Source organism: Pleurodeles waltl, chromosome 4_2 (genome assembly GCF_031143425.1).
Source record: "Pleurodeles waltl isolate 20211129_DDA chromosome 4_2, aPleWal1.hap1.20221129, whole genome shotgun sequence".
In the NCBI taxonomy this organism is placed as follows: Eukaryota; Metazoa; Chordata; class Amphibia; order Caudata; family Salamandridae; genus Pleurodeles; species Pleurodeles waltl.
In genome coordinates, this window is record NC_090443.1 from 1,024,374,603 (window position 1) to 1,024,446,691 (window position 72,089).

The 72,089-nt window shown below is 46.0% G+C and overlaps 1 protein-coding gene across 1 annotated transcript; it reads left to right on the plus strand.

Moving 5' to 3' along the window:
- The first annotated feature begins 13,937 nt into the window (after positions 1 to 13,937).
- LOC138293614 (endonuclease domain-containing 1 protein-like) lies at positions 13,938 to 55,720 on the plus strand. The gene is made up of 2 exons (XM_069232891.1): positions 13,938 to 14,306; positions 52,578 to 55,720. Exons 1-2 carry the CDS (start codon positions 13,992 to 13,994, stop codon positions 53,931 to 53,933), a joined length of 1,671 nt encoding a protein of 556 aa, XP_069088992.1. The 5' UTR covers positions 13,938 to 13,991; the 3' UTR covers positions 53,934 to 55,720.
- The last annotated feature ends 16,369 nt before the right edge of the window (positions 55,721 to 72,089 follow it).

The window sequence follows — 72,089 nt, forward strand, 5'->3', positions numbered from 1 at the left end:
CAACAATATTTGCCAGTCCCGTCACCTGTTGCCTGAAATGTTTCAGGGTGATCCATCCAGGGGGGGCCAAGAAAAAAGGGGGGTCCCAAAACACGTTTCCCCATTCCTTTTTTCCATACGGATTTGGAACATCGATAGCGCAAAAACGACTGGACAGAATTACACCCAATTTTGCAAGAAGGTAGGTCCTGGGCCAGAAAGAGGGCTTTTTTGTTGTGGTGTAATTAGGGACCAGATGTAGCAAAACTAGGTTTTGCGACTCGGAAATTGCGACTCAGAGCGACTCGCAATTTCCGAGTCGCAAAACCGTATGCAGAATGGTGTCTCAGACAACTTCTGCGAGTCGCTATGGGGTCCCAAAGACCCACCTCATTAACATTAATGAGGTCGGTCGCATTTTGCGACCCCATAGCGAGTCCCTGCACTCACAGGGATGGTGGCCTGCTGAAGACAGCAGATCTCCATGTCTGTGACTGCTTTTTAAATAAAGCAGTTTTTTACATTTATTTTGCAGCCCGTTTTCCTTAAAGGAAAACGAGTTGAAAAATAAAAAATAGAACGAACCCTTTTGGTTTCGGTTTTTCAGAGTAGGCAGTGGTCTATTGGACCACTGCCTGCTCTGAAAAACCCCTTTTTGGCAACATTCACAAAGGGGAAGGGGTCCCATGGGGACCCCTTCCCTTTTGCGAATGGGTTACCACCAGTGTGACTCTGGTGGTAACTGCGAATTTCTTTGCAACCGCATTCGCGGTCACAAAGCAATTTAGCATAGCAATGCGAGTCGCAAATAGGAAGGGGACACCCCTTCCTATTTGCGAGTTGCATTCACAATTTGCGAGTCCGTACCGACTCGCAAATTGTGAATGAGCATCGCTAACGGCATTTTGCATGGCGCAAACTGCGATTTTCGCAGTTTGCACCATGCAAAATGATTGCTACATCTGGCCCTAGGTTCAGTAGTTTTTGAGATATTAAGGGGAAAATAATTTCTATATCTAGGGACACAAAGGATTTGCGACCCCTAACGATCACATGCTTAGATATGATTGGCTGATAACACTTCAACAACAGAAGCTGTTGAAGTGTTGGGGGCCATCTTGGGACTCGGCAGTCCCAATGGGACCCCCACAGGGATAAAAAACTTTCTTTTTAACTTTACAATTGGAGACGCATTGGATCCGCGAATCTGCTTGTAAAGGGATACTCCATTTAAGTTTATCGGGATGTCCACTGGTAGCGTGCAGTAAGCTATTACCTGCAGTAGTTTTACGGAAAAGTTCAGTATGGATCATCTTATTCTCAATCTTGATCCTTGTGTCCAAGAAATCAATCGACAGACGACTGATATTATATGTCAATCTGATGTTACACTCATTCTCATTAAATTTCTCAATAAAACGTGTGGCCTCATTCTCAGATCCTTTCCAAATTATGAAAAGATCATCAATATATCTAAGCCATAGTATGGCCTGATTAGTTTCAGGATATTTTTCTTCATCTTTGAAAATCCCTTCTTCCCATAAGCCCATAAATAAGCTACCAGTGGACATCCCGATAAACTTAAATGGAGTATCCCTTATGGGGAATTATTAAGGGCCAAAAGAATTAGCAATACAAATGAGGCCTTTGAAAGAGAACAGAAAGATATGATTGTAAGGTTCAAACAAAGGGGTTACCCGGATTGGGTAATCAAAAAGGCTACAGATAAAATCAAGAAAGTGGAAAGAATTCAGACACTTTTTGACAATACCTTGAAAATGGAAAATGACAAGAATGAGGACATCAGATTGGTCCTAACCTATAATGAAGATACTACACAGATTAAAAAGATCTTTTCTAAGCATTGGAGTATTTTGAAAAGTGATCCTATTATTGGTAAAGAGATTCAGAGGTGGCCTCTTATTACCTATAGAAGAGGGCGTAATCTTCATGATAGGCTGAGATCAAATGATATTTCACCTATTTCTCAATTAAAAGAGCATAATCTGCAGGGATTCTTTCCATGTGGCCATTGTAAGGCATGCCGCAATAGTGTATCTAGGAAAGAGTACTCTACAAGTAAACCAGGATCAAATAGACAAATCAAGCAGTTTGTGACATGCAGTACTCCATTTACTATCTATGTATTGGAATGTCCTTGCCATCTTAGGTATGTGGGAAGTACGAAACATGCAGTAAAAAAACATATTTTAGAACATATGCGTGCTATTACAACAAGGGATCCACATTATCCTGTAGCAAGACATTTTCAAGATAATCACAACTCTGATACCACTTTGTTATCTTATTTTGGTATTGAACACGTGCCACTACACTATAGAGGTGGCAATAGAGAGTTGATTTTACGGAAAAAGGAATCTCGATATATCTTGGATTTAGAAACTAAGATGCCGAAAGGATTGAATACTGGGGAAGAGCTGAATACCCACCTATTTGATAATTAATACGAAAGATTGTTAAATATGAGGAACTGGTGATTCTGCATCGTGAATTTTAGACTTTATGGCAGTTATACCATGATTAGTAAGGATGTTTTTAATGAGTCTGTATTTCAAATTATTATTTTGGGTTACAATGTATTCATTTCATTTATAGTTTTTAGAATGGTGGGATCCGGATGGATTCCTGATTCGTGGATTGATTAGCGTTTGTTTTCTCACATGGTGATGGATTTTGACCATATAAAAATAGTGACGAGTACTTTTCTTAAAAGAAAAATAACTTTTTGCTAAAGATCATATAAGGGAGAATGTATTTTAATTTTCCTATAATAAGAACAATACTGATGTTATTTAATATTTGGGTTTCTGGTTGAGTGAAGAAGTTTTAATTAGTATATATACATGGTATGTGAATTTCAATATCTTGGGTGGAAGGGAATGCGATTTAGAATTGTGATACTAGTTTCATCTATATTATGAAAAATTAATTATTTTAAAAGAATCATTTTATTGGATGTATCTATGAACTGTATCGATATTCATAGTTATATTTATATTTATATTTATATATTGATACTATTTATTGACATACGTGCGTTCCTTTATATTCCAGCTTTTGATATATGGCAATGTATATATATATATTAATTTGATATTTTCTATTTACTCAACCCCACACCTTTGAATTTATATTTATATTTATATTGGTATTTACACTTATTTATATTTGGATCTTTGTAAGAAAGAAAAAAGAAAAAAGAAAATGGCATCTATGTAGAAAGATTCAGTCCTATTTCTGTGGCCATGAGTGTTGGGTATTTAAGTTGGTATGTATTGGTGAAATTATACACGTGACCAAGGCTGCTAGTCAGCCGAAACGCGTTGTGTTGAATAAAACATATTCTATTTTGATTTCCTGAGTGTGCGACCATTGTAAAATAATTTGGATGTTAATTTAAGGTTAACCGGAGTGCTCTGCCGGTTGTCGCACCACCCCTCTAGGGCTGTCTGGAGCTTGTCGTTCGAGCACATCGTTTTGAAGAAAAAAATAAATATATATATATATATATATATATATATATATGTATATCTATATATATATATGTTACATATATATATATATAAACGTAGTGTGGCGGTCCCCACTTGGTAGTTATAGTTAGGTACTTTGGGTATCTTAGGGTGCGAGTTATCGTTACTTGAGATAACTATAACTATAACTGGTGAATTTCTATGGTTTGGTAATTTTAAAATGTGAGCCTAACTATAATGTTCCTGTAACCCTTGTTTTTTTGAGTGTGCATATATATATATATATATAAATACACACACACACAAACACACATGCCATTATGTTATAACTTATAACCCATTATTTTTTTAACGTTAATGAAATCTTTTATATTTTGTCAATAAAAGGACACATTGATTTTGTAAGTTGGAGTGAAACTCACAAACTTGCTGAATCAACAAGTTCCAACATATTGGAATAAGAAACAGGAACAAAGCCCATTAGGAGGCACTGGCAGCAAGTGCCTGAGCACTTTCAACTGGGTACTGTGAAATTGCTAAAGATATATGTATATGTTGTCTGTATAAATATATATACACAAAAAATTAAAACGTACCTTTGAAGTTGTGATGTAATAGTAATCATGATGTAATGTTGTGATCCAGTGACATTCAACCAACAGCTCTCCAGGAAGTGTGCAATGATGTTTCTCATTTCACCTCTTTCACTTCTCATCTTCTGCTGAGTTTAGGCAACAGACTCCTGTTGCTCTACTCACCTGCTGTCTCTCATGTTTCTCATCCTCCAGTTGAGTTTTTAAGCCCTTGCGGAACACTGATTTGAAATTCCTTCCCAGCAAATCTTCCCCATTGTAGCCTTCACTTCCAGTTGTACTGCTGAACAACTCTGGACTCTTTCGTGCAATTACATTTTTCTCAGATTTCTTATTACTCAGATAGCGCTCAGGCAGGATTTGATGCTTTGTCCTAACCTTTGTTTTCATGTGGAGCAAGATATTGAACTTTCAGTGGTTTATCCTGGTCCTTTTATGTTCTGAGGCAGGGGTTTCAATCAGGTGTGATTCACGCCGACCGGAGGATATCAGAAGTACCTTGGTTACAGTTTATGTAAATTTTCAGATTTTCTAGTCAGTGAGTGAGCATACTCTGTGGGTGAGCATAGATGAGAGCTTGTAATTTTGTGTAGCGTAATCACACAGAATTTCCTAAGAATTCTGAAATATTATAGGAATTATGCAAGAAGAGTACTTCTGCATTTAGATCTATTTCTGGACCCGATGATGCATTGGCTCTAAAAAATAGTGCTAAATGCAGCGGAACGCGACTAGCAAGTGCGAGTGGGTGCTCATGTATCTTAACTGTGATCACCTTGTAGGATTTTTACCCCCAAAAATTACCAAAATTACACCAACATAATTAAAATTCCGCCCGGGCATAGTTTAATGTCACCACAGATTTTGTTCAGAACCTGGAGACATAGAAGGAGAAGACCATCCTCCTGGTATTTTTCATTTTATATTTCTTTCTTTAAAGAGTGGTAAAAGCTCAGGCTTTTGGTGTAGAGCTGTCTGCCTGAGGTGGTTAATTTATCAACAAGGTTTGCAGAGGTATTGTTTCAGATGGCCTATGTAGGGATGATGTTGGCCTGGAGGAGGTGCCCAGGTGGTTTGTTTAGAGTAGGTGTGAACTGGTCGGAATTTTTCAATCCCTTGTTGCAATGGACCATGGAGTGTTATGCTGCTACAGATGTTGAACAGAGCACGGCCTCCATCCCGATGGGAGAGGACTAAAGATTGAACTGAAGTTATGAAGTCACTTCCAGGTGGAAGAGGTTTTAAATTTTTCATGAGTGAAAGCTGGTACCAAATGATCTTAGGTTTGTTGCTGCTATGTTCTGTCAAAGGAGAGATCATTGTCAAGGATACGGCCAAGTGGTTTTGCATTGGGTGCCAGTAGGGGATTCAAGCAGTCCAGGTTCATGTTAGCTAGCTTAGCTTGAATCTGTGACCTCTTCAAATGATCATACAGTTTCTCAGCCTCCCATGATGGAAACAATGATATTTTTCATGATTTCAGTTCTGACCAGCTGGCCAGTAGATCCTTGTGGACACTAGACATACATTTGTCCTTGAGGCACGAGTCTCTTTCATCTTGGGTCCTGTGCTCATTCAGATCAGGGGCGCTCCTCTCCTAAGAGTCAAGTCTGATAGCTTAGTCCTGAATGCCCCATTCAGGACAGAGCAGTGGCAATTCTAGGATCTGCTAGGCTTGTGAAACATCAACACAAAAGCCATCATACTGAATTGGGCCTTAATTCCAGTGGGGCAGGTAAGAAGTGTTCCTGGCCCCATTGGAATTACAAGTTCTACCTTGCCTATAAGCGGGCCATGGTGACAGCGCGGAATTATCACCCATGTTACCTGTGCACTTACAAGAAGGCTCCAAGTGTTGACCTTGATTAGACAGCTGGACTGGTGCACACCTTTTTCTGAAGTTGACAACCAATATGGGCTGCGTCTATACATAGGCCACACAGGTAGGCATATTTTAGCCCCTGTTGATGGGAGTCAGACATGCACCCTCTAGGGGAATAGCTTCATCTGTGACCTAAGAAAAAGGAGGACAGTGTAAAAACTGTATCACGTTTAAGGAGACAATGAAGTGGGCCTGCAAATATAACCTGCAGCATTGATTGACCCTGGAGAGTGCTGTGTTGCTAGGCAGCCAGGCCCTTGCTTTATTAATACCAAAACATACACACATACAAAATATACAAAACTGGGAGTCATGGTAAAAAGGCAGAGCCAAGAAGAGGTTCACCTCGCACAAAACCACACCTTAACAGAACCACTGCACTGCACTGAAAGGAACTGTGTCTGGATAAAGGCATTTGTTTCTGGGCAGATCCCAATACAAGAAGAAGGAAAGGACAACACATTCCCAGAGAGATGTGTATTACACCAGGCACTCCCATACAGAGCAGAGGTCCAGCCAGTGCCAGACCTAGGGTTTGTGGGGCCCCAGGCAGAACAGGAACATTGGAGGCCCCTGTAATATGTGACATCACAGGAAGTGGCATCATAGGAAGGGACATCAAATGAACATTAATGTCTGGAAATGCTGGAACAGATTTGCAAGAAACTACTTACTTAGTGTCGATATAACTAAAATGGTTAAAAATATAGATAATAATCCAAATAAAAATGTATATTTTTTTAAAGCTGTATCAATTGGAAATACAAAACATTAAGCAATCTGCCTGAAAAAGCTAGGCCTGGGTCTCTCCAAAACTGATATGATTGCTACAGTATTCACTAATTGTTTCCAGATTAGGGCATGATTAAAATTCCAAGTCAGATTGTCTCAGAACTATACAGTGAGACTTCAAGTGAATCCCCAGCCCCTTTATGCTAGTTGTTAGAAATGGGGCGTCTAGTTGGCAGAGGTATATACCCTGGTCCAAGTAGGGACCACAATCCTAGTCAGGGTAAGTCACACACAATCCAAATTAACCTGTGCCCATCCTCTGGTAGCTTGGACTGAGCAGCCAGGCTTAACTTAGAAGGCAATGTGAGTATCCAATAAAGCATTCAGTAAAACAATGAAAACACCACAAAAAAATACCACACAGGCTTAGAAAAATATATGGTATTTATCTGGTTAAATTAAGGTCAAAATGATAAACGTTCAATAAGCACAAATTGAGATATCCCTTTTTTCAAGATTAAAAAGAGTCTTAAATCTTAGTAATCAACAGTTGTCTCTTATTTGCATAAAGTACCTGGTTTGCGTCAAAAATAACATGCACGGAGACCGCAGAGGAGGAGATGCGTGGAAAAATAGGGTGTGCATCGGAATTTCCGGCGTGGCACAGACAATGGGGGTCATTCAGACCCCGGCGGGCGGCGGGAGCCGCCCGCCTGGAGGGAACCGCCAGAATACCGCTGCGCGGTCAAAAGACCGCTGCGGGTATTCTGGGTTTCCCGCTGGGCTGGCGGGCGACCGCCAAAAGGCCGCCCGCCAGCCCAGCGGGAAACACCCCTCCATGAGGATGCCGGCTCCGAATGGAGCCGGCGGAGTGGAGGGTGTGCGACGGGTGCAGTAGCACCCGTCGCGTATTTCAGTGTCTGCAAAGCAGACACTGAAATACAAGGTGGGGCCCCCAGGGGCCCCGCGGCACCCCCTACCGCCATCCTGTTCCTGGCGGAACAGGATGGCGGTAGGGGGTGTCAGAATCCCCATGGCGGCGGAGCGCGCTCTGCCGCCATGGAGGACTCTGAAGGGCAGCGGAAAGTCGGCGGTACACCGCTGACTTTCCGCTTCTGGCCGCGGCTGAACCGCCGCGGTCAGAATGCCCAGCAGTGCACCGCCAGCCTGTTGGCGGTGCAACCGCGGTCATTCGCCCTGGCGGTTTTTACCGCCAGGGTTAGAATGACCCCCAATGTTTCGTTTCTTTCCACGCTGCAAGAAGCTTTGCGTCAATTTCCGGTGCGCATTCTTGTCTCCTCTCTGTGATGCAGGGATCTTTTTGACCCCCAGGGAAAATGCGTGGCAATCCTGGGAGTGCTGGATGAAGTCACAGGTGTTGCGTCAATCCGGTATGGCGATGCCTCGAATTTTCTGTTGCACAGCAGGCGCTGCATCGATTCTTCACTCGGGAAGTCGGGCTCCGTTGTTCAGATTCGCTGTGCGTCGATCCGGTAGGGCTGTGCATTGAATTTCTGATCGCAAGGCAGGCGCTGCGTCGAATCTTTACTCCGGAAGTCAGGCTGCATTGTTCTGGTTTGGCTGTGCTGCGATTTTCTCGTTGCCAGGCTGTGCATCGTTTCTGGCAGGCTGTGCATCGATTTTCAGCGCACAAGGAGTTTCCTGAAGTAATGAAGTATTTTTGGCCCTGAGGCTTCAGAAAATAGGAGGCAAGCTCAATCCAAGCCCTTGGAAAGCACTTTTCAGCATAGTCAGAAGGCAGCAAGGCAGCAGAGCAACAGAAGGGCAGCAGTCCTTCTCAGCAAAGCAGTCCAGATGAGTCCTTTGGGCAGCCAGGCAGTTCCTCTTGATAGGGTGCAGCATCAGTTCCAGAAGTGTCTGATTTGGTTGGGTCAGGGACCAAATTTATATACCCAAACATGCCTTTGAAGTGGAGGAGACTTCAAAGAGTGGTTTTGAAGTGCACAAGGTCCCCTTTCAGTACAGGTCTGTCTGCCAGGTTCTCAGAAGGGGGATTGGCAGTCCTTTGTGTGAGGGTAGGCCACTAGCCTTTGAAAAGTAAGTGTCTGCCCCTCCACCCTCCCAGCCCAGGAAGACCCATTTAGTATGCAGATGAGTGCAGGTGTGACAGAGTATCCTGTGTTTGTGGTTGTCTGTGTAAAAAGCACAAGGAACCTGTCAACTAGCCCAGCCGAGACGTGAATTGGAGACAGGCTGCAAGGCACAGATGGGTTTTTAGTGCAGAGAAATGCTCACTTTCTAAAAGTGGCATTTCTAAAATAGTAATATAAAATCCAGCCTCACAAATAGGCAGGATTTTGTATTAGAATTCTGGCCATACTACATATGACCTGGTTACTCCTTTCTGATTAGAATCTACCACTCAAACAGTTTATGAGGGTTAGCAGTGGTAAAGTGTGCAGAGTCCTAAAACCAGCAAAAACAGTGTCAGAAAAGTGAAGGGAGGCAGGCAAAAAGTTGGGGGATGACCACCTTAAGGCTGTCAGGTCTAACACTAGTGTAGTTCAAGATAAAGCATTTAGGTTTCGGCAGGCATAAGGGATCAACATAAACAGCTGGATGCTAGATGGGGTAAGTGACCTGCAAGAACTGCAGCAAACAGAATATAAGAAGAGGAAACGTCATAAATGCCATACACAGGTGGGATGGCTGATATATTGGCGGGCAGAAACACAAAAGGCTGGCCCACACCTGCTGACAGAGCACTTAAAGATAGCAATTACTTTCAAACTCCATTTTTAAAAGATGCAAAGAACTGAAATAGCTTAAAGATTTATATAATGGATGGCTCAAAGAGAAAACATTTTGTGACCTGAGACAAAAAAACCTGTAATAGGAGCCAGTCACTAAAGAGATACATTAAACAACAAAACAAAACGGGCCTACTGAAGTAGATGAAAATGGAAAGGAAATGTAACAATGTGGAACAGGTAGGTTGGGGGAGGTGGTGTGTGACTTGCAGACTAGCGCTATAGTAGTACCAGTAATACCACAGATTTGCAGTTTGAAAAGAGTTAATTCACATGCCCTTAATGTTTTATTTATGTAATATTTATACTTGCCAAATCCAAAGGGACAGAACCATGCCACGCAACTCATACTTAGCTTTAGAAGTAATATCAACATTGTGCCTGCCCTCAGGAAAATCCATGGGATCGTGGTTAAAGAGATAATTGAATGCAAGATCATTTCTATCATCCACAAGTCACTCCAGTCACTCCTTAGGTATCTAATCAAAACACTTTTGGTCTTCCAACCTCCAATGGAAGATCTCGCTCCCTGAACCTACTGGCTACCTGCATGCAAAGGCTCACTGTTTGGCAGATCACTGTGTGCATTGATGTACCCTATGGAATGCCCCCGTTCTTCTCAGCTGCCCTCCTCCCACACAGCCCCCATCTCCTGGAGACTGCTCCTTCCTCCCCTCACCTCCCACAGTAGGCCAATTCTAACTGTGTTCCTGAGCAGCAACCACTTCCCCAGGCCTTGCTGTCACTATTTGAGGTTTGGGATTATTTGTTGTGGTAAGAAAAGCACATCATACTCTGCTTGCCCAGACCGGCCCATTGTCATTCTACACATGACAATGAGCAAGGTGTCTTTGTGAGCACCAGACCAACTTTGTGCACACCAACCTTAAGGCTGTTGCATGCTTTTGGGTTGTGTACCAGCGGCCAAGCCAGCAGAAACAAGGAGTTTATTCACATTAAGAAAAACATCTTCTCACCAAGTGGCCTTGTCATAGGCCTGTTGGTCAACTGTGGATTTAAGGCAAGCAAGATATTGCAAAGGGAGGTGATGGCAGGAGCTATGATCCATAGATCTCAAATCAGGACATCTGTAGGAAAGGGTCACACTGGGGGCGAGATTTAATAGATAGGTCAGGAGGAGTAATAGAGTACACTGAGAGCAGATTGAAATTCAGCAGACACATTGAAGTTGGTTCAAAATCACAACCCTTTGTGAAGGATAACACAAGCATCTCTAAACTAAGACGTTTGTTTTACATTTTAAACAGGAAAATAAGACATTTTTTACCTCTCCTCCAGCCTCTTACTTTTTTGCTGATTCTAACCACTTACATCCACCTCACCCCTCCATGCTCTACTTTTTACCTCATTTCCTGCCCTGCCTATTGGCTACTTTTGTTGAACACCCCTGCATTATCTCCTGTTCACCTAACTCCATCTTTCCTCTCAATCCTCTACTCCTTTCATCTTTCCACCCAACCTCTCACCTTCTCTTGCCTTAGGGTCTGCCCCCTTTACACCAATCACTTCCTCAACCTCTTTTTGCTGGTTCTGCCTCTCTTATATCCACATCTCCTCTTCATTTGCTGCTCTTTCCCACTCTTCTCCTCCTAGCATCCTACCTTATTTCAGCTGCTCTCTTCCTTTGCATCCATTCTCCCCTTCCATGCTAGCACTCTCCAAATGTTTTTTTGCATTTTTGCATGGATTCTTATCCTCCTAACATCACTTTCTTTTGCATGCTATTATACCTGGGCAAGCCACTGAAAAGACGAGCCAGAGGCCTGGGTCTGCTCAGGTCAAGGGGTTTTTGTACAGGAGGCAATGTGGCCTGGTGCCTACAGCTGCCCGATGTGCATCACGGGGGGCAAGGCTTCACTCCCTGCCTCACTCAGCGTCCTGTCAATCCAGGCAAATCTATGTACTGAATTAATTTTTTGTCTAATCTGTGTCTGTTGTGAAGCACTCCTATGTCCATGGCCAACATATGTACTATGTAGAACTGCCAAAAATACTAAGTGGAACCTGCCTGTCACCCATACTCTAGTCTCATCCTCCAAGAATTAAAGATAAAGTATTAGGCTTCAATGCCATAAAGAGCTACCCATGTAGTGGCTGAATTGCACAGTGAGAAACTGGAAAATCTTGGATCAATCCCGCTTCCCTGCTTGACCAAACTGTGTGATCCTAGGCAAATGCTTTATTTCACCAACCTCGATTTGTTCATTATCACACATCAGAACACATTAAAAAATGTGCAGTCACAGTGTATGCAACACTTCATTTGTTTGACGTAATAGACTGTAATTTTGCTGCCTGTTTAATAAGAATGTAGATCACAAACAGGGTACACATGAACCCTGACATGCCTCGTCATCAGTGCCACTGGAACTATTCGTTTTTACGGTAGCTGTGTTTTCCCCATAATAATAGAGTTGTCACATTTGCGGATAAGCCAGTTGCTCCTTAATCTGTAGCTTTTTTTAATAAACAAAATACTGTTGTTTTTAGCTCAAACAGATCAAATGTTACTAAAAACACAGCAGCACTTGTCACTGCACAGTGGAAAGTCCTTCACGAAGGTTAACTGGTCACCTTTATACTGCTCATAGCTGTATTTTTATGAATGACAAAATAGTGCGTTAACACTATCACAAAATGTGTCGCATTATGCTACATAATTTGCCTTTTTTTTGCTGCATGAATTAGTAAACCCAGCTACCTAATTTGGTACTTTCTTGCCACATAATTCCAGTGGCCCTGCTCATAGTACACTAATACCATTATCATCAGGGCAGGGCCAGCAAATTTTCTCAGTTCATGTTTAAAAACTCTCAGTTTTACTAAATACATCTCAATGCAGTGATATAATCCAATGTACCAAGGTAAAACGCTTCTGTGTGTTACAGAAGCGTTTCTTTTTTTAATTTTGATGATGCGTGACTCCCTTTCCTCCATCCTAGGTAATGGGACATTGTTATTTCTTTTGTTGTGGGCCCTGCCAGGTACCTTGCTTTTCATTCATGCAAGGGCAGGGATCACTTCACATGTAAGGGCCCATCGAATCGCTGTTACCATGCAGGTGCAGCGATTAGATTTCTGATGCCCTTTCAGCCCATGGCTGCCAGGCCCAGGGGAAGGGCCCCCCTCCCATGGGCCTCGCAGCCTCCTAGCCTGGGCCTCGCAGCGCTGAATCACTGCTACTCCCTGAGCTGGTAACACTAAGGGTCTGATTTAAGAAAAGTGGTGCTGCATGCAAGGCAGTGCCACTTTTCTTGCGCCCCATAGCGCTCCCCTACCGCCATGCGTATGCCGTATTTAATCTACAACGCACCATGGCGCAGGGTAGGAGCAATAGCGTAGAACTTTTTAACGCTACTGATGTACTGCGTAGGATTAGCACCAAAATGTTGGTGCTATTCCTGCACAGTACATAGGGGCCCATTGAAAGCAATGGTGTGTCCTCTTTTAACACCTGGTCTGTGCAGACGTTAAAAGTAGCCGCAAAAAAGGACGCAGTGCTATCTCTTAGGTTTAAAAATTACAGGCCTCGCTGCTCCGGTACACCCTCCTTGCATACATTATGCCTATAGCAGGGGTTATAAGATGGGGCAATGCATGCTTTGTGCCACTTTGTAAATATGGTGCAGCGATTTTGGCCTGGTTGGCCACATTAGCGTAAAAAAAATGACACTAATATGGCACAAGGAGGTGCTAAACCCTCTTAAATCTGGGCCTAAAGATTTATAAAAGGTGGTGCGAGGCCCTTTAGTTACGAGCAGGCACGGGGCCCTGGGCAGCTGCCCAAACCATCCATCCTTTGCGCCGGCCCTGGGTCCAGCCACAGGGGCTGTGGGATTACACACAGCGCAGTTACCTGCAGTTTCTGAGGCTTAGACAACTTACAGACGGACCCCCTATCCGGTGCTACAGTCAGTGTGTCCTTGCAGAGGACGCCAGCCACAGAGAACATGGATTCCAACACGTGTTCACCTTCACAACCACATCACACACTTTGTGGGGGGTATCGGAGTAACCCAGTCATAGGGGGCTGCATGAACTGTGTAGGGGTTGGTGGACCCTTGCCCAGAGGAAAAGGTAAACACAACTGAGTTTCTGCATCTATAAAGAGCTGCCAGCGACCTTCAGGGGCCCCGTGGCCTGGTGACTGACAGCCCCCTTTACAATCGGTGCCGGTGCACTTTGGGTGTACCCTCTAACCAGCCGGCTCCCGGGAGCTCCTGATGTCGGATCATGCTGGATTATGTGTTTTTGTCTTTTTTTATCCAAAAATAAACGACTCGAATCGAAAGAAACAAGCGACGAGGGGAACAGGAACGTGTGCGAGGATGGTGAACTTTTAGGAACAAACCTCGAATTCTGCGTGGGATGTTACCAGGAGTAGATTCTATGGAAGACACGCCCAGTCCCTCGCTCGGTCAAGTGAGCATCCCTCTAGCGCTGTATATAAACAGAGAGACAGAGTCGAGAGTGAGGGGACGAGATAATAAAATCATTTTACAGGACCGCTCGGCCCGCCATGGGGTTCTGGGTGATTCTTGCCCTGTTCCTCACTTCGGGTGAGCCTGCGGGTGCTAAAGTGGTTGACGATTTCACACATCAGTGTGATGGCTTCTTCTATAAAAAGACAGCACCCGATGGCATCCCAGCTGTAAATCCTGCCAGAATATGCCAACAATGGCACCCGTTCCCAGACACCAACGAGCCGTTTCTCTGCTTCGCGACGCTTTACGACACGTTCTACCGCACACCCATCTGGTCGGCGTACTATCTGATGAGGAACAGCAGAGGAGCCCATCAAAAAATACCACCCAAATGGCACATTGAGCCGCAGGTATGGTCTTTTTCCAATAATAACCTGCTTCTGTGGGTATTATAAGACGACCTAGTTAAGTGCTGCTCAGAGTTCCATGATAACTTCATATATAGGGGCATATTTACAAAACCATAGCGCCTCCTTGCGTAACACTACCATAATTTTTTTTATGCTAATGTGCTGTTAAGGAGGCAATTTCACAGCACCATATGTACAAAGTGACGCAATGCATGCTTCGGGCCACTTTGTAACCCCTTGCGTCACATTATGCCTGCACCGGGCATAATGTGGCGCAAGGGGGGGGGGCGTTCCGGAGCAGTGAGGCCTGAAAAAAATGGAGCAGTGAAATTTACAACATTTCACGGAGCCATTTGTCCTGTATTTTTTAACACCTGCTCAGAGCAGGCGTTAAAATGATGCTCCCATTATATTCAATGGGCCTCCCTGTGCCTTGCTGCACTAACATCAAATTGTTGATGCTAGTGGAACAAACCACCAAAATAGTGTAAAAAATGTTGACGCTATTGTGCTAACGACTGCCATAGTGCTCCGTATTGTAAATACTGCGCAACCATGGTGTCTTTAATTGCCAGTACTGGAGGCGCAAGAAAAGTGGCACATCATTTATGATGCGACACATTCTTGTAAATATTCCCCATTGTTCTGTGGGTGTTCAGCACTATGTCGTACAGGGGTATCCCTAGTGGTATTGCAGCCTCTTCCAGTCTTTAGGGTCCAGTCATTAGGGTTACCAACCCACCAATACTAAAATCCAGTCAGGATTTCGGGATAGCTGCAATGAATGTGCATGAGAAAAATTTCTATGTCATGAATTTCACCTGAGGAATGCTTTTCATTTTTTTTTGTCATTCTGAAAGCAACTGCATTTGAATATAGCTTTTATAGCCCGATGCTGAGGGCTATACCTGTTGCTAAAACCCCAGAACGTGGTTACCTATATCAAGGGAGAGTGCTTTTGACAACTGATACAGCTTGAGGCAGAAGGGCTATATGGCTATTAGAATATTCCACCCACTGCAAGTTGAATGTTCTAAATCAACAAAGGAGAAACAGAAAGACAAACATTGGAATGTTGGAGCACCAGTCTTATACTCGCCATTATAAGCCTGGAGCTCTCCATTGTCTTCCATGAAGTTGTTAACATTCTAATGTTCTAATATAGCCATACAGTCTGCCATAGTGGGCTATGCTGGCCATTAAAGGCCCACTCCAGTGTTAAAGGCCTGAGCCAAAGGCGATAGCATTTCACAAGGCAACTGCCCTTTAATGGCCGGTATAGCCCACTACGGCGGGTTATAAGGCTATTAGAACATTCCACCCCATGAGGACTGAATGTGCTAATTAGTAAAACAAAGGCTTGTCAGAGCCTCTTAAGCTCTAAAGCTTTTGTTCACAGCTCCAGCTGTGAATGTTCAACAGCTAACCGTGTGTGCAGGGCCATATCTGTTGGCTGCTGAACATTCACAGCAAGAGCTGTGAAAAAGGGCTAAAGTCAGCCCCTGGTTCTCTCATGGCTTGGTTAAACAGTTTGTTTCTCGTTCAGCAGGGCCAGGGAGATGCAGGATCCGTGCAGCAAGGATCAAGTGATCTGTGAGCTATGGGAGGAGGGAGGGGGGACACTCCAGTGTGCCCTGCAGCACAGCCTAATCCTTTTGCTTTCCCTTGCCCACTCCATATATTCGGAGAGGCAGGGGAAGGAGAAAGTCAGAGGTTGTGGATTCAAACATTAAAATGTTGAGAGCAGCGGGCCTGTATCAGTTTATATAGCCCCCTGCTGCTCCATTTTGTTCAATGGAGCTCTCAACATTCCAATGTCCTAATACATGAAATGTGAGCCACGCCTGGCATCGATAGAATGTTAGTAGGTGCGGGTCAGAATGGCCCAGTCTGACAATGTCTGAAGGGCTGGTCCGACATATCAGTGTTTGGGCCGCTTTTTTGACTGTTGGCTGTTTTATGGTATGGTGGGCCTTTTTTACTGTGGATTTCTGTAATATCACAAGCACTGCCCGCAGCAGGCACAAATGCACGAAGTGTGTCACAAGCTATGGGACACTGCGTACATTTGTGCTTGCTGCGGGTATGTATAAATGTTTTACAGCTGAAATAAAGTTCCCTTTAAGGAAAACAGCTTGTTTTTAAAAAAGAAAAAGAAAAAGAAAATTATTTAGAAAGCGATCCCATACATGTGGTGCTCTGCTTACCCCATCAGACCACCATCCCTGTGATGGCCGCCACTTGTACTGAGTCGCAGTTTGCATCCTACCTGATGAATAGTGAATATGTAGATTTGGTGATTGCAACCCACTGCTTTTTGGAATTTTGTAAACCAACCTATTTTTACATAGGTTGCTTCACAAAATTCTACACTAGTAACAAAAATACTGGTCACATTCCGTGTATCTGGCCCATTGCACGATCTTCAGACAAAAAAACTGATGAGTTGAACTTGCAATCTCATCAGATTGATGTTAAACGAGTAGTTTCCTGGCCATTTGACTAATAATGGCCTCTCCCTGCACTAACAGTACTATTAATTTTACACAAACGAGGCATCTTGAGATAAAGGTTTATTGGAAGAAACGCTGGAATACAATTTAAAGAGATTGGCTCATTGAAGTGTAGAGAAACAGGACTCAAGGAGACTTCAAGCAAGACATGTCTCAAAGAAAAGGGCGCCTGTCCCACAATGTAATTGTAAAAAAAGAACTCGTCATTTGACTTTCATAATGAAACACCAACATGTTCTGCTTACGCCTGCTAGTGCCAAGCTCAGAGTTGCCTTCTGCATCTCCCCACTTGTCCTATGAGGCTTTGAGTGACTGCCTGGGAGTGCTCGCTCTCTACTCTTCTTCCTGACATCCAAGAGTGTGTGTACGTCCACGTTGGGGAGTCTGACCCTACGGCGGAAGACACCCTTTCGTGCACTCCAGTGGCTAAGATCCCTGTTACTGGGAAAGTGGTAGAAGTCCACAGGCACGGAGTGTGTATTATGTGAATGTGTGCTCAAAAGTATTATATCATAGCAATTTCATGCCACATATCCATTTCTAAACATCACATAGATTATTATCCTATCCATACTATGCTTGAAAGTCTGGGTCATGTTTTCAGAACCCAAGCGAGTTCACACTGTCCCCTCCATTTGCTCATGGACCCCTGTGCTATTGTGGTGGCAGGGCTGATATGTGTGAATGACATCACTGCTTCCTCAGTCCCTGGTCTGTCCATCACACAGTTTACCCACACCCTGAAGAGTCCCACCATGCAACCAATCCAACAGAAGCAAGCTTTACCTTCCTCCCCTCCATGGGTGCCAATAAAATACCACCTCTACCCAGAATCCTCTGGTTTTGTCTATCTCCTTTGGGAATCAGTGGCACTATGCTTCCTGACTCCAATGAGAGTTTCTGTTTAAGCTTTCTAACCCTGCTTCAGCATTTTCTGTGGAGTGTTAGCAGCTTGTTTCTGCTTTAGACTCTGTTCCTGCTGTTGGTGGCTTCCATGGCCCAGGCTGGGCCTTTAGCTTAGGTAAGAGTGAAGGGGAGCCACCACTGTCACAAAATATACACTATTGAAGGCTGACCAGACATAGAATGGATATTCATCACAATAGCCCTAGCTGGTTTTCCATGGAAGAGAAGAATATCAACTATAGGAAGCCAGGGGCACTGAAATCACTGTTCTCAGTGTTCCCTTTAGCAAATCCCACATGTTGTTACCTCCATTTTTATAGAAGACACTGGCAGTCATTACAACATTGGCGGTAAAAGCCGCTTACCGCCGTGCAGAAGACCGCCAACCAACCGCCGCGGCCGCGGAATTCCGCCACAAACATTATGATGCACATCTCGAAATCTGACAAAATTCAGACACCCACACAAGTCCGACCACACCAAAGGTCAGTGATAAACTAGCGTAAACAAAACCGACACCGTCACGGCAACAGAAATACGCCCACGCTATCAAGACACACAAATCCACGCGGCGGTCTTTCAACCGCGGTATTCCATTGGCGGTACACACCGCCGCGCTCAAAATACACACACACATACAAAACATCGCCACATTGGACAATTCGAAATACACACACCTGATACACATACACACACCACACCCACACACCCAATACAATATAAAACACACACCCACATCACCCACAAACTCCTACAACAAAAATTCCGAAAGAAGGCCAGAGAGAGACACCAGCATCCACAAACTAGCAGCCACAGGCACCCAACACCATCACCCACACAACTTCCACGCACAAAACACCACACACCACTACATATCACCACACTTATCACCACACACACCACCCCACACATCACCTACACCACCCCATGGCACGGCAAAGACACCCCAGGTTCTCGGAGGACGAGCTCAGGGTCATTGGGAGGAAATCGTCCGGGTAGAGCCACAGCTATTAGGATCACAGGTGCTGCACACCTCCATTGTTAGGAAGATGGAGCTATGGTAAAGAATTGTCGACAGGGTTAACGCAGTGGGACAGCACCCAAGAAATCAGGACGACATCAGGAAGAGGTGAAACGACCTATGGGGGAAGGTGCGTTCCGTGGTCTCCAGACACCACCTGGCGGTACAGCGGACTGGCGGCAGACCCCCACATCCTCCCCCACAACTAACAACATGGGAGGAGCAGGTCTTGGCGATTCTGCATCCTGAGGGCCTCGCAGGAGTCGGTGGAGGAATGGACTCTGGTAATTCAAACCTTTAACTATCATATCCCCCACCCTACCTGCATGCTATCACAGACCCCCACCCTCGCCCCCTCCCCTATCACTCCAACTCCTCACAAATGTACTAATAATACAAACCACACATCCCAACATCAAGCCCTGCATGACACAACAAAGTATGGACACCCATCACTAAAGCATGGACACTGCACATACCCAGAACACCCCCCTCAACCATCATCACACAAGCCCCCACACAGGAATGCTAGCACTGGGGTACACCATCACACACCCATTGCACACCATGACACACACAGATGCAATAATCATGCTTTTACACCCCTGCAGTACCACTACCCAACGTCACCAGACAGGAGGGTCCAGACATCTCCACCCCACCCACAGAAGAGGCCCACAGTGATGACAGCACCTCTGTCCAACTGGATCCAGATGACCAGCCCGGACCATCGTGGGCCTCGGGACAGTCTGTTCCCCTCACACAGGCACAGCCCACCATAGACCTTCCACCGTCTGGTAACACCAGCACAGCACCCAGCGGGCCCATACCTCCGTCCCCAGGACACGTCAATCAGCTGTGTGTCCACCACTACAGGGAACCCAGGATAACCCACCCCCCCAACACAACAGGGACCTGGGGGCAGTGGCAGTGGGGACACGGTCCAGGGGACGGAGGCACAGGAACACAGGGGAACTGGGAGGGCTGCCGTGCGACAGGGGCCGGACAGGCCAAGGGAACCCACTCTCCACGAGGCCCTCTCCTCCATCATGGGAGCATACCACCACTCCAAGGAGACGATGGCAACGGTCCTGGCCAAGTTTCAGGAGACCCAGCGCATGTAGGAGGAACAGTATATGGGCTTCAGGGAGGAACTCAGAACCATCAGCTCCGCCCTGGGCACCATCGTAGGGGTGCTGAAGGAACTTGTGAACACCAGGAGGGACACTGTGGCACCACAAGGGGCCCCTGACACTAGCATGGACGATGAACTGCCCACCACCTCCGCCGGCGCTAGTGGACAGGATGCACCGCCACAGGACCACCACACCAGCACCCCACCCCCTGCAGACGGAGAACCACCCCGCAAGCGGTCCCTGAGATCCAGGAACAAGACAGAGCACGATGCCAAGAACGCCGCCAAGAAATGAGACCACCCTGATTGTCAAACCACTGTCCCACTTTGTAACCCTGTCAATATTGAAACTGCCCCAGCTCCACTTCCTATGCCCATATGGGCAATGCACCTGTGAGACTAATAGACTGGACTCTGCCATGGACATTCCTCCACCATCCCCCCTCACCATTTTATAACCCCCTCCAATATTGAGCACTTCAATAAACATCCTTGAAGCACAAAACAATCTGGAGTCAGTCTGTGATTTCGAAATTGTGTATTAGCAATGACAGTGACAAAATGCTTTTTCAAATGTAATGTCAACATACCTATGTCACACATCTCTAGCCCATGAGGAATCTCAGCAGATGACACACGTTGGAAACCACACCTGTGAAACCTTAAGGGAAAATGACAACTCAGTGACCATACACTGGTTGAAATTGACAGACAGGATAGAGGTAGAAGTATTAAAGTACTTTTAGTAGGCAGGAATGTTTTCTCACCTGTGTGTCACTGGATATATTACTGGATGACTGAGTCCCTGTTGTCAATGTCTTCTTCCTCTGCTTCCTCCTCATCACTGTCCACAGGCTCCACAGCTGCCACAACCCCGCCATCTGGACCATCCTCCTGCAGAAAAGGCACCTGCCGTCGCAAAGCCAAGTTGTGAAGCATACAGCAGGCTACGATGATCTGGCACACCTTCTTTGGTGAGTAGAATAGGGAACCACCTGTCATATGGATGCACCTGAACCTGGCCTTCAGGAGGCCGAAGGTGCGTTCAATCACCCTCCTAGTCCGCCCATGGGCCTCATTGTAGCGTTCCTCTGCCCTTGTCCTGGGATTCCTCACTGGGGTCAGTAGCCATGACAGGTTGGGGTAACCAAAGTCCCCTAATAGCCACACCCGGTGCCTCTGGAGTTGACCCATCACATAAGGGATGCTGCTATTCCGCAGGATGTAGGCGTCATGCACAGAGCCAGGGAACATAGCATTTACCTGGGAGATGTACTAGTCTGCCAAACATACCATCTGTACATTCATGGAATGATAACTCTTCCGGTTCCTGTACACCTGTTCACTCCTGTGGGGGGGGACCAAAGCTACATGGGTCACATCAATGGCACCTATGATGTTGGGGATATGTACCATGGCATAGAAGTCACCTTTCACTGTGGGCAAGTCCTCCACCTGAGTGAAAACGATATAGCTCTGCATGTGTTTCAGAAGGGCAGACAACACTCTGGACAACACGTTGGAAAACATAGGCTGGGACATCCCTGATGCCATGGCCACTGTTGTTAGAAATGACCCACTTGCAAGGAAATGGAGCACTGATAGCACCTGCACTTGAGGGGGGATTCCTGTGGGATGGTGGATTGCTGACATCAGGTCAGGCTCCAACTGGGTACACAGTTTCTGGATTGTGGCACGGTCAAACTTGTAGGTGATGATCAAACTTCTTTCCTCCATTGTCAACAGGTCCACCAGCGGTCGGTACACCGGAGGATGCCGCCATCTCCTCATATGTCCCAGCGGGCGGTGCCTTTGAAGGACAACAGCGACCACAGTCAAACAACTCAGAGGTATGTACCCACAGTCTACACAGAACACCATTCATACACAAAATGTGCCCTGTATTTGTGTTGTGAGACAAGGCCTAGGTATGTGTGACGCAGTTGGTAATTAGGCCATGTAGGCCCCTGAAATGGCAGCTGCCTGACCTCTAAACTGGGACAGTAGGATGTGAGGTAACTGCGCTGGCGTTGTACACCGTCGTGGTAGGCAGTCGAAGACCGTGGCGCAATGCTGCATTGGTTAACATTGGACCCTATGGGTCCAGGAGCCAATGACAATGTACGCAGCGGTGATGGTATGCACCACCGCGGACGTGACCGCCATTTTCTAGCTGTTGAATCACTCGATACCTGATCTTCGACAGGAGAGGACCTACACTGCAAGTGCTGCTGTGACCTCGGTCTGGAAGAGACAATGGCTCGTGCATCTGGGGAAAGTGCCCCTGCCTTCACTGCAGAGGAGTTGGAGAAGCTCGTCAATGGGGTCCTCCCCCAGTACACGCTACTCTACGGTCCGCCAAACCAACAGGTAAGTACACAGGGAGCAAGTTGTATGGGCTATGCCTGTGTGGAGAGGGCTGGTTGTAAGAAGGAAGGGGCCAGAGTTCTGCGTGCATGAAGGACTGTGAATGCATGTGCCACATGGCAAGGGTAGGGATGGGGGCCACTCACTTTGACGGTGCAGTTGGTAATGACTTCTCTTCTTCCCCTGTACATGTCATGTAGGTCAGCGCCCACCAGAAGAAGGATATTTGGCGTGCCATCGCCAAGGACGTCCAGACCCTGGGGGTCCACCACAGACGGAGCACCCACTGCCATAAAAGATGGGAGGACATTCGCCGCTGGAGCAAGAAGACGGCGGAGGCTTGGCTGGGGATGGCCTCCCAACGTGGGAGGGGTGCCAGTCGAACCATGACCCCCCTGATGTTCTGGACCCTGGCGGTGGCCTACCCTGAGTTGGATGGGCGCTTGAGGGCATCACAGCAGACACAAGGGGGTGAGTACACTATCATTCTGCAGACATTGCGCGCAGTGAAGGTGTCTGGGTGGGGGAGGAGGGCTGTGGGTTTCCCTAGGCCAGGGCGAGTTCCGTAGGCAAGGCCCCTCCGTAAGGCAGGCCATGTGGCACCCCACCTCTGTAGAGTGGCAAGTACAGGTATTCATGCCCCTGTGACATCTATGTGTGCAGATGTCGTCCATAGCCTTGTAGGCCATTTCCCAGGAATTGCATCTGTAGAGCCCAACAGCGCGACGTAGTGCAGGGGGCTGCTGTGTCTGTATTGTCCACCAACAGTAGCGGTAAGCCATGCACTCAACCTGTCTTTCTTCTGTCCCCCCCCCCCTTTTTGTGGTCTCCCTGTTCTTGTGTGCATTAGCATCATCAGGCGGAGGTACAGTAGCACCGGAGCACGAGGGAGCTGCATCCCACATGGCCATGGAGGGCCACACTACCGACTCAGAATACACCAGTGGGACGGAGGGCGAGGGGAGCACCACAGCGGTCACAGGATCTGCAACCAGCTACACAGACTCATCCTCCGATGGGAGCTCCCTTGTGGTGGCGGCAACATCTCTGCCCCCCACTTCTACAGGTACAGCCGCCACCCCCCCTACCAGCACCGCCCTCCCAGCAGCCCCTCAGCCTTTGCCCCGTGCCCGCTCACCCAGGAGGGTGGGCATCACCTTCGCCCCAGGCACCTCAGCCCCTGCCCCTGTCACCTCTGCTGCCCTCAGTGAGGAGGCCATTGACCTCCTCAGGTCCCTCACTGTTGGGCAGTCTACCATTTTGAATCCACGGTGTAGAAAGGGAGTTGCAACACACAAATGTATTCCTGGAGGGCATTCATTCTGGTCAGGCTGCCCTTCATCGAACCGTACAAACTCTGGCCTCAGCACTGATGGCAGCCATTGTCCCTGTGTCTAGCCTCCCCCCTCCAACTTCCTCCACCCAGACTCAATCCCCTGTACCTCTGCCTATCCCAAACACACCATCAGACCAGCCTGCACACACCTCACCACACAAGGGAAGCTCAGGCAAACATACGCACCACACATCCCACAGGCACTCATGCAAGCATCACACACATACAGACACACCAACATCCACTGCCACCACTGTATCCCCCTCGTCCTCGTCTCCCTCCTCCCTCCCAGTCTCGTCTACACTCACACCTGCATGCACTACCACTACAGCCACTACGTCCCGCACCAGCACACCCACCACCACACCCCGCTCACGTGCAGTCACCACCCCCACTACCATTTGTGTCCTCTCCCAGTGAGTCTGTGACGCCCCCTCCGAAGATACACAAATGCAGGCACACATCCACCCAACAGCCATCCACCTCACAACAGCCTCCAGCCCATGCACCTGCACCCAAATCCACAAAACGTACACCTCCTACAACCACCACCTCTTTCTCCACTCCCAAACCCCCTCCAGCTACCCGTCCCAGTGTCTCCAAACAACTTTTCATGTCCATCCTTAACCTATTTCCCACCTCCCCCCGTCCAACTCATAGGTCCGGTACTAGCACCTCAGCCAAAAAATCTCCGGGACCAGTGGTGCTTGTTGTTACAGGTATGTGGAGTGCACCGGCCACAGCACAGCCAGTCCCCCCCCTGTGAAGCACCAGAAGTTGGACAGTGCACGGCGGGAGAGGGGGAAGACTCCAGCCAGCCAAGCCGCTCACAGGGGTCCCGGGGGGAGTGTCGACTCAGCTGTGACTCCTGCCAAGGTGGGGAAGGGGCAGAAGAAATCTCCAAAGTCTGGGAGGAGCAGCACGGCGGAGAAGACCGCCCTCATCCCCGCTGCCCAGGAGGCCTCCACCAGCCCCATCGTCACTGCCAAGGGCGGCCTCCGCCAGCCGCATCGTCACTGCCCAGGAGGCCACCGCCAGCCCCATCGTCACTGCCCAGGAGGCCACCGCCAGAGTCACTGCCCAGGAGGCCACAGCCAGAGTCACTGCCCAGGAGGCCACCGCCAGCCCCATCGTCACTGGCCAGGAGGCCACCGCCAGAGTCACTGCCCAAGAGGCCACCGCCAGAGTCACTGCCCAGGAGGCCACCACCAGCCACAGCCCAGCTGGCCAGGAGGCCACCGCCAGAGTCACTGCCCAGGAGGCCACCGCCAGCCACAGCCCAGCTGGCCAGGAGAGCCCCGCAAGCCACAGCCCAGCTGACCCATGAAGGACCGCCAGCCACAGCCCTGCTGGGCAATGAAGGACCGCCTTGGCAAGGACCGCTGAACAGGTCTGACACTGGCAACTCAAGCACTGCTGAACAGGCCAAGGACCGCTGAACAGGGCAAAGACCGCCATGGAAAGCACTGCTGAACAGGTCTGACACTGGCAACTCAAGCACCGCTGAACAGGCCAAGGACCGCTGAACAGGGCAAAGACCGCCATGGAAAGCACCGCTGAACAGGTCTGACACTGGCAACTCAAGCACCGCTGAACAGGCCAAGGACCGCTATGGAAAGCACCGCTAGCCCATTTGCGGCAGGGGCAGTGACGCAACTGGGACCGTCACGGGGTGTGTGCTGCAATCTGGGCACTAGTCTCCCTCCAGAACCAGTGGAGACATGCATCCACTCCGTCTGTCTTGCACAGGATGAAGCACTCTGGGCACCAGTCCCCCTCCAGAACCAGTGGAGACATGCATCCACTCCGTCTATCCTGCACAGGATGAAGCACTCTGGGCACCAGTCCCCCTGCAGAACCAGTGGAGACATGCATCCACTCCGTCTGTCCTGCACAGGATGAAGCACTCTGGGCACCAGTCCCCCTCCAGAACCAGTGGAGACATGCATCCACTCTGTCTGTCCTGCACAGGATGAAGCACTCTGGCCACCAGTCCCTCTCCAGAACCAGTGGAGACATGCTTCCACTCCGTCTGTCCTGCACAGGAAGAAGCACTCTGGGCACCAGTCCCCCTCCAGAACCAGTGGAGAACAGCATCCACTCCGTCTGTCACCAGTCCCCCTCTAGAACCAGTGGAGACATGCATCCACTCCATCTGTCCTGCACAGGATGAAGCTCTCTTGGCACCAGTCCCCCTCCAGAACCAGTGGAGACCTGCATCCACTTGAGAGACTGTGGCTTTGCACTTCCCAGGATTGAACAGTGGGCAACCCACCCACTGTATAGACTTGAGAGACTGTGGCTTTGCACTCCCCAGGATTGAACAGTGGGCAACCCACCCACTGTAGAGACTTGAGAGATTGTGGCTTTGCACTCCCCAGGATTGAACAGTGGGCAACCCACCCACTGTAGAGACTTGAGAGACTGTGGCTTTGCACTCCCCAGGATTGAACAGAGGGCAACCCAACCACTGTAGAGACTTGAGAGACTGTGGCTTTGCACTCCCTGGGATACATCAATGGGCATGGAGCCCCCTCGTAGATCTGGCGTGCTGCACTCATCCGGCTGAGGTGCCCCCACTTACCTTCCCCCTGAGGTGCCTGTTGTATTTCGATCTGATGCCCCTGCAGTGTTCTCTCCGTTTGGATCGGGTATCTTGTGTGGGCCTCGCCCATGCATTTTGGGCCCAGTGGTCCACGGACTATGAATGGTGCACTACCTGCACTACTAATCGTGGTGTATATTTTGTTTATTGTGTATATATATATGTATATATTTGCTTACTGTATTTTGATATATTACAATGGTTCCACTCATTTCCTTTTGTCTTTGCATTCTTCCGGGGGGCTGGGGGGGGTTTCTGTAATGTATAGATATGCATTGGTGTGTGTGTTGTAGTGGGTGAGGGTCGGGGTAGGGGTTGGAGTGTTGAGTGTGTGTGTCCCTGTGTTTTTGCCTCCCCCCTCCCCTATGTCGTAGGTGCAGTACTCACCGCGGTCTTCGCCGCCGGAGTTGATGATCCTCGTAGAGGAGCAGGAAGACTAGCGCTGGCAGAATATGAATTTCCGGCTCCATGGTGCCCTCCTTCCTCGTGGAGTGTGTAGAGGTGAGCAATTTCCCTTTGTAATGGCTGTTTCCGGCGTGTTTGTATCTGCTGTGAATCCACCCCGGAAAAGGTGGCGGATTGGTAGGTTGTGATACTGTGGGTGGTACATTGTCTTCCTCCTGTTTGTTGGCGGTGACCGCCGCGCTGTTTGTTTGTACCGCCGTGGCGGTCGGAGTGTTAAAGTGGCTGTCTTTGTTGGCGGTTTCCGCCACGGTCATAATTGAAATTTTTTTACCGCCGGCCAGTTGGCGGTCTTACCGCCGCTTTAACACCGTCTGCCAGGGTTGTAATGAGGGCCACTCGTCAACTAAAGTTATAGGTAGCAGCCTGTAGGTTACTAAATCATAGGCCTGGGTTGAATTTCAATTAGGCTGGAGTAATCGGAGTAATTTGGGAAATTCTGCATTACTCTTTGATACAGAGTTACAGATAATTATGAGATTACTCCACCATGGGTAATAAAGAGTAACTTGGGGGGAGAAAATCCTACAGTGAGAACACATTTAGCGACCGTGAGCAGGCGCATGAGCTCGCTGTTCATATTCCTTTGCATATACCACTGTTTCTTAGTACAAAGTTCATCCTAAAGTCCATTTTGAACGCAATTGTGCAGTTTCTTCTAAATAAATAGTGCAAAATGTCAGAAGTTAGTTGGGGGAAAATTCAACTCCAAGAGCACGTTTAGCTAGCATGAGCTAGCATGAGAGGCTTCTTGTGCTCGCAATTTGTGTTCTGTTGCATTCAGAGCTATTTCTTAGCACAAAATGCATCCTTGTGTACATTTTGGACATGAGGGGGCATTTGTGCACTGTGAAATAGTGCTAAATACAGAATTACTGTTATTGTTTAATTGTGCGTAATCTTGCCAAACTCCTGGGTAATGCTGTCTGATTATGCTAAATGAAATCATGCAAGTTATGCCCACCCCTTTTTACATCTTAAAAGATATCTGAGCACCCTCGAGTGGAACATTGGTCATTGCAGCACCTGCCCAATGAGGAGCTGCCTGATGATTAAGCATGTCGCCCATTTGGGTGGGTGAGGGCTCTTGCTTCTCAATATTTTTATTCTTCTGACCTTTTTCAGCATGGGCGGGACACTAATGGTGCTCACTCATGAGACAAATTTAGGCAGTGCATACTCTTTGTGTATTGATTATGCTACCGGGGAGTGTGTATGCTGGACCTTGATTGCTTCTAGTCCCCCAATCTTTTAATGTATGAGTAGGCCCTTCATTCCAGGAGTTTGAACAGCATTTTAGGACTAGAATTCTTCATTTTATAATGAGATGAACAGAACCCCAATTCTCAGAATGGTAATCAAGGTCCTGGTGCTGATAGGCTACTCATGCATGGACCTGGGAAACTTCAAAGTCCTGTAAAGTATTTATGAGACGTTTCACTTTTCTCAAGCTCACCAAAGGAGCCTATCGTAGGATGGGTGCTTACTTTTGTCTGCAGTCCAGCATTCACAAGTCAGTATCTCCTTCACTGTCACGTGAAGAGCATACTTGCACATTAGTTCCTTTTACAACACAGGCATACCCATGTTCTTTGGAAAACCAGTATAAAATGAAACATATCTGCTAACGTTAGCTGCACACAAGACAAACAGACACACAACACACTGCCTTCAGTGGTGGCTTTTAGTAAAGCAAGCTGTTAGTCAGCCTTCCAGTACAGCAACTCTTAACCTATGGCGTGGGGATCTTCGGGGTCCACAACACCTATTCATGAGGTCTATTGCTGCTAAGAAAATGAATTACTATTACTAAATCAATATGGTATATATAAATTAAGAATCAACATGTAAAAACAAACATTTTAAAACATTCTGTATATGTGAATACATTTTAAATTGGAGGCTAAACATTAAGGGGCATATACATGAGCCCAGTATGCTGCCATATTGTCACTTTTCGTGATGCAACGGCAGAGCAAACCTTGCAAACATATCTATGAGGCCATGCAAAGCCACATTGCATGGTCTGAAGGGCCTCATAGATATAGAGTAAGGCAAGGCAGCGCAAATCACTGGGTTGCCTTACTCTGCACTAGGGAGATGTTCCATGGCTGTTGAGGTAGGTGTTCCCGGGCAACATTCCTGGACTCATCCCCAGATTTACCAACCCTGGTTAACCAGAGGATGTGCTAAAATCCTAGGCCTCCCCAGGTGAGGTGCAACGAGGAGAAATATCTTTATTTCTCCCTGTTTTTTTCCCTCTTTCTATGTGTGTTGCATTCAGCAACTTAGACATCCTTGCACCGTGGTGCAAGGGGTCTGTGGGGGTGCTAGGCAGCCAAAACAGCACTAGTGCAGTGGGAAAGGTCGGAAATGTGCCATATCCCTTAAATACAGCACATTCCTGCCCTTTCGCTTTGACGCAGGGCTGCGCAGCAAGGTGACTTGCTGTGCTGCACTGCGTCTAAATTGGTATCCTCAGATTGGTTCATGGGAGCAGTGTAAGTGCAACAAACAGAATATAGTATTGACAATAGGCAGACTAAGTTGAATTATGAAAAGCTCAGACCCTCCCATTGTTTGATGAATGCTTGCTTCCATATATTTGTGTATAGTTTTGTGATTCAAATGCTTAGACTGGGGTCTTCAGATTCCAGTAATAACTTAGTAGGGGTCTTTGGATTTCAATAATGATTCAGTGGGGTTCGCCAAATTCCAGAAACAATTTGATGGGCGACAGAAGTCAGAAAGTCAAGAACCTATGTTATAGAAGATTCTGTTTATGGTAGTTCATCTGCATGTCAGTTACTTAAGTGACAAGGAACACACACTAATGCACATAGAGGCACATTTAAGAGCCCCTTACACCATATATTGCCACATTAACGTTCTTATTTTGCTGCTATATTTGCAATTCATGCATTGTGCCACTTTGTAACCCCTTGCACCACATTATGCCTACACCAGGCATAATGGGGGTTATTACAACTTTGGAGGAGGTGTTAATCTGTCCCAAAAGTGACGGTAAAGTGACGGATATACCACCAGCCGTATTACGAGTTCCATAGGATATAATGGACTCGTAATACGGCTGGTGGTATATCCTAAGGGAAAACGAGCTGCACTTCAAAAAAAACGAAACCTTTTGTTTCGTTTTTTTCAGGGCAGGGAGTGGTCCCTTGGACCACTCCCTGCCCTGAAAAAATATTTTGGGGGCCAGTCACAAACTGGAAGGGGTCCCATAGGGACCCCTTCCAATTTGCGATTGGGTTACCATCCACTTGAAGTGGATGGTAACTGCGATGCCATTTGCGACCGCATATGCGGTCGCAAATGGTATTGCATCCCAATGAGACTCGCAAATAGGAAGGGAACACCCCTTCCTATTTGCGAGTCTGAAATGCATTTTGCGAGTCGGAAACGACTCGCAAAATGCATTTCTGCATTGGGATACGCGTTTTGCGACTCGCAAACGGCAAATTTTGCCGTTTGCGAGTCGCAAAACGCTTGCTACATCTGGCCCCTTGTTTCTGCGGCTTTAGTACTCTGTACATTTTGCCAGTGCTACGGAGCACGTGTTCTCTCCTTTAAACATGGTAAGACTGGGTTTCCGTACTACATTTAATAAGTGAAAACTCTCAACTGGGAGCAGATAGAGAGTTCAAGTTTGGTGTCTGCAGAATTGTAATTTAAAAACGTATTTAACGGTAAATTCTAATTTTAAGTCAGAATTCTGAAAATGCCACTTTAAAAAGTTGGCATTTTCTTGTCTCATTCATTTGATGTCTGCAGCCTGTATCCTGGCTCACTTAATTAGGTACAGCTGGTAGTTGGTTTTTGTATATTCCTCCCAGACAGTGAAACAAAGAGGGTGTAGGCGTTGGCAGGATAGGCATCTTTGTCAGAATAAGGAAGACACTTGCACATCACAAAGAATTTGTCTCAGCACACACATTAAGGGTTTCACACTAGTCCTTTGTGTACCCAGACAAGCTGGGGCCAGGGAAACGATGGGGGAGGATCCAGATACATCAGGGGGTGGAAGCCTCAAGAAACATCTCCTACTTCAATGCTGGCACCAAGGATAAATAGTGGACCTTCCGATCCAAATCTTCAGTACACCGCTGGACCTGTGGAAGACTCAGAAGGACTGTTGTGCTGCTCTGCTGTAAGAAGGACTGCTACTATGCTGTCCGGCTGCCTCCTGCCTGAGTGAAAAGGGTGCATCTTGATCTTGAGCTCCATCGCTGTCGACCTGAACTTGTGACTTTGTCTCGGTCTGTCATGACCAGATAACGACAGTTAGCTCTTTGACCTTTAAGCACAATTTTTACCTAAAACGTAAAAAAATGCATTTCTCAGGTTCTACTAACTGGATTTTTGTTGTTCGGGTCTTACATTGTTTATTACATTTTACTCTATTTTTCTAAATTAGTGAGGGATTTTTCTTGTGGTGTGCTTTTACATTATTAGGGTCTGAATTGCTGCATAAATACTGTACACCTTGCCTCTAAGTTGAGCCTGGTTGCTTTTGTGCCAAGCTACCAGAGTGTGAAGCGTAGGCTAATTTGGGGTTTGTGTGTTCGCCTCACCCTGCAAAGGATTGTGGTTGCAGCTTCAGAAGGCTTTCACTCCCCTCAACCAGAAATATAATGTATTAAATTGGTGTTCAGCAGGGAGGATTAAGACTTGCGTTTTTGCAGTGCCATACAGTAATATTGTGTTATACTAAAAATCCCAAATAAGTAATCTGAAACCATTTCAAGTTCTTTTTATATTGTCCTTGACTGGCTCTTCTTCTTTTCGTACATGTACCCTCATTATACCTGACTGTTGTGCCTGTAATCACCCCTGCAAGTATGGAGTTTGATCTTGCCAACATGGATGCCTACACTATGGCTGAGCTGAAGGGGTTACGCAATTAGAGTGGACTTCCAGCCAAGAGCAACACCAGAAAGCTGGCGCTCCAAAAGGCGTTGAGGGCCTCGGCATACATCCACCAGTCACTGTCTACAGCAGAGGAATGAGAGGATAATGTGAAGGAGCAGGAGGGGTACCTGGATGCAGGTCCTGAAGTAAGTCATCTATCAGAGGAGGATTACTGATCCTCTACCTTGGAACTCACTCCAAGAACAGAAGGCAGTGTGTCCTTACCAGGCCTGTCCCCAGAAGAGCTGGCAGACAGGAAAGATGAAAGGGAATTCAAGTGGCAAGTGGCCAAGTTCAAGTTGGAGGCAGAGGAGAGAAAGGCTGAGCCGGTATTTGCTAAAAAGAAACTGATGATGGAGGAGAAATTTGGCTTGGAATGCCTGGCTAATGAAAGAAGCCTCAGAGAGCAGGACCTCAAAGCAAGACAAATGGTAGAGTCCAGCACCAGTTGTGACAGAATACAGTGCAGTGCTCTTGGGAGAGAAGAGGGTCCACATTCCTAAGGATCTGGGCCCGTATTTATACTTTTTGACGCTAAACTGCGCTAAAACGCAGTTTAGCGTCAAAAAGTTTAGCGCCGGCTAACGCCATTCTGAAGCGCCATGCGGGCGCCGTATTTATTGAATGGCGTTAGCCGGCACTAGCAGACCGGCGCTGCCTGGTGTGCGTGGAAAAAAACCGTTGGGGAAAATGGCGTTAGGGCGTCTTAAAATGGGGCAAGTCAGGTTGAGGCAAAAAAATCGCCTCAACCCGATTTGCGCCATTTTTAACGACGCCCAGACGCCATTTACATGACTCCTGTCTTAGTAAAGACAGGAGTCATGCCCCCTTGCCCAATGGCCATGCCCAGGGGACTTATGTCCCCTGGGCATGGTCATTGGGCATTGTGGCATGTAGGGGGGCACTAATCAGGCCCCCCTATGCCACAAAAAAATATTTTTTTAAAAAAAAATGTATACTTACCTGAACTTACCTGAATGTCCCTGGGATGTCCCTGGGATGGGTCCCTCCATCCTTGGGTGTCCTCCTGGGGTGGGCAAGGGTGGCAGGGGGTGTCCCTGGGGGCAGGGGAGGGCAGCTGTGGGCTCATTTTGAGCCCACAGGTCCCTTAACGCCTGCCCTGACCCAGGCGTTAAAAAGAGGCGCAAATGCGGGGTTTTTTGCCCCGCCCACTCCCGGGCGTGATTTTTGCCCGGGAGTATAAATACGACGCATTTGCGTCGCAGTCATTTTTTTAGACGGGAACGCCTACCTTGCATCTCATTAACGCAAGGAAGGCGTTCACGCAAAAAAATGACGCTCATTCCTCATACTTTGGCGCTAGACGCGTCTAACGCCAAAGTATAAATATGGCGTTAGTTTTGCGCCGAATTTGCGTCGAAAAAAACGACGCAAATTCGGCGCAAACGGAGTATAAATATGCCCCCTGGTGCCTATCTTTGCTGTGGGAGATGACATTGATAAGTGGTTTGAAGCCTATGAGGTTGTTCTGGAGGGGATATGTAGGAAAGTACCCTCTTTTTTCAGTGGTTACCCCCATTTTCTGCCTGATGTCAGTGTGTTTGACTGTGCTCACTGGGATCCTTCTAATCAGGACCCCAGTGATTATGCTCTCTCTCCTCTAGATTTTGTCAATGGTAACTCAGTATTTCACCCAAAAGTGGCATACTGGTACCCCCTTATAAGTCCCTAGTATATGGTACGTATGTATGCAGGGCATTGGGGTTCCAGGGGATCCCTATGGGCTGCAGCATTTCTTTTCCCACCCATAGGGAGCCCATGCAAAGGCTTCTGCAGGACTGCCATTGCAGCCTGCGTGAAAAGGTGCATGCACACTTTTACTGCCATTTACAATGCACCAGGTCACATATAAATCACCCCATAGAAGGCCTTGCAGCCCTGGAGGCAGGGTGCAGAGTACCTGTGTGTGAGGGCACCCCTGCACTAGCAGAGGTGCCCCCACGACCTCCAGGACCATTACCCAGACTTCGTGAGTGTGGGGACGCCATTATACGCGTGACTGGACATAGGTCACCACCTATCTCAAGCTACATAATGGTAACTCCGAACATAGGCATGTTTGGTATCAAACATGTAGGAATCATACCCCCATGCTTTCACAAGCATTGGTTCTATAATTCCATGCACTCTGGGGGCTCCTTGGAGGACCCCCAGTACTGCCATGCCAGTCTTCTGAGGTTTTCCAGGCAGTCCCAGCTGCTGCCCCCTCTCAGACAGGTTTCTGCCCTCCTGTTGCTCAAGCAGCTCGAGCCCAGGAAGGAAGAACACAGGATTTCCTTTGGGAGAGGGATGTTACACACTCTCCCTTTGGAAATAGGTGTTACAGGATTGGAAGGGGTAGCCTCCCAGAGCCTCTGGAAATACTTTGAAGGGCACAGATGGTGCCCTCCTTGCATATTCCAGTCTACACCAGTTCACGGACCCCCAGTCCCTGCTCTGGTGTGAAACTGGACAAAGGAAAGGGGAGTGTCCACTCCCCTGTCCATCACCACCCCAGGGGTGGTGCTCAGAGCTCCTCCAGAGGGTCCCTGGGTTTTGCTATCTTGGATTCCAAGTTGGCACAGCACTCTGGGAGCATCTGAGTGGCCAGTGCCAGCAGGTGACGTCAGAGCCCTCCTCTGATAAGTGCTTACCTGTGTAGCTGACCTATCCACCTTACAGGGCTCTTTATGGTCTCTCTCTTGGGTGGTCCTTCTGATTCGAATTGCAAGACACCAGCAGGACTCCTCTGCATCCTTTACTTCACCTTCTTACCAAAGAAACTGCATCTGGACCCTCCAGGAACTCTACACCTGCAACAAAGAAGCAAAGACGACTTCAGCAACATTGTATCTTCAGCTCCTGCCCGCAACGGCAACTGTTTCCCGGTCATGCATCCTCAGAGGACAGCCTGTCTTCAGCCTGCACAAGAAGCTCGAAGGAATCTCCCCTGAAGTGAAGGAGTCACTGCCCTGCTGAAGCAGGCACCTCTCTGCAACGGTGACCGGTTGTGTGCGACCCCTCTCCTGATGAGCTGCGTGGATCCTGCATCACGAGTGGTGGACTGAAGTGGTCCCGACAGTCCTGACATCCAACTTTTGTGGAGGTAAGAGATTGCCTCCCCATGCAAGACAATAACCCCCCTGCACTGAGTGTTTTGCAGTTGCCAAGGCTTGTTGGCATCCTTCCATGAACTTCTCTGTGTACCGTGCAGCTCCGTCCCCCAGTACTCCTTCCTGCGACGCACAGCTTCCTGCGTGGTTCTCCGGCAGCGTGGAATCCCTTTGTGTAGTGCTGGGTGGGCCTCCTTTTGCACCTTCTTTGTCCCCGTGCTATGGGACTCCTGTGCATGCTGCCTGTTCTTCTGAGGGTTCTCTGAGTTGCTGAGAGCCCCCTTTGGCTCCCCCTCTTGGGTAGAGTCCAACAGGTCCCTCCTGGTCCCGGGCAGCGCCATTTACGCTAACCACGAGCTTTGCGTGTGCCAAGGCTTGTTGGCAGAATCCAGCGATGCAAACCAGGCTGCAATCATCCATCCGGCATGGGACATCTTCTGCCCGAACCAGGAACCCGCATCCGTGTTCTTGGGTGCAGTACTGACTGTTGTTCTTCACCGGTGGTTATTCTTTTGTACCTTCATCCAGGTTAGCAGGGGCTCATTTCCTCCATGGACTCTTCAGTGCTTCTTGGACTTGTTCCCCTTCTTCCACAGGTCTTTAGGTCCAGGAATCCATCGTTGGTGTCTGGCAGTCTCTTCTGGTTCTTGCATAATCATCTTTCTCGTGTTCTTGTGTATTCTAGGAAAGTACTGTGATTTACTCCTGCTTTCCTGGGCTCTGCGGTGGGTTCTATTACTTACCTTTAGTGTTTTCTAATACTCCCAGCACCCCTCTACACACTACACTTGCCTAGGTGGGAAACCAGTTTTCGCATTCCACTTTCTTAGTATATGGTTTGTGTTCCCCCTAGGCCCATTTCTAACTATTGTGATTTTCACTGTTTGCACTGTTATCTGACTGTTTTTACAGCTATTTCTGCATACTAGTGTATATAATTTGTGTTTTACTTACATCCTAAGGGAGTCTCTATGGTATTTTTGGCATTTGTGTCACCTAAATAAAGTACCTTTTATTTTGTAACACTGAGTATTTCGTTCATGTGTGTGAGTACTGTGTGACTACAGTGGTATTGCATGGGCTTTGCATGTCTCCTAGTTAGGCCTTGGCTGCTCATCCACACTACCCCTCGAGAGCCTGGCTTCTAGACACTGACTACACTTCACTACTAAGGGATAACTGGACCTTTGGTACTCACTACAAACCAGGCCAGCCTCCTACAGGATACATAGAGATAATGAAGGAGACTGGTGTGGCAGTCTCTGGAAGCACATGATGAAGGCAGGGGTGACCCTCTGGCCCTGGAAAAAGGGGACAGGTTAAGGTACCCCACTTTGAAGATCTCCCTTATCAGGAAGTAGGGCCTCACCCTAGAAAAATAGGCAAAAATGTAGGGACAGCCAAAAGCTGCCCACAACAGTCTTGGTAGGGTTGGTAAGTTTGCTAGGCACTGGATAGTTGGGTGAAGGGCAGTGATGTAAAGGATTACCAAGGGCTGTATAGTGTGATTGCAAGAGAACACATGTTCAGTCTTTGTTTTACAGAGTTGTGCCAACACCTCGCTAATCTCAGGGGGCTTTGCTAAGAAAATGGACCACTGGCTCAACACAAGGGTCCACAAGAAGTTATCTGGGTGGGATCACAATAAGGGTGGTCAGAGTCTCCATCAGAGGAAATGGGAAGGGGGTTACAATAAAAACAAGGAGTTCTCCAAAGGTCCTCAAAACAGTTCCATGGGGCAGGATTCTCAATCCATTCCTGAACATAAAAGGAATGGAGTCCCTGGTAACATAACAAGTCCTCAGGGAAAGCCACCCCTAAGTGCCAAAGAGTGCCATAAGTACAGGCACTTCAAGGGTGATGCCAAGTGCCCCAAGAGGGCACAGCGCCCCACTGGAGGCCAGACACAAGGCTAGCTAGCGTAGCACTTGGGCAAGAGGTTGCCCCAGTCAGTTTTGGTGTTTTCCCGGTCTTGGTGGACCATGCCACCCAGTACCCAGAGTACCCAGTACCTCCGGGACAGTGACTGCACCCGCAGAGGTCAGGGCACAAATGGGGATATTTACCTATATGGGGTTGCCCTGGGAGAATGTTTCTGACCAGTAAGTCATTTTCATGTCTACATACATGAAGTCCATGTGGGTCAAGTGTGAGGTAGCATACAAGTTCTCCACACCCTGTCATCCCCAAACCAATGGGCTTCTTGAGGAATTCACCGAGTCCCTTAAGGGCATGAACACAGCCCTGTTAAGGGCCTTTGGGTGGAAGTGTGATTTCCTTTTGCCATGCTTGTTGTTTGCTTACAGAGAGGTAAGAGACCTCAGGGGGTGGATGCCTATAGAAAAGTCTCCTACTTCAAAGCTGACACCAAAGATAAATAAACCAACTCTTCAGTACACCTCTGGACCTGTGGAAGACTTAGAAAGTTCTGCTACAGAAGGACTGCAACCATGCTGCCGTGCTGCCCTGCTGCCCTGCTGCCTCCTGCCTGTGTGAAAAGAACTGGACCTCCATGTTGAAGCCAGAACCACAGAGTAATTCCAAAGGCTAGATGGTTGGCCTCCTAATCGGAGCCTCAGTTAGAGAAAAGGCTCAAACCACTTTGAACCTTGCACCTAGATTCTGCCTTCTGCCTGTTGTGACTCTTACCCCCCACATGGTGCTACCCTCGTCCTGGACAATGCTAGCCCAACTGTGGTCCTACCAGCACTGATGCAGCGTGACAAAGTACCTTACAGCTCCGCTTCTGAACCACTGTGAGATATATCGCTGATGCAGGACCGCACAGATCATCCAAACCAATGCATCCTCGATGCAAGACTTTGCATCACAGCTGTGTAACTCTTCGGAACTATCACTGGGTGATGCATCCTTTATGCAGGAACACGCAATACTCCACAACCAGGATTTGAGGTACTTTGCTCAGCGGGCCTAACTTGCTCCCTATATTTGGCTTGTTAAGTGTAGGGTAATTTGGAGTTTTACTTGTGACTTCAGCCTGACAAGGATTGTGGTTGCCGCTTGAGTAGGGTTTCACCCTCTCAACCAGTAACTCAATTTCTCACATCTCTTTAAAAACATAAATGGGGAGTAGTAATCATAAGCAATGCAGAATGGTGTCACATGGAGTAGTAACACGGGAAGTGATTTCACAGGAAGTGGTCACAACTCTCACTTTAATTGAATCAGCCTGTTTTTTTTTATTAAAGCTTAGATACAAACCTTGCTATATGTACATACTTGACACCATTCTATGTTCAAATAGGGATATTTTCTTTTACACTGTTAAACCATTAATTCACATAATGATGATATCACTGTTATGACATCACATGCAGTTTGGAAGCATAATGATTTGTGATAACACTTCTACCTTCTGTAGAGTGTCTCCTGAGTGCCTCTTTGTCTTAAATAAGGCTTCAATGTCTGTAAAATTAGGATATGATTAGGAGTGGCTCACGGGGCTTTGTTGGGGGAGGATAGTGTAGGGGTGCGGGGAGGATGTGTGGAGGGGGGCGCCAGCAAATAAATAAAACTAAATTTTTAAAAAAAGTCACTTACCTGCTTCGCTCCTGTGCAGCTCCTCTCCTGTCACTGCAGGCAGGCACAGGTTCCCTGCCCTGCGACCAATCCTGACGCTGCTCAAAGCAGCATCAGGATTGGCTGGGAGCGTCCAGCCGGGGCGCTCCCAGGTAGACTGGGGGCCTGTGCATGCTCTTTCCAGCCCGGCAACTGTGTTGCCGGGCTGGAGAGAGCCTACTGCGCATGTATGTTTGGCCGGCCCGAGATGGCCAGTCAAACATACATGCACAGTGAGTGGAGTGCACATTGCACTCCCCTCATTTTGTCACCCCCAATGCCCCGACCCTTTAACAAACGAAAAGATAATAAACATAGTTTATTATCTTTTCGTTTGTTAAAGGTGATTTGCAGCGGCTGCTGCTGGCGGGAGGGGCGACAATCCTCCGCCCTAACTGAAAAGCCGCGCCTAGCTATGATGTACAAATAGACAGGCTGCAAGTAGTGGTTGTAAATTTTGCACCCACTATCTCTGATTTTCTAATATGACCTATGTCCTAATAGGTTGTGTCACAAAATGTCCAGGCACACAGGGCCGTAGAAAGATCTGCCTTATAATTATTAATTCAGCAAGTCACTCTGTGGCTCCTTGTGATTGTCCTCGAAAAAGTGATGGTGGTCTAAAAGGAATCGGTGCTGCTTTCAAAAAAAGATTATTTTTTGGAAAAACATTACCATAAACATTAACATAAAACATGCAGTGGTTCCTGGACACCTGTTCCCTGTGGCATCCGACACCATTCATGGAGAAGTACCCAAGGGACCCTTTTCAGAGACACTTCTTTTGAATGTCTGCAAGGGATTAATGGTTTGCGACCACAGTTGCTATAGCGAATCATTGATACAATCTATACAGATTTGCAACTAAGAAGCAACTTCAATTTCACACTTCATCCTAACTGTGATTCAGTATGGATTAGTCAACTCATTTTGCGAGTCAGATATACCATAAAACAATTTCCAGTCAAAAACTATGTGATTTTGCAAATCACAGCATTTGCAACAATAAAATAGTTTTATTCATCAGGCCTCCAGAAGCCAATTTTTTTAAACCAATTCTCTACGATATTGAACTTTTTATCAATTAAAATCATAATTTATATAGTGTTGCAGAGACCTTTTCATTTTGGAATGAAAATGTAGTTGCTCAACTTGTAACAAGTGAATAACTGATCTTTCAAATACATTTTTACAGCATGTTCTATTTTGATAATGCATTTAGAAGTTGTGATAATCAACCTTATGAAAAACACAGGCATAATAGTTAAATAGCTGAGTGATTGTTTAGGTTTAGAAATGTTGCAAGAACACACAGCCAGCCTATGTTTATTGTTCAGTCTGGGAGTTATTCTAGGGAAGTCCTGAAAACTATGACATTTTCCTTTTAGATTTTACTATTTCTATCATTTGTCCTTTCTGACTCTTCTTTCTATTAGTAGAAAGCGTGTAGTTTCAGACACATGTAAATTGTGTGTTGATACTCTTCTATTTCTTTCATAGAGTACAAACTTGTAGACAAGCATGGAAATGGTAGAGATTCCTGCACCCAATGCACCTGCTTTCTAGGATTGTTTATAAATTCTAAATATATCATTGCCCAATGTACCACATTTGTCCTTTAATAGGGGAATGGGACCAGGTCAGTGGAGGGGGGAAAACAGACACTCAGCTAGGGACTATACTGTGGGGGATTAACCAGCCATTGGTATGATCAACACCCTTATAGCAATTGCTTTGCACGCCTCACTATGCTATGTGTCCTGGTGTTTGGGGCTCATCGCCTGGGGTGGTGGACCCCCGATCTTTTGCCGTGGGGGCGGGAGCAGCCGCTTCTGCCCTATCTCCCCTTACATTTAGGAACATCTCCAAACAGGACCATATATCTTTAGGGTGAAAGTGAGCCGGTATCAGCTCCCAGTAGGTGTTCAACTGCTCCTGGCAGTATGCCGTGTCCCAAAGCCACCCATCCCTTCAGGCACTGGCCGTCTCCCCCAATGCCTTGCTACTTGACGCTTTGCCAGCAACAGTAAACAGGCCATCAGCTCACCCGACTCAGATGGATTGTCCTTGACGTAGCCAAGAAATGCTAACTTCAGGGAGGACTCTGGGATATTTCCCCTATATCATCAAAGACCATGTCTCATTAGTGATGCACTACTGAGCAGCCCCATGCTAAGTCCTAAGTGCGCCCCTTCCCAGCACCCTCCGAATGCACACTGTCTGCTACAGCAGTCACTAAGCATTCCGAGGAAGCTGTGTGATGGCATTGGCCGCAGCTCTATTAGGAGCCAAGGCCAATGCTGCTGCATGTTTTCCACTGGGCTGACCGGCAGAAACCTCTGTTTTCAGAGGTTTTCGCCAGTCAGCCCAGTCCAAACCTTTTAATGGGCCTAGGGGAGACTGCCAACTCTGAGGTGGTCTCCTCTCCACAGGTCTGGTGGTCCGGGTTTCAGACCGCCAGACTTGTAATGAGGCCCTAGGTTGTAATGGTTCTTGCCCATATAATTTACCTAGGGCCTGAAAGTTAAATGCTACTAGTGGACTACAGCACCTATGGTGCCATCCTCTACATGACTTCAGGTCTGCCATTGTGACCTGACTGTAGCAGTTTAAAAGCTGTAATTTGACTCTGTTTGACAGGTCAAAACCATCCTTCTAAGAATGCATAATTAACCCCTATGCAGACGTTAAAGCTCATAAGGCAGGGCACATGCTATTTAAAACTAGAACTAGTGGAAATGTAATGTTAAACATATCCGTACCGTATCCCAACCCAAACAAGCTATTTTCACTGTAGCAAAGATGGTTGTTTCATAGGAAACACTGAGATGCGTTATTACACTTAATAGGGCTATCTTTGGCTAGGAAACAGCTTGAAAAAAAATCAAGGACTCCTTTTAATAATTTCTATAAATCCAATTTAATTGTAAAATCAAAGTTGTAATAATGAATAAGAAATATGTACTTTTAGAAAATTACAGGCTAATTTGCAATAAGCTGCAACTGAAGCCCTCTGAAAGCATTAGCCCTGATGAGGTGTGAAAACTGCTCCCAAAGCAGAGAACAAAGGGCAAGGTGTGAGGAGGTTTTGGGTATTCCTTTGACAGGATAGCAGGTGGGGGTTGAGCATTAACCTCCAGATGCAGCTCTGATGAGGATCGTACACTGCTCCCAGACCAGTGGGGTTGGGCCTGAGAACTTGATTATTTGAAAATGGCCTCCCGTGTCAGAGGTAGATATTAACAGACACCTGGACAGGACCCCACATTTGCACCCTCTCCCCCCAGCCAGGCAGCCTCTATTTACTGTGGGAGAAGCGTTGCTCCCAGACCCGGTTTATTATTATTATTCTTTAAACATTTATACAGCACAGCTGTCACCTGAAAGGTATCCAGGTGCTAACCCACATAGGAGGGGCAGGTCATTTACCTGGCCACACCTCTGGGGTGGCCACACAGGCTCTGCACAAGGGGAGAAGAACTTCATCATTTTGGATTTAGGCAGAGAGGGGCACTGTGGTACTGTTTGCAGTAGGGCACACAGGAACTGTTATAAAGGTGTGCATGGTTACCCCAAGACATTTTACTATCGGTTAGGAAGGGTCCAGAAGTCCCTCTACCACACACACAAGCTAGTACCAGGTATAAATGCACTGTAATGCATACTGCTCGGTGTCCTTACATGCTCTGCAATGATTGTTGCAGGGTATGCAAAGGTGCTGCGGGGTGTGCCAAGGCATATGCACTGTGGTGCATATCCCTCGGTGACCTTACATACTCAGAGTATACAACACATATACTCTGAGTATGTAAGGGCGCCAAAGGCTATGCACAGCAATACAGTCAGTGTTTTTTAATCAGGGCCAGAAGAGGGAGCTATCCCTCTGTGTTTAAAAATCACTGCAGCTTAAAGATTAATTTTGCCTTGGTTTTAAACATAGAGGGACTGCTCCCTCTTCAAGCCCTGTCTAAAAAAACACAGTGCTGATTAATAATGCAGGCCTAGCAGCAGAATTTATTAGTGATTCCGTGTTACATGGGTAACGCAGAATAACTAAAATCCTCCAGTTCTGCTGGTGGAAGTAAACATTCCGCCCACCTCTATATCCAACCTCGGTGAGCCCTCTTTGGCTGCAGCCTGCAGCATTGCCCCACTGGAGGAATCCGAGCTCCACAAAAGTGCAAACATAGACATTTTGTCCGTGTGAAGACATCAAAAGTCTTTTACTAACGAGGGACTATTCTTGGCATGAAATTTGAATTTCTGTGGCTCTGAGCTTTCCCAGCTTCATATGGATCCCGTACATCAGCAATCCGACCTTGTGAAGCCTTCACTAGCCACAGCCTGCTACCTTGCCCTGCTAAAGATTTTGGACTTCCAGTTTTGAGACTAGAGTGCTGATTTCTTTCTTGACAGACAGTCCACTGGTCTGCCATGGGGAAGGGGTAATGTATTCCGTTCCCATGGTGGGTTGGCTATTCACCTAAGGTCCCCAGTATCAAAAGGAAGGGGGAACAAAGACAATAAAAATGAGTTCTCTAAAGGTCCCTAAAATAACTTCCAGGTGAGGAAGTACCATTTCTCTTCCAACCATCAGACAGCGGTTTTAATGGGAAGAATACCATGGGACCTTACCCAGCCCTAGTGATATGACTGTTCCAGTCAGGCCACAAGAAGAAAGATGCCATTTGCCCCAAACAGAAGCCCCTCCCATTGGTGGGAACACTGGGTATTGCCATTGTAGCTCTGGAGAAGGAGTTTTACCCAGTTAGTTGTAGGAATAATGCACAGGTTACCCTAATGTCCCTGAGTAATAAGGAGATGTTACCCAAAACTTACATGCCTTTTAACACTAAAACGTGAAGGCAGTAGCTTACCATCAGTAGGCAGAGGGTGGAGGCTTTGTGAGACACGGGAGCAACTATGACTTCTATTCAGTGTCATCTGGTGTCAGCAAAGCAGGTTGCCCCTGATATATTCCACCTATGAGTAGCTGCTGAGAACCAAATCAGCTACTACCTCCTGACCATGGTTCTCCTTTAGTGGTAATGGCTCTGCAACCTTTAATGACACATTTATAAGGGTGGCTGAGCCATTATAACTCATTCGACACTTTGCACATCTCTTCTTTTAATCATGTCTAAGGTAGTCAAAAAATAAAGGAAATTTCCTTTGGTATAGCCTAAGACAATTTTATCTCTTTGGATCCCTGTTACAATTCCAGTTGTGCTTTATTTAAGAACTTCTATATATGGTTGAGTCCGCCACTGTGGTATTTACCTACCATAGTGTGAATATATGCCTATGATGAAGCATGCCACGATATGTTGTGGGTGAGGCATTGTTAGAAATTGGTTCTCGAGTTGGCAGTGGTTTGTACCCTGTCCAAGTATGGACCCTCACTCTAGTCAGGTTGACGGAGTCACACATCGAGGATAACCCATGCTCACCCCCTCAGTAGCTTGGATCAAACAGTCAGGCTTATTTCAGAGGCAATGTGTAAAGTAATTGTACCAACACACACAGTAACACAGTGACAACACCACAAAAGTATTCCACACCAGTTTAGAACAGGCACTATTTATCTTAAGTAAGACAAGACCAAAATGACTAAAATCCAACATACACAAGTAAAGATTTAAATTTTCAAAGATTAAATGTAGTATAGTGCTTAGATACACAATAGCTTCAATTGGGGCTATCACAACGGCTTGACAGAGTCGCTTCCAACAGTCTTGTGCCAACCACAGCGAGTGCGGGCCGGCTACGGAGTCGTATAGAATCCGATTATATTACCTTGCAAAACTATGAGGAAACCAAGACGTTGCAAGGTGTCGGGGAGGTGCCGCTGGAGCCAGTGCAGCATCATTTCCTTACTGCTAAGCAGGGGAGGCATCAGCAGTGAGGCGATGGTTCCTTAAGACAAGGTGGGGTCGATGAATCCAGTAGGTCAAGACGCAGTGTTGTGATCACACCATGGGGACAGAGGTGCTACAGCAGAGCTAGAGTTGGGTGTCACAGATGTCGGTGGCACAGCATCCTTGACCCACACTGTGGCAGGACTTTGGAGGTGCTGTGGCAGTGTCGGGGGACGCATTGCTGGTCAGGGTTGTTGCACTGAGCAGGGACTACAGCTCAGGTGCAGACAGCGGTGCTGGGTAGGAGAACAGCACCAGTTCCGAAGTCATTCTGGAAGTCAGTGTACCAGTTTCTTCCTTGTTACACCAGAACTCACTCCCAAGAGCCCAGGAACTGGATCTGGCACCACTTGGCAAGTCAGGACTCTCAGCAAGGGAGCCCAGGTGCTCGCAGGTGAAGTCTTTGATGGCCCAGAGGTTTCGTTTCTTAACAGGAGGCAAGCTCAGTTCAAGCCCTTGGAGAACCTTGGAGAGCAGGATAAAGAAAGCAAAGCCCAGTCCTTTCACACCCAGGACAAAAGCAGCAGGCCAGCGCAGCAAAGCAACAGGCACAGCAGCAGTTCCTGCTACAGCATCTAGTTCTTCTTCCTGGCAGAATGTCCTCAGTCCAAAGATGTTCTAACTATGTGGTGTCAGAGGTTCAGAACTTATACCCATTTCTGTCTTTGAAGTAGGCAAGCTTGAAAGAAAAGTTTTTGCTGTGCACAACACCCTGCCTTTCCTTGCCTTGGCCCCAGACATATTTGAGGGAGTTGGAGACTGCTTTGTGTAAGGACAGACACAGCCCTTTTCAGGTGTAAGTGTCAGCTCCCCCCACCACTCTAGCTCAGGAAGACCCATCATCCTGGTGATGGGCCATCAGGATATGCAGGGCACACCTCAGCTCCCTTTGTGTGACTGTGTAGAGTGAATGCACAGACAGCCCAACTATCATCCTGACCCTGATGTGTATTCAGTAGACAGGCAGAGGAACAGAATGGTTAAGCAAAAGAAATACCCACTTTCCAGAACTGGCATTTTCAAACTTACAATTAAAAAGACATCTTGACCAAAAGATGTATTTTTAAATTGTGAGTTCAGAGACCCCAAACTCCAGATCTCTATCTGCTCCCAATGGGAAATTACATTTAACATATATTTCAAGGTAATCCCCATGTTACCCAGGACAGATAAAACACACCATTACATGTCCTACCTTTTAAACACCCCGTACCCGCCCATGGAGCTGCCTTGGGCCTATCTTAGGGGTAACCTACAGGTAATAAAAGGGAAGGTTTGGCCATGGCAATTAGGTGCACTTGCAAGGTCGAAATGGCAGTTTAAAACTAAACTCACATACACTGCAATGGCAGGTGTGATCCACGGTTAAAGGGCTACTGAGTAGGTGGCACAATCAATGCTGCAGGCCCACAAGTAGCATCTGATTTACAGGCCCTGGTCACACACAGTGCACTGTACTAGGGACTTACTAGCAAATCATATATCCTAATCATGGATAAACCAATCACCAATATATTGTAGACAGAGAACGCATTCGCTTTAGCACTGGTTAGCAGTGGTAAAGTGCCCAGAGTCCCAAAGCCAACCAAAACATATCTGAAAAAATAGGTGGAGGATGGCAAAAGGTTTGGCAATAACCCTGCAAAAAGAGCTACATCCAACAGGATTCTACTCCTAAATCTTTTTGATTCTGATCATAGGAACGACCACATCAAAAAAATCAGTCATGCTTATCTTTATATATTTAGTGTTGAACTCGTGGAGGATGTGACCAGGCTGTCCTATCCTCTCACTATGTTATTGTGTGCAATATTGCAGGTTAGCACACAAGGAATGCTGTAGGGCACTCTGGAAAACCTAAACGAATAGTCTAATTTCTAACAGAAATTAGGACTGGATTCTAGTACCAGGGTCCCAACTGAGGACCTCTGTAGGCAGACCGCTTTGCCAATCTTCCCTATTACACCACACGGTGAGCCCCAAGTCATGTCACCTGGCTCTTGGATTTGGTGCTGGAATTATTGGGTTTTCGGGGATAAAACTTGTTCTGTGCCCATTCACAAGAACATCCTAGTAGTGACCATTTTATTGGCCAGTTCTGCATCTGCAAAATGAGATCCAGGCTGTGTTCATAATTACAACTGTGATGGAGCTAAGTACAGCCATACGCTGTTGCTTGGGTGGCTTCACCATTAATGATCCTTATTCAGGTTAGATTGTCTTAGTAGTGATCCAGTTTGGCCAAAGCCAACCTCAGTAAGACACATTCATGAACAATCGCTGAACCATCCAATCTCAAATACTGATAAATTGTGTATACACTACAAAGGGCTGGGGTTTAATCTCTTGGATTCCCTATGATCCATATAAGTCATAAAACAGTATTGTCAAGACATGCTTATGACGTATATATATATAGGCCATTTGTAATTTGTTCTACCTCTGGGCAGGTGCCTGTTTGCTTTGTTAAAAACAAAAAAGTCCCCCCATTGGGGAAAAACTCCTACTGAAGCTCTGGGTGACTAGAAGGAGTTTGCCAGTGCTCAATCTCTTTTGGGTACGAGCAGATGCCTGAATGAGACACCCCAGTGCTCACTTCCAAGAGCCTCATCGATATGGTTGTGACATCCTGAAGGATGCCACTAGGGGTGGGCAAAATATTGTGTTCCGCCCGTGGAATCAGTAGATTTTTTACCACTTTGTGTTACTCTTTAACACAGAGTTCTGGCCAAATTCCACTAATCGCTGTACTGCTAAATATTTCTCCAGCAAGGCACATGATTAATCCAGCTGGCTAGTAAGATGTGGCATCTCCTAGAGCGATGTTCTAACACTGGTGTGCGTCAGCATATGCCAGCGGTCAGAGGGGTTCAAACTGATTTTCAACGGTGCTCGCACCACCAGCGCTAAATTGCAGCATGAGCTGCATATTTTTTGCAGTTGGCCGAATTCCATGGAATCTCATGGAGTTTGTCTGTAACCCCTCAGAATTCCAGGGAGTGAAACTCCACGAGTTCTGCCCAGCCCTAGGTGCCGCATGCATATCTCAATGACCTATTAGTCATTTCTTAGCGCCTACAATGTCTTACCAAGTACTGAGTTGGTGGTCAGGCTACAGGAAGGGAAAAGACTGCCTCCAGCTCATCTCAACCATGCCCACCAACTCAATCTACTTTCTTCTTCTAGTTAGAGAGAGGTGGGAGGGAGGGCAGGAGGAGTTCTAATCCCACTTTTCTTTCCACTATCCCTTTCACTCCACTAACAGAACTGAACTAGGAACTTGGGACCAAAAGAGAATGGACTAAGATTGATCCTGCTCCCATTCTTTCAATCCCCACTTCTTGGTTTAGTTTCACTCACTTCCTTCAGTTCTCAATGCTTGTGGGTACAAGAGAAGCATTATGAAATTAATTGTCTGTCTCCAGCAAAGAAGCAGATACAGTTGGGATATGCTTCTGTCAATGAAAATAGTTTGAATGTGCTTTTACCAAAGAAAAATCCACACTCAGGGACTGGAAAAGGCCATGAGCACAACCATGGAAAATGCAGGAATAAAGCTTGGGATCAGGTTGATTTTTCATGGGTGGGTAGCTGCAGTATTTGATACCAAATCCAGACACTTCAGAGAACTAGGTGGTTTATTTTTATTTTTTGTCAATGCAACCTCTTACTCCTTAAAATAAAAAAAAAGAACTCTTACATTTCCTTTTTGGTGACTGAAGATTTTGAAATTGGTGATGAACAGCAAGAGTCCCACCACCCAGTGTTCCCACACTTCTGATGATAATAACGGTACTTCCCATATGTGAATGAGCCTTGTAATGTACAGGTCAAAACTGTGACTGTGTAAAGTCAGTATACTGTCAATTTGGTACATTCAAAGTTTTTACCTATTTCTATCTCAAGCTAGGGCTACAAGGTATCGGGGCTTTTTGCCATTTGTGAATGGACATAGGGCCAGATATAGGTACATTCTGAATTGCGACCTGCAAATTGCGAGTCAGACCTACTCTCAATTTGCGAGTCGCAAATCAGAATGTTGGATGGTGTCCCTGACACCATCTGCGATGCGTAGGGGGGTTGCAAAGGCCCACCTCATGAATATTCATGAGGTGGGTCTCAATTTGCGACCCCCTTGAGAATCACGGCACTCAGAGGGATGATGGCCTGCTGGAGACAGCAGACCACCATGTCTGTGACTGCTTTTAAATAAAGCAGTTTTTTTTTTTCATGTAATGCAGCCCGTTTTCCTTAAAGGAAAACGAGATGCATTACAAAACTAAACAATGTAACGTTTTGGTTTCATTTTTTCAGAGCAGGCAGTGGTCGTGGTCACAAAACAATACAACATCGCGCTGCGACTCGCAATTAGGAAGGGAACACCCCATCCTAATTGCGACTCGCAGCCCCATTTTGCGATTCGGTAACCAGGTTACCGAATTGCAAAACGGGGTTTGGCCATCGCAATGTGCTTTTTGCATGACACAAACAGCAAAATTAGCTGATTGTGACGTGCAAATGGTTTAGTACATCTGGCCCATAGAGATTTCAGAGTAGCTTGTCACCCACCCATCCACCCTGCTAACAACTAAGCAAAAGAGCACAGGGGCGGGTGACAACTGATCAGGTCCTCTGTAGCCGCTACATTTTGAGGGGCTTTGTTGAATGAATCAGGTACATCTTTCACCCCCTCTGTCCTCAATCTGAAAATGGTGCTTGAAATGCAATTAGCCACACAGAAGCAGGATGGCTTTCACCATCCTGCTCTGGATTTCTATTAAAGTATTCTACTGTGCAGTATTTTCTAATCTCTCCTGATGTTATGAATATCAGGAGAGCGTAAACAAAAAAAGAATCTAGGGTCTGGGGGTTATTATATTAGAACTCATACAAACCATAGGATCATTGTTCTACTCCTCTACCAGTGCTTGCAACACCAGGAGAGGTTTTAGAAATGATTTGGTGGAAGGTGGGGTTTATATAGCCTCCGGAACTGGAGAGGTGAGTGTGTGTACAACAGGGGACTCTGGGGGGACATGGAGTGACGGCTGAGGGCAAGACAGGGCATCATATACAGGGCCAGAAAGGGTGCAGAGGGCACAGACAGGGTGCTGTAGTGGGGAAGTGCACACAGAGAGCCAGCATGTGGGAGCAGAGTAACACGGGGGATGCAAGATATGCTTGAGGGGTGATAACTAAAAAAGTACATGTAGGGTAGGCAGGGAAGTCACAGGTAGGCTACAGCCTAATTGGGGCATACAAAAGGTTGGCAAGAGTTGGGCAGCTACACAGGAAGTACAACGGAACAAAAAGGATGCATGAAAATCACTGTGCCAAAACACAGGAAATGCATTGGGGCAGGGGCACACAGGGAAGCTGCAGCGGTATAGAGGGGCACACTCAAAAGGACTCCCTAGGAGGAATAGGAAGGGACACAGTGGCTGCATTGGGGGGGCTACACAGAGATGACGGGGCACACAGAGTGTGTGGTTGAGGAAGAGAGCATGCATGTGCTGTCCGAGGTGTGGGTGCCACATATAGCGGCTGCAGGGCAGGACAAGGCGGGATACAGAACTCAACCAACGTCTTATACCTTCACACCTACCAATAAACTTCCACAAAACCAACTTTAGATGACAGAACACCCACTATCATATGTCCACATAGCCAACATTACATACAATACAATAGTGAGCTGGCTACTAACATCCACTAAACTCCTCCATGCATACACACCAACTCCATCATAGGACAACAAAACCAGCACCATACATCCACAAGGCAAATATGTTATACCAAAAAACAACCATTTAGCATGCATATGACCCACATTATATGCTAACATCCCCACAATCTAATCAATACGCATACTGTTGCACAGTAACTCACAATCCACTGTACGACCACGCCACCAACATCATACACTGAAACATTTGAAATGAAATGTCAACCCAGGGAAAATTATAGGGTGACACACCCACAATAATATCTCCAAAGAACCTCAGTCATACGCCAAGACACCCTCACCATACAACCATGCAACCATCATACACCAAAAACCCTACTATGAACAATGGTACATTAACAATTCTATGTTCACATAACCAGTATCATACTGCAACAATCATGATCTTATGTCAACACACTGACATCATACTGTAACATAACCAGCATCATACTTTAACACACCCACCAGAGCACTGCAAAACACTCAACATGTCTACACCAAATCAAACTCCTCCAACACATCCAACATTGTACGTCCACCAACCTAGTAGGCCAAAATAGCAACCATTATATGGCAACACATCCAGCACATCAGTAACATAAATCAATACAAGCACTGTCATTCACAGGTGCGCCCACCATTATACACCAGTGCTCTTACCATCATGCAAAAGTGTTCAAAATTGATACAAATTGTGTCCACACAAGCAACATACTACATTAACACAAGCATCACAAAACAACACAATTAAATTCTTAGGTGCATATAATGCTTTATACCACAACACATCCACCATCCTACATCGCCAGATGAAGGCTGTAATGAAATGTGGCATATAGTGAAATATTGCAGGAATTTGTGAGCCAATGTAACTTTCATGTAGTCAAAGTATACTTTATTGGGCACCTGGATAGCCTATCGGGTGATTAGCTTTGCTTTATAAATCTTGAGTGATTGATTGATTGATTGGCTTATTGGCACATTGATGTAGAGAATTGCATTGAAATAAGTATTACTTATTAGGTGCTACCTGTTGTGACACATCTTGCTCGGCTTAGGTATTTGACACACCAATGTAGAGAGGTACTCCATTTACTTATTAATATTAGTATGTGTAAGACTTGTTGAACTTCATCAAAGAAAGGGCGGTTTCTTTGTGAGCCAGTGCCATTTTCCTATGATTGCTTATATAACTTGATTATTTAATCAGATATTACTGCAAAGGAATGCATTAAGCTGATGGCCATTGATTGGTGCCACTTGTTATGCCAAATTGTGGTTGGCTTTGACAATTTGCATACTGATGGTGCAGAGTGGCCCTCCATTTATTAGGATCTATATGAATTTTGATGAGCCAAATTGTGACAGAAAGGACAGTCACTTATTTATCTATTACTCCATGGGAAGCATTGGCTGGAGGGGCCTCAGGGATGTACGGGTTGGAGGGGGGCTGTGTTCAAGAGGAAACGTTGCTTGGTTCATGCTAAATCCTCATGGACCTTGTAGGGGGATGCTCTGTTTTTAAAGTCAATATAAATATTTGCGAGCCAATGTGATTTTCAGATAAAACAAGCATGATTACCTGCTCAGAAGTAACTGCACAGGAAGCCACAGAGGTGAGGGCGCCCCATTTAGAGTCACCTGCCATGAAAAATGTTGATCAGTGCAGACAATTTACATACAAGAAGTGTATTGGGGTGCTCCATTTAGTATGTTCACTATGCATTGTGAGAGCGGCACAGTTGGCCTATGTTTTGTGTAAAATTTGCTTGGCTCAGACTAAATCCCACTGGGCCTTACAGTGTGTGTGATTTGTTTGAAAAAGCAGCATGCTCAAAGTATGAAAATATGGTTAAGTCTGATCAAACTGAGTTGGTTGAATCATTTAAGGTTATGTGAATGGAATGTGTTTGATATAAAATCCTGCCTGCGAATAAGATGCTGGACGAGTATGATGCTAACTTTAGCCTGCGAATAAGATGCTGGACGAGTATGATGCTATCTTTGGTCTGCGAATAAGATGCTAAGCTGATATGATGCTAACTCTAGGCTGCGAATAAGATGCTGGGCGGCTATGATGCTAACTTTAGTCTGTGAATAAGATGCTGGATGAGTATGATGCTAACTTTGGTCTGCAAATAAGATGCTGGACGAGTATGATGCTAACTTTAGTCTGCAAATAAGATGCTGGGTGGATATGATGCTAACTTTGTTCTGCGAATAAGATGCTGGATGAGTATGATGCTAACTTTAGTGTGCAAATAAGATGCTGGACGAGTATGATGCTAACTTTAGTCTGCGAATAAGATGCTGGGCGGACATGATGCTAACTTTAGTCTGCGAATAAGATGCTGGACGAGTATGATGCTAACTTTAGTCTGCGAATAAGATGCTGGGCGGATATGGTGCTAACTTTAGTCTGCGAATAAGATGCTGGACGAGTATGATGCTAACTTTAGTCTGCGAATAAGATGCTGGACGAGTATGATGTTAACTCGAGCCTGCAAATTAAATGCTGAGCGAATATGATGCTTAATTCACCCTGGGACTGAGATGCAGCCAAAATATATTTTCAATGTTTTTGTAATCCATTGTTAATAGCATGTTGTTTTCACAGTACACTCTTGAATAAGTGTTTGTATGGCTTTTTACATTCCAGCTCATTGCCAACAACCTCGGAGGAGCAATGCAGAAAGAGAGTGAGGTACCTGACGATCTCCTGCCAAGTCTGAAAGAGAGACAGGCCATTAATGATGACTACGGGGGATCATATTTTGACCGTGGTCACTTATTCCCCAACTCCTTCATGGAAACAACACTCAGAGACTCCACCTTCACTCTCACAAACGCTGTGCCCATGGACCCCTGCTTCAACAGAGTCACGTGGTCCAGACTGGAGGAGCAGCTCAAATCCCAGTTACTTTCAAACTGTGTGAACGTGGAGGGCATCCCCTACCTGGTGACAGGGTCAGTGCCGAACCAGAACAGGAAAATACCCGTCTTAGATCCAGAGGACACAGCGCCACCTGGAGACCCAAATGATGACTACAACAGAGTGTCTGTGCCCAGCCACGTGTGGACCGCCGTGTGCTGTGACCACCAGGATGAAAACAGGAAATTCTCTTTGGCGTTCCTAGGAGAGAATAAGGCCGAAGGGGCAATCGAAACCCTGCTTGTACCAGACCTGGAAGCCAGGCTGAGAGATCTGTATGGTTCCCGTAACAATATTGAAGTTTTTAGTGACCTTTGTCAGGGCGCGGATAAGGAACGAGGAGTGAAAATCTCATCAGAAATTAAGAAAAAAATCGTAAGCGGCAATATCCTAATAGACCGGGCCTTGGAAAGGAAGAGGGCGGCGGATAATTTAGCTCAGAGATCCAGTTCAGCACAAAAGCAAGTGAAGACCTCCTCCGGCACTGCCTACGCACTGCAGTTCCCAAATTACTCAGAGTGGAATAAATTTTACAACAGCGAGCCGGGGTTCATCTGTGAGCTCTCCGCCCCTGGAAGGGTCGGTCACACCACCACCACCTTAGACCACAACGAGTTCTTTAAAAGGCGTAAAAGGGACGTAGCCCCTGAAACGGAGGGTCCTGTGTGTCTTGTGCAGAAGGAGGCCACACTTCCAACCCTAGCCATGGGGGGGCAATGTCTGAATGATGTTTGCAGCAATAAGGATGAATCCTACAGCTGGTGCTGGATGGATCAGAAGTGGGAATACTGCTGCACGGAGAAATGTGAATTCAACGAGGAGGCGAAACAATATGAGTGCCAAAGCTCTTCTTATGGGAAAGTGCCCTGCTCCCCTCAGTACTCCAGTGTGACAGCTGCTGGGGCGGCTTGCCGCAGTGACCACCCATGTGGGAAGTATGGATCCACCCATTACTGGTGCTATATAGATTATGGGGAGACTTGGCAGTATTGCTGTTCGCCCAAGTACCCCTGTGGGTCGAGTGGGCAAAACCTCTGCGCCGCGGCTGATTCAGGGTGGAAAGAGATCTGGTGCCGCATGTAGGCCAGGGATATAGATCAGAGATCCATCCAACACTTGCGCAAATAGGTGATCATATCTGTGAGGTGTTTCAATTCACTATCATCATAGAGTTTGGTAGATCTCTCTCTTTTTCTTCAATTAAATCTGCAGCGCATAGCATTCTGTTGTAGTTTTTGTGGAGGTTGTGTTCTCCAAAATTATTTAATCTACAAATATTGTTTCAAATTTGGATTAGATTGTGATAATTTGACACCTTTTGAGAGAAATCAACTTCCTAGCCCTAAACTTGTGTGATTTTTGATTATTTGGGGCTTGTTACAGGTGCCGGAAATTTCACTATCTCCAGTTTCTCCCCAGACATATTTTGGACTTTGTTTCAAGTTATGTGGGGGTGCCCGGAAGTAGTGAAACCGTGATGTATTGTAAATATCAGGTTTGGAATTACTGCACCTTGACAAGTTTCAACCCTCTGAAGGACTCATCCTTGAAAACTGGTGCATGGCTCACTGATATCCTCATATTGTCACCTAATGTTAGCCTGTTTTCCTGATAAATTCTACCTGATTTCTTCAGAAAAACAATATGAAGGTGTTGGTTTACCCAAACATTTTCTGATCCTGATTTGACCTACATGTCTACCTTAATCGGGATTAGAAGGAAAGTAATAATGAGGGTTTTATCCATGAAAAAGTCATCCAGATGAGGTGAAAACATGCAAAAGTTAGTGCAAAAACTAAGGGCTTGATTTAAGAGGCCCTAGCGTCACCTTAGAGTCGCCATGGCGTAATTTTGTTGATGCTAAATCGGCGATAAAGTGGCTTTTTACACGTGCCATATTTACAAAGTGGCGAAATGCATGTATTGCGCCGCTTTCTAAACCCTTGCGCCACATTCTGCCTGCGCCAGGCATAATGTATGCAAGGAGGGTGTTCCCCCGTTAGGGTGGCTAATAAAATGGAGCAAGGAAATCTAAAATATTTCCTTGTGCCATTTTCTGGGCACTTTTAATGCCTGCTCAGAGCAGGCTTTAAAAGATTGCATGCCATTGAGTACAGTGGGTCCCCATGCACTCTACAGGAGTAGCGCCACAATTTTGGTGCTACTCCTGCAGAGTACATCAATAGCGTCAGGAATTCTGATGCTACTGCCCCTACCCTGCGCCATGTTGCGCCGTATTTTAAATACAGGGCACACATGGTAGAGGTAGGGGGGAGCGCTAAGGGGCGCAAGGAAAGTGGCACTGCATCGGGTGCACCACCACTTTTCTCACATCAGCCCCTAAGAATCCAGCAGTTATTCCTCATTCCAAGGATCTTCTTACAAATGTGGTGTTATTTGTCCTGCTGCAATATTCTCTTTCATGCTCGTTCATAGATCGATTGTTTTTCATGCGAGACCTAAATTGTTAAAATGTCATTCATAATACAGGAAGGTGTTCAGTGTTATTAATAAACCTGAGATAATCTTACAATGTTTTAAAGCTATTGCAAAAATGTAGGAATTGTGCCAACACTCAAAGTAGATGCTCAGTGAATTGATTTGATGAAATCTGCAAGATGCAACTGATATAAATAAATGCTTCTAAATGCTCGTGGTTTGAGGAAAATGAAACAGTCATGCAAAGCCATTAATTTGACTATTATGCATACTTTTTAATCTGATACAAATGTGATTCACAATTTGTTTGTCATTTTATATGTTACATAGTAAACACATATGTATTTCATGGGTGCATCATGTACTGAAATACCGTGTTCGTCTGCTTTTAGCCGAACTGAATTTATTAATAAACTTTTCTTAACTGGAAACTATTGTCTGGTTCATTGAAGTGAAAAGAAAAGTGACAACATTAAAGAGCAAGTATGCTTAGGTACATGCTTTCCTTTTTTGGATCAAGACTGGAGAAAATAAACCTTAAGGCCTGAATATGTTATCATTGATCCTGTGGACATAAAAAAACAAATATAAATGAAAAGCTTACAGATCTGTGTTTCTGAATCCATACTTCTAGTGAGCCAAATATTCTTCCTCTCTTCTTTCCCTTATTTTCCTTTTTGCATGTTTACTACTTTCTTTTTCTTACTTTCCTTTTACTTACTAGATCGGTTTGTGATTTCTGTACGGGTGATGCTACTCTCACTTTTGTTTCTATTTTGTTCTAATTTTCTCTGGTTTTTGTTTCTTTTCATTTGATTCTTTTTTAATGCATTTATTTTTACTTAGCTCTCTTTTTGATCTACAGTTGTTTGTGGGTGCTTTATCTGTTTTGAGTTCTATCTCTTTTTAACGTTTTATATGTTTTTCAGATATTATTTAATCAGTCATATATATGTATATACATATATATACACACACACACACACACACTCACACATATATTTGGGCATGTGGCTGAGGACATATATTAAAAATGCAAATAATTCAAATACATAGTTTGGAACTCATATTAACATGGTCTGATACTCAAAACTGGTTAAGGACTGTTGTCAGAACGGAAATCACCATGCCATTGTAAAGAGTCTTCATTGTTTGACACTGCATAGTATGTTGCATCAAATACTGAAAAGAACAGACTAAACAAAATGCTTATAAATTTGACCAGTGGCTGCAAGTCACACTGCCCAGTGTTACAGACAAGAAAGTGGGAATTAAAAGTGAAATTTAATTCAACTAGGGAAGTCAGTCAAACTGTTACTCAGTTCATAGAATTAGAAGAATAACAAAACTACAATGATGTTACATTAGCGATGAAAGGGTGAATGCTGTAAAAGCTCTTAAATTATGCAAATCTCAAATTCAGGAAATTAAAAAAAAGGAAATTACATTTGAAAACCAAAGCCAAACTCTTGTCAAATAGATTGATGCCTTAGAAGACACAAGTGACAAGTCAGCAATGATTGGCAACTTTCCATCACTATTGAAACAGACCAGGAATGAATTTTGATGGTATAAAGATGCAGATGGCAGCTGATAAGAAGTTGTTTGTAGAACGCCTGATTGAATTAAACAAAACAAAAGGTAATTTTTTCAGGTGTCTCAAGTGAAAGAAACCAACAAGGATGCACTAACAGACTGCATCAAAGCGAGCGCAAACCACAGCAAAGAACTCTTTGCCACTTTGAAAGAGTTCACCAATCCTGCAGCGAGCATGAACAACATCACTCCCTCCCAGGAACTGAGTGACAACCTCACTGACTTCTTCCACAACAAGATCTGGGCCATCTACGAAAACTTTGAACGCCAACCTTCCGGCACAGTCATTATCAACCAGCTCAGATGCACGAACACAAACCCGAACACCTCACCCACTAGGAACTCCTCACCATGCATGACATTGTCTCCATAATGTACTCTACGCACTCGGGAGCACCCACGGACCCTTGCCGGCACCACACTTTCGACCTTGGTAGCAAGACAATCATCAACGAGCTCAGGAAGGTCCTGAATACCTCCATTACCGCGGACTCTATCCTTGAGGACTGGAAACATGCTGAAAGTGAGGCCCCTCCTGAAAAAAACATCTGCTGACCCAGCCGAATTGAAGAACTACTGGCCCATCTCTCTGTTCTCCTATCTAGCAAAAGTCCTTAGGAAAGCGATCAACCAGAAACTCCCCCAACACCTAGAAGACCACAACCTCCTGGACCCCTCCCAATTTGGATTTCGAGCTACCCATAACTCCACGACAGCCCTGATTGAAGCCACAGATGCCAACAGAGCCCTCCTTGCCCATGAGGAAACAGAAGCCCTACTAGACCTGTCCACCACGTTTGATATCATCTCCCACATCCTGTTCAATAGACTCCAGCGCATCGGTGTGCAAGGAAACACCCTCAAATGGCTCGCCTCATACCTCACCGGCAGAACCCAAAGGATCTGTCTCCCACCGTTCACCTCAGAGACAAAGAAGATCATCTGTGGAGTCCCCCAAGGATCCACAAGAACATCAGATGGCTCCTAGCAAACACCAGAAGGACCGTAACGCAGGCCCTCATCACCAGCAGACTGGACTACCGAAACACGCTCTGTGTATGAATCACTGCACTCCTCCTGAAGAGACTCAAGACAATACAGAACTCAGCAGCAAGACTCATACTACCCCTCCCCAGAAGGACCCACATCACACCCCCATCTCAAGAAACTACACTGGCTACAGGTCGGATTTGTGGTTAGCCACAGCAGCGCTTAGTTCAGCGCTGCCGTGTTGATCATGAGTCCAGTTTCCACCAGTCTTTTTATGGCGGGGACCCTGCCATGAAAAGGTTGGCGGAAAGCCAGTGCTGCGGCCAGATTTCTGAGGTTTCTGCCATTCAGCCCAGTGGAAACCTTGCAATCGGCCAGGGGGAAAGATCGCCAGCTCCACGGCTTCCTCTGCACATGGCTGGCAGGCCTACGGTCAACCCGCCAAGCTCGTAATGAGGCCCTAAAACATAAATATTTTAACATATGATATTGATATCAAATAAATTAAATATGGTTAAATAATATATAAAAATATGTATTAATATATAGTTATTTAAACAAACACACACATATATATGCATGTGTGTATGTGTACATGTTTACATACATATATACATAATGTAAAACTATTCTAAAACATAATAATTTTAATTTTGTTTTTTAAAATATACTATGACACGTATATGTTTTTATATACATACACATAATAAAGAATACAAAATGTAACAAATAAACTGCAATTTTTTAAAAATATTTCCAATGTTATACATAAAAAACTTAACATTAGATAACAATATGTTTCCTAAAAATATGTAAAAAATTATATTATTGTATATATATTAAAATATAACAGTAAAATACACAAACACATAATAATGATAAATATTTAAACAATACTAATGAAAATATTAAACTGTACAAATACTAGATATACTATTCCCACTCAGTATCTGCAACAGTAGGGAAAACGTTGGACACCAGAGGGGTAAAATTGACTATTCCAACTCCAGTGTATTCAACAATAGGGAAAGCGCTTGACTCCTGAGGGGTAAAAGTTATAATTCCCACTTCAGTTTGTGCAACAGCAGGGAAAGCGTTGGACTAAGGAGGTACCAAATTTACTAGTCCCACCTGTACTATTCCCACTCCATTCTGTGCAACAGAAGCGAGAAAGTAATTCACTTCAAACAAATAACATATTAGCAACTCTCTTAAATACCCCAAAATATAAAAATATAAATATAAAAATTATGGGCCTGATTTAGAGTTTGGTGGAGAAGGTTACTCCGTCACAAATGTGATGGATATCTCGCCCGCTGTGTTACGATCTCCATAGGCAATAATGGGATCGCAATTTTGGCAGACAGGATATCCGTCATGTTTGTAACGAAGTAATCTCCTGTGACACACTCTAAATCAGACCCTATATAACTAAATTTTAATAAAAATAAAACACATTACATAATTATTACAATTTTAAATAATTATCATCAATAAAAATAAATATTAATAATGTAATGGAAAGTATAACACAATTAACATTAAGGGCCTCATTACGAGTGTGGCGGTCTTATGACACACCCTGGCGGTCTGACCAGACTTTTCCTTTCCCCCGGTGTCTCTTTGAGCATTCCTGCTGCCCGATCGCATTGCGATCGGGCAGCAGGAATGCCCACTAGACACCAGGGATTTTTTTTTTTTGTTGTTCTTTACGGTTTCTTGTTTGCGGGGAGCGGCCCCTTGGGCAAGGGTCGCTCCCCTTGTGGGGGCAATTTGTTACGGCCATTTCTGCCCCCCTTGGGGGCAGATTGGCCTACTTTTTAGGCGGATCTGCCCCCAAGGGGGGCAGAAACCACTGGATCACCAGGGATTTTTATTTTCTGTGCATTTATGTTGGGGGGGGGTGCCCCCTTGGGCAAGGGGCGCCCCCCCCAAGGGGGCAGAGAACTGTTGGCCTTTTCTGCCCCCCTTGGGGGCAGTTCGGCCTATTTTTTTTAGGTCCATCTGCCCCCAAGGGGGGCAGAAGCCACTTAGGCACCAGGGATTGTGTGTGTAGTGAATGGGGGGGCGCCCCCTTGGGCAAGGGTCGCTCCCCTGTGGGGGGCATGTCCTTTACGGCCATTTCTGCCCCCCTTGAGGTCAGATTGGCTACTTTTTAGCCAGATCTGCCCCCAAGGGGGGCAGAAAACACTAGATCACCAGGGTTTTTTATTTTTATGTGTATTTATGTGGGGGGGGGTGCCCCCTTGGGCAAGGGGCGCCCCCCCCAAGGGGGCAGAGAACTGTTGGCCTTTTCTACCCCCCTTGGGGGCAAATCGGCCTATTTTTTTTAGGTCCATCTGCCCCCAAGGGGGGCAGAAGCCACTTAGGCACCAGGGATTGTGTGTGTAGTGGATGGGGGGGCGCCCCCTTGGGCAAGGGTCGCTCCCCTTTGGGGGGCATGTCTTTTAGGGCCATTTCTGCCCCCCTTGAGGGCAGATCAGCCTATTATTTTTAGGCTGATCTGCCCCCAAGGGGGGCAGAAACCACTAGAACGCCAGGGATGTTTTTTTATGTGTTTATTTTTGTGGGGGGGCGTCCCCTTGGGCACGGGGCGCCCCCCCCAAGGGGGGCATTGACCTGTTGGCCATTTCTGCCCCCCCTGGGGGCAGATGGGCCTATTTTTCTAGACCCACCTGCCCCCAAGGGGGGCAGAAGCCACGTAGACACCAGGGATAGTGTGTGTGTGTGTGTGTGTTAGTGGATGGGGGGGGGCTTGGGCAAGGGTCGCCCCCCACTTTGGGGGCACATGTACCCAGGCCATTTCTGCACCCCTTGGAGACAGATCAGCCTATTATTTTTAGGCTGCTCTGCCCCCAAGGGGGGCAGAAACCACTAGAACGCCAGGGATTTTTTTTAATGTGTTTATTTTTGTGTGGGGGCGTCCCCTTGTGCACGGGCGCCCCCCCAAGGGGGGCATTGACCTGTTGGCCATTTCTGCCCCCCCTGGGGGCAGATGGGCCTATTTTTCTAGAACCACCTGCCCCCAAGGGGGGCAGAAGCCACGTAGACACCAGGGATAGTGTGTGTGTGTGTGTGTGTGTGTGTTAGTGGATGGGGGGGGCTTGGGCAAGGGTCGCCCCCCACTTTGGGGGCACATGTACCCAGGCCATTTCTGCACCCCTTGGAGACAGATCAGCCTATTATTTTTAGGCTGATCTGCCCCCAAGGGGGGCAGAAACCACTAGAACGCCAGGGAATTTTTTTTATGTGTTTATTTTTGTGTGGGGGCGTCCCCTTGTGCACGGGCGCCCCCCCAAGGGGGGCATTGACCTGTTGGCCATTTCTGCCCCCCCTGGGGGCAGATGGGCCTATTTTTCTAGACCCACCTGCCCCCAAGGGGGGCAGAAGCCACGTAGACACCAGGGATAGTGTTGTGTGTGTTTTTTTTGTTTGGCGGCTGTCCCCTTTGGCAAGGGTCGCTCTCCATGGGGACACAGTACTAAAGGTATTTTTTGGCTTCCTTGGGGCAGACAGGCCTATTTTTTTAGTAGGCCCATCTGCCCCTATGGCAGAATCCACTTAGGCACCAATTTCTAAAATGTTTGATGGTGGGGTGTTTGTCAACTGAAGAAGTCTTTGCATTTGTGATAAAAAATGTTTTCCTCCTTTTTGTTCTAGTTCAAAGCTTTTGCTTTATTTGCTGTGGCTCCTTGCGGTTTTGGCGGTGGTTGACCTGCAGTTTGCACAGTTGCATGTTTTAGGTAAGTAAAAACAATTTACTCCAAAGGAGTATTGTTGCCATGCATGAATGACATGTTTGTAGGGGGTGTACTAAATGCAGGATTGTGTGTGAAATTGTCCTTAGGTTTGTGCACAATGATATTTGTTTTGTCTTATTTCTAATTTGCCTTTCTTTCTTTCTTTTTAGTGGGATATCATTGGTGATTGCTGTGTAGTTGCTGGTGAATCAAGCTTTTTCAGGCAAGTGAGCGGTATAGTTTTTGAGTTTGTAACTCTTACTAACAAAGCTACACTTTGTTACTTGTCTTACACAGTGCTGGTTGTTGGTGGTGAATTTGTCCAGTTAATTTTAGCAGGAGAGATCATGGCTAGCCGCAGGATGACCGCTCAGCAGGTGGTTGGTATGCTTTTTGAGTCACAGTCTGATCATGACTATGAGACGGACTCTGCATCTGAGGCAGAGGAGGAAGTCAGAGATTCTGGCAGTGATGTTTCTGTTGGAGGGGAATCTTCTGATGATGAAGCCACACTCAGTGCAGATGAAGGTTCTGTTTTAGAGGAGGACATTGATGTGCCAATAGTGCAGCAACCTGGGGCTGAAAGGTTTCCCGTTAGAAGACCTGATGTCTGGGTTGCCCCAAACATGGAGCAGCCAGAGTTGCCTGCCTTTACTGGTCTCCCGGGGTGTAACGCCAATACAGAGAACTTTATGCCTATCAATTTCTTTGAGTTATTCATGGATGATGTGTTTTTGGAAGAGATTGTTGAGCAGACTAATTTGTATGCGGAGCAGCATTTGAGGGACAACGCTGCTAGACTTAGGCCACACTCTAGAGCTGCCCAGTGGATTCCCACAAATTTGGAGGAGCTAAAAAAGTTTTTGGGTTTGACTTTTTTGATGGGGTTGATAAGGAAGCCGTCACTGGCTTCTTATTGGTCTACTAGTCCCTTGATGGCAACAGCTATATTTCCAGCTACCATGAGTCGTAATCGGTATTTGCTTCTTCTTAGGATGCTGCATTTTGTTGACAATGCATTAGCCTTGCCACGAGATCACCCAGATTCTGACCGTCTTTTTAAGATTAGGCCTGTCCTTGATCATTTTGTAGATCGGTTTTCGGAGGTCTATGTTCCAGGCAAAGAGATAAGTGTGGACGAGTCTTTGGTCCTCTTCAAGGGTCGTTTGGTTTTTAGGCAGTACATTCCTAGCAAAAGGGCACGATATGGAATTAAATTGTATATGCTGTCTGAAAGTAGGACAGGATATGTGTATAGTTTCCGTGTGTACACTGGTAGGGATTCCAATATTGACCCCCCTGGTTGTCCTCCCACTTTTGGAGTTACTGAGAAAATAGTGTGGGATCTTGGTAGACGACTGTTCAACAAAGGTCACCATTTGTATGTAGATAACTTCTACACTGGTGTGCAGTTGTTCAAGGAATTGTTTAGAGTGGACACAGTTGCTTGTGGCACAATCCGTTCTAACCGGAAAGGCTATCCAAGGGAGCTTGTCTGTAAAAAACTTGAGAGGGGACAGTGCTGTGCCTTGCGGAACGAGGAGCTGCTAGCTTTGAAATTTTCAGACAAGAGGGATGTCTACATGCTAAGTACCATCCATGATGAGAGTACTTCCCCTGTGACTGTTTGGGGCCAGGTTGCTGAAGTGCGCAAACCTGTGTGCATTTTAGATTATAATAAGCACATGGGAGGTGTAGATAGAGTTGACCAGAGGTTGGAACCTTATACTGCTATTCGTAAGTCTTATGTTTGGTATAAGAAGTTAGCACTTCACCTCTTCCACTTAGCAACCTTCAATGCTTTTATTGTGTTTAGGGATAGGTCTCCAGACTCAAAGATGACATTTGTGAAATTTCAGGAGTCAGTGATAGAGAGCCTTATTGTGGTGGAACAGGCCAGAGTTCCTAGAGAAGCAGTGGTGGAGGATGTGGCTAGATTGAAAGATCGCCACTTTGCTGAGCACATTCCTCCCACACCCAAAAAAGACTTTCCAGCTAAGAAATGTAGAGTGTGTTTTCGAAGAGGTATCCGGAGGGAGTCTCGAATGTACTGCCCAGATTGTCCTTCAAAGCCTGGGCTGTGTGTCGGTGCTTGTTTTAAGAATTACCACACCCAGAAGAATTTCTGGGAACAACCATGAGTGTAAACTCATGTCTGTTTTGTATTTTCATGTGTTTAGTTTCATGGTTAGCATTTCTGTCATGTTGTTAGTTAGAGCTTTTGTGTTTGTTGTTTTGTAATTCTTTCTACTTAGTTAGGGGTTCCTCTGTTTAAAAAAAAAAAAAAAAAATATGATGCCATTGTGTGTGGAGTGGGGCTTGGCTGAGACTGTACATATTGACTTGATGTTGGCTACTGCAACACACTGCCAGCCAAACACCAGTCCACACACTCCCATCAGCTGGTGTGATTGTTGTATCAGGCATGTGGGCGTATGTAAGTGATGGGCCCTTGAGTGGCGCTGTCTGTCGATGTGAGTGTTGTAATGTGCTGGGCCCGTGGCTGGCGGTGTGAATGGCCTTGTGTGTGTCATGTATGAAAGTTGTGTGAATGGACTGTAAAGCGGTTGGTGCCTTGTCGCGGCTTTACAGCTCACGAGCTGTGAGTCATTGGTTCAGTTTTTTGCCTTTCAGTTACTAACAGTGCTTTTCATTTTTGTGAAAGCTCTTGTTAGTAAAATTTGATCCACTGAACCATCACTCACCCTCGTGCCAAATCCAACCAGTATGTGTGGTAAAAATGACCAAACCTGCTCCGCTGTAATCAGGCGTCGCAGCACACCTATGACACGCTAGGTGCCTCAGGTGGGACCCCGATGATGAAGCATGCCACCACCTTGGTTGGTGGGTGAGGGGTCTTTTTCACATAACCTAAGTGTGTTTCTTTTCAAAATTTTAGTGTTTGGCACATCACGGACGTATGTGGGCACATCAAAACGATATATTACAAAACTACCTGTGTTTGGGGGGGGAGAGGGCACCTATGTTTTTGGTCCTGTGTGCGGCCTTCATCTAGGGAAACCTACCAAACCCAGACATTTTTTAAAACTAGACACCCCAAGGAGTCTAGGGAGGAGTGGCTTGCGTGGATCCCCCAACATTTTCTTACCCAGACTCCTCTGTAAACCTCAAAATGTGCTTAAAAAAAGCATATTTTCCTGACTTTTCTTCGTACGATCACCACTCCAGCACAAAATTCCTACTCCCCAGTGTTCCCCTCAGTCTCCCAAATAAAATGACACCTCACGTATGTGGGTCCCCAAAGCAGAGTCAGTCTAAAGATGTATAAAAGAATATGTCCTTATAAACTCGCAGTACTATCCCCTGTATCTCTACAAGTTTTGGGCCTTATTCTGTTGGAGGCACCTGGCCCACCCACACAACTGAGGTATCATTTTTATCGGGAGACTTGGGGGAACGCTGGGTGGAAGGAAATTTGTGGCTCCACTCAGATTCCAGAACTTTCTGTCACCGAAATGTGTGAAAAATGCGTTTTTTTAGCCAAAATTTGAGGTTTGGAAAGGATTCTGGGTAACAGAACCTGGTCAGAGCCCCTCAAGTCACCCCATCTTGGATTCCCCTAGGTCTCTAGTTTTCAGAAATGCACAGGTTTGGTAGGTTTCCCTAGGTGCTGGCTGAGCTACAGGCCAAAAACTACAGGTAGGCACTGTTTTCAATGAAAAAATGTGATGTGTCCACGCTGCGCTTTGGGGCGTTTCCTGTCGCGGGCGCTAGGCCTACCCACACAAGTGAGGTATCATTTTTATCGGGAGACGTGGGGGAACGCTGGGTGGAAGGAAATTTGTGGCTCCTCTCAGATTCCAGAACTTTCTGCCACATAAATGTGAGGAACATGTGTTTTTTTAGCCAAATTTTGAGGTTTGCAAAGGATTCTGGGTAACAGAACCTGGTCCGAGCCACACAAATCACCCCATCTTGGATTCCCCTAGGTCTCTAGTTTTCAGAAATGCACAGGTTTGGTAGGTTTCCCTAGGTGGCGGCTGAGCTACAGGCCAAAATCTACAGGTAGGCACTTTGCTAAAAACAGGTCTGTTTTCTGTGATGTGTCCACGTTGCGCTTTGGGGCGTTTCCTGTCGCGGGCGCTAGGCCTACCCACACAAGTGAGGTATCATTTTTATCGGGAGACGTGGGGGAACGCTGGGTGGAAGGAAATTTGTGGCTCCTCTCAGATTCCAGAACTTTCTGCCACAGAAATGTGAGGAACATGTGTTTTTTTAGCCAATTTTTGAGCTTTGCAAAGGATTCTGGGTAACAGAACCTGGTCCGAGCCCCGCCAGTCACCCCTCCTTGGATTCCCCTAGGTCTCTAGTTTTCAGAAATGTACAGGTTTGGTAGGTTTCCCTAGGTGCCGGCTGAGCTAGAGGCCAAAATCTACAGGTAGTCACTTCGCAAAAAACACCTCTGTTTTCTTCCAAAATTTTGGTGGTGTCCACGTTGGCTTTGGGGCGTATCCTGTCGCGGGCGCTAGGCCTACCCACGCAAGTGAGGTATCATTTTTATCGGGAGACTTGGGGGAACGCTGGGTGGAAGGAAATTTGTGGCTCCTCCCAGATTCCAGAACTTTCTGCCACAGAAATGTGAGGAACATGTGTTTTTTTAGCCAATTTTTGAGCTTTGCAAAGGATTCTGGGTAACAGAACCTGGTCCGAGCCCCGCCAGTCACCCCTCCTTGGATTCCCCTAGGTCTCTAGTTTTCAGAAATGTACAGGTTTGGTAGGTTTCCCTAGGTGCCGGCTGAGCTAGAGGCCACAATCTACAGGTAGTCACTTCGCAAAAAACACCTCTGTTTTCTTCCAAAATTTTGGTGGTGTCCACGTTGCGCTTTGGGGTGTTTCCTGTCGCGGGCGCTAGGCCTATCCACACAAGTGAGGTATCATTTTTATCGGGAGACGTGGGGGAACGCTGGGTGGAAGGAAATTTGTGGCTCCTCTCAGATTCCAGAACTTTCTGCCACAGAAATGTGAGGAACATGTGTTTTTTTAGCCAAATTTTGAGGTTTGCAAAGGATTCTGGGTAACAGAACCTGGTCCGAGCCACACAAATCACCCCATCTTGGATTCCCCTAGGTCTCTAGTTTTCAGAAATGCACAGGTTTGGTAGGTTTCCCTAGGTGGCGGCTGAGCTAGAGGCCAAAATCTACAGGTAGGCACTTTGCTAAAAACAGGTCTGTTTTCTGTGATGTGTCCACGTTGCGCTTTGGGGCGTTTCCTGTCGCGGGCGCTAGGCCTACCCACACAAGTGAGGTATCATTTTTATCGGGAGACTTGGGGGAACATAGAATAGCAAAACAAGTGTTATTGCCCCTTGTCTTTCTCTACATTTTTCCCTTCCAAATGTAAGACAGTGTGTAAAAAAGACTTCTATTTGAGAAATGCCCTGTAATTCACATGCTAGTATGGGCACCCCGGAATTCAGAGATGTGCAAATAACCACTGCTTCTCAACACCTTATCTTGTGCCCATTTTGGAAATACAAAGGTTTTCTTGATAGCTATTTTTTACTCTTTATATTTCAGCAAATGAATTGCTGTATACCCGGCATAGAATGAAAACCCACTGCAGGGTGCAGGTCATTTATTGGCTCTGGGTACCTAGAGTTCTTGATGAACCTACAAACCCTATATATCCCCGCAACCAGAAGAGTCCAGCAGACGTAACGGTATATTGCTTTTGAAAATCTGACATTGCAGGAAAAAGTTACAGAGTAAAACTTAGAGAAAAATTGATGTTTTTTTCACCTCAATTTCAATATTTTTCTTTTTCAGTTGCTATTTTCTGTAGGAAACCCTTGTAGGATCTACACAAATTACCCCTTGCTGAATTCAGAATTTTGTCTACTTTTCAGAAATGTTGCGGTTTATGGGATCCAGCGTTGGTTTCATGCCCATTTCTGTCACTGACTGGAAGGAGGCTGAAAGCACAAAAAATCGTAAAAATGGGGTATGTCCCAGTAAAATGCCAAAATTGGGTTGAAAAATTGTGTTTTCTGATTCAAGTCTGCCTGTTCCTGAAAGTTGGGAAGATGGTGATTTTATCACCGCAAACCCTTTGTTGATGCCCTTTTCAGGGAAAAAACCACAAGCCTTCTTCTGCAGCCTATTTTTCCAAATTTTTTTAAAAAAATGAAATTTTCACTGTTTTTTGGCTAATTTCTTGGCCTCCTTCTGGGGAACCCACAAAGTCTGGGTACCTCTAGAATCCCTAGGATGTTGGAAAAAAAGGACGCAAATTTGGCATGGGTAGCTTATGTGAACAAAAAGTTATGAGGGCCTAAGCGCGAACTGCTCCAAATAGCCAAAAAAAGGCTCGGCACAGGAGGGGGAAAAGGCCTGGCAGCGAAGGGGTTAAATCATTATTCTCTACTGGTTTAACAATGATGGTTGGGTCATTCTGGATGGTGAGATTGCCAAAAGTATGATGGCTCAGGCCACCTCTGATCTAGCATGTAATAAATATTCAGGGCAAAATGGCTTTATAAGTGGAAAAAAGGCAGAGGTAACAGAAATGGTATACAATGTCTTCAAGAAGGCAGGCGTGTATGGCACACCATCACCCACCTCTAACATGGCATTGATCACTGTTCTGTCCTAAACAGGAAAAGACTCCCTGCAATGTAGCAGTTATTGTCCAATATTAATGTGGACTTCAAAATATTGGAAAGCATACTAGTCTACTGGCTCAAACAGGTAATTCCGACATCGGTACATCCAACACAAGTGGATTTTGTTCCAGGGAGATCGTCTCTGAGTCATCTGAGAACACTTGCTCATTTACTGTGGTCCCGTAAGGATGCCCATGAAAACACAGGCCCATATTTATGGGCTTTTGGCACAGGGCAGAGCAGCAAGTCACCTTGCGGAGCTGTCCTGTGTAACAAGGAAAGGGCAGGAATGCTCTGTATCTATGCAATACGGTGCATTCCTGGCCTTTCCCACTGCGCAGACACCATTTTGGCTGCCTAGCGCCAACACAACCCTTGCACCATGGAGCATGGGTGCCTCTGTTGCATGCAGGATTGTATTTGTGCAGGAAGGGACACCTTCCTGCACAAAAACAAACCTGAGAGGCTTTTACCTTTTTCTATGTGTGCTGCAGAGGAAAAAATAAGAAGTAAAGATATTTCTTGTCGTTGCACCTTCCCTGGGGAGGTGTAAGGTGTTGGCGCAGCCCTGGTTTACACGGTCTTGTAAGTCTTGGGATGCATCAACATCCATGGGTGTAGCATAGAACACCCACTGCAACACTTATGGAACACCTCCCTTGTGCAGAGAAAGGGAACACAACGACTTGCGCTGCATTGCCGTACTCTTTATGTAAGAGGCCATTCAAAGCTACGCAAAGTGGCCTCATAGATATTAGTTAAAGATTTGGGCCACCTTTGCATCCCAAAAAGTGATGCAAAAGCAGTGCAAGGGGCTCATAAATATGCCCCACAATTTTTTTAAATCCAAATGCTGAGAAGGTGTTCAGCAGGCTAGAAAGGGAATATATATGTTCTCTAGCTTTAGAAGAATGGGGTTTAATGGAGGAGTTAATTCGGTAAGTGTACCATTACCCTATTGTACGAGTCAGCTGCGGGGGATGAAATACTAGTCTATCCATGCAGATGCTATATTGCTTACTCTTACAGGTCTAGAAACCTCACAACCATCTCTTATGACAATTATTACAGAACTTTCTCATCTTGTCGGGTAGAGGGACAAGACTGAGGCATTCTACATGTCACGTATTACAACAAACAGGACCAGCCTTAGCGCTGGCGGCACCCTGTGCCTACGTTTGTTGGTGCCCCGCTCCTCCTATAACTACCTATGCCACGGATTCCCTCACTGCCACCCTCTAACAGTGCCCCGCAAGACTCCATAGTCACTCTGTCTCAGATGCATTCAATTAGTTTTGTAAAGCCAATCATTCCACTTTAGGGTGTCAGTCAGAGCACGTTATATCACCAACATTCCGCAGAGACAATCATCATACATGTGTAAATCGGTGTATAGGAAATGTCATATAAGACAGAGGACTACAAGGTGTAGGAGTCACATGTCATCCATACTGGCAGGCAGTTTAGTTCAGGAGTGTTTGGTCTGGAGAGGCACAAACTCAGAATTTAAAATGTAGCACAATTTTTTAAGGTTCTCTTTAATAATAATAATTGATTTATACCCAAATGAACCCTCTATTGCAATATTAGGATAATGAAAGGCAGGGGGGAAATAATAATGCTCTAATCTATACCTTGTGGAATTCATGCAGTTGTTTGATGACAGTTAATAGATAGTGTATTGTTCTATATTAGGATTTTAACTTATAAACTGTAAGTAACAAAAGACCTCTCTGACAAAAGCAGTAACCCACTGACCTATTTGGGTTATATGCACTTTGTGATCTGCATGGTACATGTTCTTTGCAGGAGGCATATTAACCCGCTCTGCTACCTTAAAACTTCCACTAGAGAAAACTCCAAACTCTCTCCAGGCAGAACATTAATCACCAGTTATCTTGACATATTTATTGTTGCCTGAGAATTTCTGGAGGCAAGGAATGCTGCGGTAGGCGCTTTTAAAACCATGATATACTTGAAAATACGGCACCCCTTCCCAAAGTCAGCACCCGGTGCGGTGGCACCGGTCGCACTGCCCTAGAGCCGGCCCTGGTTGCACCGCCCTAGAGCCGGCCCTGACAACGAACGCTACCATCGCTGGAAACCTGAGTGGCTCAACTACCTGGGAGTGTGTGGCAACCGAGGACTGGGAAATATGGTGCCTATAACTCTTGACCCCCTTCGCTGTTGTTTCATCTGTGTTGTGTGTGTTTCTTGTGCTCATTAAAACCACTCTGCTACATTTCACCGACAACCAGATTTCGAACTTTACGTGGGACGGTAGAAGCCAAGACTTCAGCACTGGAGGTTGATGCCTCATACATGGCATGGGGGCCTTAGTTTGGTTATTGACCCCCTTCCTCCCCAGTTGGGTAAGATTCTACCAAAAATTCAGTTTAAGGCATCTGAACCTTGACTACAAGGGAGATCTCATTCATTGATTTCTTTTTTCTGGGTTTAAAATAGCCACGGGTGTTGATAAGTGCAATGGATATATTTTCCCATATTTTATGTTTGTGTATCGTGCCTAAATGAGATCAGATAATATTTAAAAGGGCTGTTGTGGGCAGAGATGTGACCCCCAAATGTATCATAAATGTTAAATGGCATATTTACAGTTACCTTTGAGACACATAACCCATGTTAGTCCGTGGAAGATGTTTGTGAAGCACTTTTGACAATTTATAATACAAGCATCGCCAAAAGTAAAATAAAAAACAGCAATATGATCAGTAAAACAGTTCATTTGTTGCTGAAAGTGGTCCTGATGCTGCCCCACCCTTAGTGCTTCTGCTGCCTAAGTTATGACACTGAATTTATGACAAACCTCTGAAGTACCATGACAGGTGACAGTCTTCCCCCTTGCTCCTTAGTGGCTCTGCTCCACCAGTGATCCCCCTGCGGGTGTTCTGTGCATGTTCCTGTGCGGGGTGTTAGTTACATGAGCTCCAGCAGATTGCAAATTCAAATTCACATTTTAATAAATATGCCTAGTTAATAAAATCCATTGCAGGTAAGAGGAGCATGTTTCTAAAATTATAATAAAAAGACAGGCGACTGCAAACTACCCTCTTTTCTATCCCCCAGGAAGATATGTTGGCACCTTCTCATCTTGTGACTGACTCCAGGCCTTGAAGTGATGAGATCCCTACAGTAAATGTAGATACGCGTCAAGTGCTCATTGAAGCCTTGTCCCAACTTTCACATCTCCCAAGGCCTTGACGCGAGTAACATCCCTCTGTAGGAATACAGGTTCATTCTCTGCTGGTCCGGTCCAGATTGCACAGAGTCTTATTCCAGGCCTTACTTCTCCTTGACCCATGTTCCATATCACTGAACCACTCTCTTAGATGTGTTTGCATCTTCCCCGAGGCCTGATGAAAGCCTTGGATGTGTACAAGCTTACTAATCCAATGAGAGCTTTCAGAACTCTTCCTCACGAACATAAGCTAGTGGTTGTCAGGGGTAGCATCTACTGTCCCTGAGTTTCCCTTGGTTATACCTAATTTCATTCTTTATGCGGGTAGCGCTCATGTGAGAAAGTAATCAGTTCCATAAGAGGGCGTGTGCCTTGAATATCGGCACAAAAATATTGATGGGACATAATATTGTGGAAAAAATATCAAAAATACATTATCGAGCGGTGAGTAAAGCTAGATACTCAGGGGTATATTTATGAGCCCCTTCCCTACATTGTTTGTGATGCAACGGCGGTGCAATCCTTGAAATCATGGGGCATATTTATGAGCCCCGTTATGTAACTCTTGCACCACGTAATGTGGTGCAAGAACAATGCAAATGAACAATGAGATTTATGAAGCCACGCAAGGCCACCTTGTGTGGCCCTGCACA

Excerpts from the sequence above, each read along its gene's own strand:
- LOC138293614 (XM_069232891.1), top strand. The coding sequence starts at position 13,992 with ATGGGGTTCTGGGTGATTCTTGCCCTGTTCCTCACTTCGGGTGAGCCT. Across the intron at positions 14,307-52,577 it reads AATGGCACATTGAGCCGCAG|CTCATTGCCAACAACCTCGG; the intron begins GTATGGTCTTTT and ends TTTACATTCCAG.